The following is a 71,897-nucleotide window of genomic DNA, read 5'->3' as shown; positions in this document are numbered from 1 at the left end:
AGATGTGGAAAGTTAGGGCATTTCATCAAAGACTGCCCACTTGCAAACAGGAGCAATACAAGCAAAATCCTGACAAAGTAGCAAAAAGGAACCTGGTTCCAGACAAACGATTCAATCAAAAAAGTGTTGCTGACAATATTGTTAAGCAGGCTCTTGCTGCTTAGGGAGACTCCTCTAATGAATCTGAAAAGGGACCAAATGCATAAAATAGTTCCATGATGGCAGTGGAAACTAAAGCAATGAAGTATGATTCACTGTTCGCCCTGATGGCTCAGTCTGATGATGATGAAGAAGATGAAGACAATGAGGTAAACTTCAGGGATGTTCAGAGAAATCTGAAATCCTACTATTCTAAAAAGCTAAGGTCGTTAGTAAATGTCCTAATTGATGCCTATTATAGCCTTGTTAATGATAAGGAGATTCTGACCATAGAATTAGGAGAGGCCGAACAATCTACAGATGATCTGGTGGTCTATATAGTGGACCTAAATGAGACCATAGCTAATTTGGAAAAAGAAAAGGAAGCCTTGAATGAAAGAATAACTAGTGTGGAAAATGAGAGAGACGACCTGATGGTAGTAGTTGTTGATCTAAAAGAAACAATAGAATGCCTTAGCAATGAGAAACACTCCTTAGAAAGAAAAATTGCAATTACTGAGGAAGAGAGGGATGGCCTTTTAGTGATATGCACCGATCTAGAGGAAACCATTGATGAACTCAATAGAGAACACATTTTTGTGAGTCTTGGGAAAGGGAAGGAAGTAGCTAGTAAGACACACATCATACTTGAAAAGGAATTAACTGTTGTGAAAACCAGTCTATGTAGTGAACTCGAGAAGAATCAGCAACTTCAAGCTGAATTGGAGAAGATAAGAATTGATCTTGAGAAATACCTGAAGTGAACCTGGTCCTCAGATGTTGTCACTGCCATGTATCTTAACAATAGTGGAAACAGGCAGGGCATCAGGTTCCAAAGGGAGAAAACTCCTTACAACCCTCACAACAAGTATGTCACTATCCCTAATAACTGGCTATGTACCCACTGTGGGATTAATGAGCATTTTAAAGAAAATTTCCATGCTAGGGTTCAGTCTGTTCAGAAAAACAAGGTGTTTACTGATAAAGTGACTACTAACAAGGGACCAGGTACCACTCGCAAGAAGAAGATGTTGCCTGCATAGACTAGGAAAGCCCTTATTCATCCTTTCTATCATAACAAGGGACCCAAACTAGTTTGGGTTCCTAAATCTAACCTTTGATTTGCATGAGCAGGGAATAGTGGGAGGAAGCAGACTGCGATGGACTATGGACTGTGGATGCTCAAAGCACATGACTGAAACACATCATGAAATTCTTCTCACTGAAAGCCCTGCGGGAAGGGAATGTATCCTTAAAAAGAAATGAGATGGTACATTCTCAATAAATGTAAAGTTGGAAAGTTTTTTTTGGCACTCAGTTGGGAACGTGTACTATGTGAATGGCCTAAAGTACAGGTACCAATCTGATAACTGGTCGTGTGGTCTTAGTGGACAAAGAAAACGGGAATATCTACTCGGTCGACTATGAATCTCCAAAAGCTGGTGGTATGAGATAGGTGAATTCAGAAATTTTTGCAAGAGAGATTGGTGTCTGCAACCCTCTCACCTCCGAATAAATTAACTCAGAAGGACCTGGTGCGTGGTATGCCAAACTCAAGAGTCACCTGGACACGGGTTCACAAAGCAAATGAGGAGACTCTCGAGGTGTTAATGGCTCTTGTCAAAAGATTCAAGTGAAAGCAAAAAAAGGGGGGATCACGCACAACTTCTCTACACCAAGGACTCCAAAGCAAGATGGTCTTGCTGAAAGAAAGAACGGAACTGGAAGATGCGGCATGGACAATGCTCAAGAAAGTTATGGAATCGCCAAGAAATTCTGAGCAAAAGCAACAAATACTACTTTCTACTTGGTAAACAAGTGTCTGATCAGGTCCTTCCTGAATCAAAACCCTCTATGAATTGCCAAATGGAAGAAAATACCTTCTTGACTAAAAAATGCCATGCTCTCGACAACTGGAAGGACCAGCTTGGGAAGTTCAATGCAAAAGGAAAATGAAGAAATCCTTCTAGGATACTCTCCACAAAGCAAAGGCCACAAAGTCTACAACAAGGGCACACTAAGTGGAAGGAAGTGCCCATAGGGTATTCAATAAAACATCTTCCTCTAACCAAGGAAGAAACGGTGATGATCAATATGATGAACCAACTATGATTCCTGGAAAATATCTGAGGCTTCAAATAAGGAGGCTGACATAATGAGTAAGATGAAGGAGACAAGTGAAAGACAGTGTAACATCATCTTCCACTTCTCACAAGGACCTGATACTTCACTTACTACCACTGAAGCTGAAGAAAGGGTGGAGATGCAGCTCATGGCACTCCATAAGCAACAAAACAAGAGTGTGGGGATATCAAAATTAACCTCCCAACTTCCCCTACCAATCAAACCTCAGTCCCTAACTGAAACACAAGCTCCCATCTATGTAACAATTCAATCACTCTCTTGTATTCTAGAGTTAGATAAGAATTTAAAATCTCAAAAAAAAAATTGTCCCTTCTGTCTCCCCACTCTAGAATAGAATCTAAAGTCAAGTCCTTAGGAATCCTACTTGAAGGCTTCCCAAAGAAGTTTGAGATACCTTATGGGAACTCAGGACCTGGTCCTGTATTACCCGTTAGGTGACAGTTTTTAATGTTGTTGGGTATGATGATGTTAACTGTGCATGTTGTCTTGTGAAAAGGAAGAGCACTTCTGGAACGGTTCACTTGCCATGTTCATGCCTCATCCCTTGGGAGACAAAGAAACAAAACTCGATGGCCACGTCAACAACTGAAGAATAATATGTAGCGGGAGCATCCTGATGTACTCAAACCCTATGAATTGAGCAGCAACGGGAAGACCATGGGGTATCTTCGAAACTGATGGTATGTCTTCTCCAAGCAGTTCAATACAAGAGGACCAAGCTCATTAAGGGGTGACATTATCTTTTGAGGATCAATATGGAGAAAGGGTTGATCTGTAGGAAGTCTTGCAGAACAGAAGACCAAATTCCAGATATCTTTATCAAAGCCTTGAGTAGAGAATATTCAGGAACAGACAAGGTAAAGATGGGGTCATGAGATGCTAATGAAGAACCTGATTCTTCATCAGTTGGCTATGCAAGACACCGTAAGGTAAAGTTAGCTAAAGTGTTTTCTGACCAAGTCTAACTTACATCAATACCGTTGCAGGTAAATACGCATGATGATCATAGAAGCGGAAGGTACAGTAAAAACTGCGAGAGAGGAGCTACTAAAAACTTTTTCAAAAAATTGGTCTGGCATCAGGTTCTTGTACCCCAGTTAGTAGTAATGTGCTTATTCTGCATGCCTTCTCAAAACAAAAAAAATAATTTTACAAACAAAATTAACTCAACTGCCACATCATCTGACTTTTCAAAGTCTGCATCTCCTGTCTTGTCTTTCAAATCCCTTTACCCCCTCTACATAGTAACGCTTTCCCACAAACCTACTACCGTTTTCAAAACTATTCAGAACCTGTTTCTCTCTCTCTCTCTCTCTCTCCTCTCATCATTAGCCCTTCTCCAATAAAACCTTCTTTCTCTCTCACAACAAGCCATGAACCTTCATCTTTTTTGTATAGCTGTAATCCTTTCTTCATCTCTCGCTCTCACTACTTGTCTTCTAAGTACTCCTATAATGGCAATTGAACAATTGCCTCCTTCTCCCACCGATAACACCACTCCCACTTCCTTATCATCCTTGAAATCATCCCCAGAGCTTCACTATTTCACTTCTTCTACTACTTTACCCACTCCTAGCGCCTCCTCCTTTCCTATAGTTTTCCCTCTTCTGATAAACCATGTTCTCTCTCATTTTGAAAACCCTATATGTAGCCATTCCTCTAATATTATCAACATACACTCAAGAGGTTTTACCTCTCAAGTGTCAGAAGTTCCTGAGGATAATCCTGACCAATACCCGAACTCCTCTATTTTGGACTTAGTGACTCTCTCAGAGTCACCGGAAAAGGAAGCAGCACATAGCATCATGGCTATCGTTGCTGAGAGTCTAATGAGTCAAGGAGCATATCTCTCATCAGGGTATCAAGGGGAAGAAACTCTATTCATAGGAGATGTAAGAACCACAGTACTCCTAAAGTCCTTGGCTCATGAGACGTTCTCAGAAAAACTTTTTGAAGAACCTGATTCTCTTCCATGCAAACCCACTCCTATACCTCCGGATCATTCTAAGCTCGTAGAATCCTCCTCCAACTCACCCACTATTAGGTCACAGCAACAAGAGAGTTTTGACTCCACATTGCAGAAAAGTAAGAGGATTGTCAAGAAAAGGAAAAAGAGGATAATGAATCAAAGGGAATTTGTCAGTAACCAGAGTGTTCCAGTAGGTGGGATTGAAAAAAATGTTCCAAAGGAACCCGGTTCCCTGGTACAACAATTTTTGAAAGCTCGAAAGTTTGTAGATAAAGCTTCCGCTGAAACTATTGAGCAACAAAAAGGGTCATCCGTGAAGGGAAACAACAAGTCTAAAAGAAGTCAAACTTAGCAAGCTATGTCTGAAGATGATACTATGGGGATAGTAAGCTGGAAAGGAAAGTCTGTTAAAGGGTCTAGTAAACGGAAACGGGAAACTATTACAGCACCTGTTGCACTGAGGATCATGCCATGTGATAGTGGTCTCTGGCAGCAGAGATTAAGAACTCAGAAAGTATTGTGGGGTCGTACATTTGATCTAGCAATTTCAGAGATGGACGGTATGAGACAAATTCTGGAGATTGTGGAATTTCAACAATGTGAACACCTGTTTGAAGGGAGCATGCCTCTGGTGTACGAAGATGCGGTACAAACGTTTTACGCATCTCTTTTCACTGTTGAGGGGGATCACATTTGTGCGCTAGTAAATGTAGTAGACATTGTACTCGATGCCCCAATATTGGGAAAGGTTCTCAGAATTCCATGTGAAGGGATGTTCTCAGTCAAGGGTGTATGTGGTGTAAACTTCAGGAGAGCCATCATGAAGGAGGAAGCAATTCAGTAGGGGGAACAGGTGCATAAAAGGTTTTGCTTCCTGAGTATCAGCTTCTTTTTGAACTAGTCAATAAGGTGCTCTTACCTCGTTCTAAAAGGTGATCTACTGCTACAAAATCAGATATGGTCTTAATGGAAGCGCTTGATGAGTTTGTCCCCATCAATTTGCCAGCAATCATGATAGATAAAATGCAAAAGGTGGCAAACTTTAAAGGTGGGAATCATGGGCTACCGTATGGATTTCTCCTCACTCAGGTGTTCAGATTCTACAAGGTCCTCTTGGGGAATCCCAGAGTAGGCATACGCAAGCAAACCTTCTCTAAGTCTTTTTTAGAAGAATGTGACTGTATAGAAAGAGTTGGTGGAAACATCTCGACCATTTCTCTGCTGATCAACGCTCAGAATGTAGATTCTAAAGAGATCAGAAGGTTGAGGGCTCGAAATGCCATACTGGAGACTCAGCTCAGTCAAGCAGTTAAAGGACCTGATTCTGTTAATGAAGAAGTTGCACGACTGACAAAGGAAAATGATAGACTTCGGGCATAATTACTTGAAGAACAACTTTCTACAAATGCTTGACTGGACCTGGTTCTCAAAACCATTGTTGTCTCTTCTTCCAAGCCTCCTTCTTCTAGTGTCCCCTAGGATCCTCTTAGTTACCAACTATTTTTGCTCTAATCTTCTGTGGCTACTATTTTATTTTTATTTTTGCTTTTGTTTTTGTGATGGCATGCTAGAATTCACCATTACTGCTCCTGTCTTGGTCCATTGTAAGCATTAATGAAACAGCTCCCCTTTTTGCATGTACTACTGTGTTCCTCTGACTTCTCTTTTCTATCATGTTGTGTGCACATATGTGGTATAAGCTAGCTGTGTTAGACTTCTTTATGCTAAATACCTATCTGTGCTCTTTTTAATGATGCCAAAAGGGGGAAGAATATAAGATTCAGGGGGAATAATTGAAGGGAACTTTGTGTAGTCAAACAATTCTGAGCTTACGGGGGAATAAAAAAAAGAGAGAGATCTAAGATTAAGGGGGAACCTTGTGTTGTTTCTGGTATCTTATCTGGTTATTTCTGCTCTACACAAATACTATCCATGCCTAAGTTTGTCATCATCAAAAAGGGAAAAATTGATGGGTTATCAATGTCTTGGACTTATGCTTCTTATATTTTGATGATCTAACAAACTTGTTGTGAAGAACCAGATAGAGAACCTGGCCCACATGGTATACATTTCAACTGACCTGGTCCAAGTCTGAAAATCAGCAAATGAATGAACGACCACAAGGAGGAACACAACAGGGACCTGGTGACCTGGTCCCTTAGGGCTCTCCAACACAAGTACAAGTCAGTGACTATCTGCAATCATTATAAAGAGGAACACAACAGGGACCTCGTCCCTTAGGGTTCTCTAACAGAAGTACGAGTCACTATACAGCTGGAATGTAGCAGTAGAAGGTGACCATCTTACAACTGTGACAAAAGAGGAACACAACAAGCTGGTTCGTTAGTGTTCTCTGACAGAAGTACAGGTAGACTATCCAGCTGGAATGCAACTACACAGAAGTGGATGTGCAGATAGTACAACAATCACTTCTCATTGGGAAGAAACATGTACCAAGAATTGATACCACTATCTATTGTGATGTATTTTGTGATATAACAACCTGGTGCAAGGCACAACATCTTTTGTGCATTCAGTGATATTCACTCAAGCATAATAGTGTTTATCCGACATTGAAGTCACTGGTGTATCAAGAACAAGACGACAACTCCATAAAGGATCAGTTTCTTATTGAGTTTATGTACATCCATATTTGAGTTGTAATCTTGTCATTTGTTCTTCATTGTATTTCCTAATTTGCTTTCTTAGAAGCTTTGTCTTAGGAAAAAACCAAAAATCCGTAAACTTCCGAGTTTATGTTGTGACTAGGAATAGTCATAAGTTTAAAGCCTTTGTAACCAGGAGAGTTATAAAGTGGCTTGTGGTGAGAGCATCACAAGTTAGTTGAAGTCTTTGTAATAGGGTTATTGCAAAGTGGCTTGTAATAGGGAGATTTCAAGTTAGTGAAGTTAAAAGCCTGCAAGAGTAGGTCGTGGTTTTTTTATCCCCTTGTGTGGGATTTTTCCGCGTAAAAGTCCCTTGTCTTCTTTACTTTCAGTTTCCATAGCTTTCGTAGTATTATCCCATATTGGACTAGGTACTCTACAATTTGGTGGACTCACATAAACTAACAAAGGGCATCGCGCGTTAGGGTTTTGGCTTAGTTGATGTAAGTAACACTGCCAAACTTGGTTCTGAGGGTTCGAAACCCCGAACTATCTGTTCTATGATTAATATTGAGGTGGCGCAAATGCCTAGTGACGAGCGTGTGGGCATGCACCATGAGAATTGCGGCCTGGATCATTCCATGGCACCGCTTAGTGATTCTTTCTTGTTGATACCTATGTAGAGAATATGTGATTAAGTTAATAAGGGGTAAATCATGCTAATTATCATGTTAAGGCTTCACGCCAAAACTGTTGTGACCCGAGAGGTCGTTTCTTGTTGTCATATTATTAGCCTCATTGATATTCTGTACTTAGTCTTGTTCATGCATATCATATCATATCTCAGTCTCAGTTATTGATATTTGGTGCATTATATCATTGTTTCGGGCTAGTTCATGGTATTGTGAGCCCGTGTGTTCGAGACTGGAGAGTTACGACTGAGTGAGGCCAAGAGCCTGATTATGAGTGACAGTATAGGATCAGGCTGCACACCGCAGCAGAATATTGATTATGCCTTCATTGGCTTATGATAGCGCTTGGGCTAAAAGGAGCCCCTCTAGAGTCTACACACCCCCAGTGAGCACAGTTGATATTATTGAAGGATGGATCTTCCCTAAACATGGATCTTGTCCGAAGTATTTATACCTAGAGATGGATCTTCTCTATAGGGCTGGAATGGCCTTTCTCGGTACTGGATGACTGTGGTTAGTGATGTGTATATATTCCGGGATGGATCTTCCCTGGGCCGCATGGCCATATATAGTACCGAGTGGTTGAGCACTTAAGAGTGAGGGTACATGGTAAATTTTTCATGTTTTTTGTGCATTGGCACATAGAGTTTTGCTGAACTTTATACTCCACACTGTTCGAATTGTATTTATTTACTATTGAGTTGAATACTTGAACTGCAAGCATGCCTACTTTGTTGTATGTGTTACCTATTGAGGTTTGGTTCATCACTACATGTCAGTTCATAGATTGGACTTGTTACTTACTAAGTTGGTGTACTCACGTTACCCTCTGCACCTTGTGTGTAGATTCAGGTATCTCAGGGCACGGTAGCATGTTGACTATTCCTGTCACGGACCTTACGGAGATAGCGAGGTAGCTGCCTGGCGATCGCAGTTCCGCTTTTCTCCTTCTCTATCTTGCTATTGGTACATTGTTGCTATTTCCAGACTATTTTGGTCTTGTCTTGTTTCGGGACTATTGTAGCATTACTCATGACTTAGTGACACCTGAGGTCGGGCTTTTACTTTCCGCTTTTGTTTTGGTTTTGACTTTATACCTTTTATTGGATTTTAGTTGAAAAATGGTTTAACTTATGTTTTAAATGAAAAGTGGATTATTTTGGAAATGTGTCGGTTGGCCTAGTTTCACAATAGGCACCATCACGATCGAGTTAGTTTTGGGATCATGACAAGTTGGTATCAAAGCCCAGGTTACATAGGTCTCATGGGTCATGAGCGGTTTTAGTAGAGTCCAGCGAATCAGTACGGAGACGTCTGTACTTATCTTCAGGAGGCTGTAGAACCTTTAGGAAAACTTCCCATTCTTGAATTCTTGTCGTGCAAATCTGTTGATTCTGGTAACTAAACTTCTATTATTCTATTCTTTCACAGATGGTGAGGACGCGTGCTACCGGTCAGGGCGACTGACCACCAGTACCACCAGTTGGGGCCACTAGAGGCCGAGGTCGCACTTGAGGTAGTGGTAGGCAAGGGGTATAGCCCGCACAACATCTAGGGCAGCACCTGTAGATCCACCAGCCGCCCCAGTTCATGATCAGGTTCCAGCGGAGGATGCTCCAGCAAGACCAGCTAAGGCACCGACTGTGCCCATTATTATTCTGGGTCTTCAAGAGAGATTGCTCAGATCTTGACCGTGTGCACTAGTCTTGCTCAAGCGATACAGTATCTACCACATCAGCTACTTTTCAGGCCGGGGGAGGTACTCAGACTCCCACTGCTCATACACCCTAGCATGTTGCTTAGGGACTTTAGACACCGGAGGCACTACCATCCCAGCCGGTTGCACCTACTTAGGTTTATGTGGTATTAGTTATGCCTAATGACGAGCATCGTCGATTGGAGAGATTTGGTAGACTTCAGCCTCCGACTTTTAGTAGTTCAGAGGGTGAGGATGCCTAGAGTTTCTTGGACAAGTGTTATAGGATGCTACGTACAATGGGTATTCTGGAGACTAGTGGGGTCTCATTTATTACTTTTCAGTTTTCTGGAGCTGCCTTCACTTGGTGGGAGGCTTATGAGGGGCGTAGGCCTGTTAGTGCAGCACCCCTTACCTGGCATCAGTTCTTCATTCTCTTCCTGGAGAAGTATGTACCGCATTCCCGCATGGAGGAGTTGCACAGGTAGTTCGAGCAGTTGCATCAGGAAGACATGACCATGACGCAGTATGAGATGAATTCTTCGAGTTGGACCGTTATGCTATCTAGCTAGTTCCCACGGATAGGGAGAGGATCAGGAGGTTCGTTGATGGCCTCACTTATCAGCTACGGATTCTTCTGACCTGGAAGAGGGTATCTGGCACTTATTTTAAGGAGGTGGTTGACATAGCAGAGAGATAGAGTCAGTTCGCCTCTAGGAGCAAGTTGAGAGGGAGGCATCAACGATCTTATAGTTTCGGTGATGTTCCTTCGAGAGGTCAGTTCCAGCACAGCAGAGGCCGTCCATTCAGCATGCTCAACCAGCTCATTCAGGTCACCATGATGGATCATCAGTACATGGTTCTCACAGTTCACTTAGGGTTACTCATCTCTTAGTGCCCTTCCAACTCAGAGTTCAACTCATGCACCATCAGTTCAGGGTTCATTTATGCCTGGTTCTTCTAGTGGGTATCCCAGTGCTCGGGTCTCCCTTCAGTCCCCACCACCATTTACCGGGAGAGGTTGCTTCGAGTGTGGAGATTTGGGTCATATCAAGAGGTTTCATCCCCGTCTTATGGGAGGTTTATCCCAGCAGAGGAGTCAGCCTTTGACTTCAGCACCAGTTACTTCTCCACCTGCTCAGCCAGCTCAAGGTGGGGGTCAGTCAGCTAGGGGTCACCCTAGAAGGGAAGGTCGATCAGGTGATAGTCAGGCCCATTTTTATGCACTCTCAGCCAGACCAGATGTTATTGCTTCGGATGTTGTGATTACAGGTATTGTCTTAGTCTGCCACAGAGATGCCTCTGTATTATTTGATCCTGGTTCCACTTTTTCATATGTGTCATCATATTTTTCTCATTATTTGGAGACACCCCGTGAGTCTCTTGTTTCATTTGTTCATGTATCTACTCCGGTGGGCGATACCGTTGTTGTGGACCGCGTACTTCGGTCTTGTGTGGTGACTATTGGGGGGTTGGAGACCCGAGTGGACCTCTTTTTGCTTTGTATGTTGGATTTTGATGTGATAGTGGACATGGATTGGTTATCCCCGTGTCACGCAATTTTGGACTGTCATGCTAAGACAATGACGTTGGGTATGCCAGGTGTGCCACAGATTAAGTGGTGAGGTTCATCAGATTATGTTCCCAGTAGGGTGATTTCATTCTTGAAGGCCCAGCGAATGGTTGGGAAGGGTTGTCTTTCTTATTTGGCTTTTGTAAGGGATGTCAGTGCAGAGACTCCTTGTATTAATTCTATTCCAGTAGTGAGGGACTTCCCGAATGTGTTTCCTGCAGACCTGCTGGGCATGCCACCGGACAGGGATATTGACTTCGGTATTGATTTGGTACTGCGCACTCAGCTCATTTCTATTCCACCATATCATATGGCACCGGTAGAGTTGAAGGAGTTGAAGGAACAACTTCATGAACTTCTCGATAAGGGGTTTATTCGGCCTAGTGTGCTGCCTTGGGGTGCACCTATTCTATTTGTGAAAAAGAAGGATGGCACGATAAGGATGTGCATTGATTATAGACAGTTGAACAAAGTCACAATCAAGAACAAGTATCCTTTACCTCGTATTGATGATTTATTCGGCCAGCTTCAGGGAGCGAGAGTATTCTCCAAGATTGATCTCCGGTCAAGGTATCACCACTTGAAGATCAGGGACTCGGATATTCTTAAGACAGTTTTCAGGACCCGATATGGCCATTATGAGTTCCTTGTGATGTCTTTTGGGCTAACCAATGCCCCAACAACGTTCATGCATTTGATGAACGGTGTGTTTTGGCCCTATCTCGACTCGTTTGTTATTATATTCATTGATGATATTCTGGTATACTCGCATAGAAAAGAGGAGCACGCTGAGCATCTGAGAGTTGTATTGCAGCGGTTGAAAGAGGAGAAACTTTATGCAAAGTTCTCCAAGTGTGAGTTTTGGCTTAGTTTATTGGCTTTCTTGGGACACGTGGTGTCTAGTGAGGGTATTTAAGTTGATCCGAAGAAGATAGAGGCGGTTTAGAGTTGGCCCAAACCGTCCTCAGCCACAGAGATTCGCAGTTTTCTTGATTTGGCAGGTTATTACTGTTGGTTCGTTCAGAGATTTTCATCTATATCATCACCCTTGACCTAATTGACTCAAAAGGGTACTCCTTTCATGTAGTCGGATGAGTGTGAGGCGAGCTTTCAGAGGCTCAAGACTACCTTGACCACAACTCCCGTGTTATTTTTACCATCAGCTTCACATTCTTATATAGTATATTGTGATGTTTCTCGGATCGGCATCGGGTGTGTGTTGATGCAGGAGGGTAGAGTGATTGCTTATGCTTCTCGGCAATTGAATCCCCATGAGAATAGCTACCCTATTCACGATTTGGAATTGGCTGCCATTGTTCACGCGATGAAGAATTAGAGGCATTATCTCTATAGTGTGTCTTGCGAGGTGTTTACTGATCATCGTAGCCTCCAGCACTTGTTCAAGTAGAAGGATCTCAATTTGAGGTAGCCAAATGGTTGAAACTGCTAAAGGACTATGATATTACTATCTTGTATCACCCAAGGAAGGCCAATGTGGTAGCCGATGCTTTGAGTAGGAAGGCGGTGAGTATGGGCAGTTTGGCATATATTCCTGTTGGGGAGCGACCTCTTGCAATTGATGTTTAGGCCTTGGCTGGTTTGTGATTTTGGATATTTCAGAGTCCAGTCGGGTCTTAGCTTGTGTGTTTTCTCGGTCTTCCTTGTTTGATCGCATCAGAGAGTGCTAGTATGATGATCCTAATTTGCTTGTCCTCAAGTATAGAGTTCAGCACGACGATGCCATAGATATGACTATTGGTGATGATGGAGTATTGAGGATGCATGGCAGGATATGTGTGCCCAATGTAGATGGGCTTCGGGAGTTGATTCGGGAGGAGGCCCATATCTCGCGGTATTCCATCCATTCGGGTGCCGCGAAGATTTATCAAGATTTAAGACAGCACTACTGGTGGAGGACGATGAAGAAAGATATAGTGGTATTTATAGCCCGGTGCCTCAATTGTAAGCAGGTGAAATATGAGCATCAGAGACCAGGAGGCTTACTTCAGCAGATGGATATTCCAAAGTGGAAGTGGGAGCGGATCACCATGGATTTTGTAGTTGGACTCCCATGGACTTTGAGGAAGTTTGATGCTATTTGGGTGATTGTGGATCGACTTACCAAGTCCACGCACTTCATCCCTGTGTGTACTACCTATTCTTCAGAGCGGTTAATTGAGATTTATATTCGAGAGATTGTAGTTTTGGAGAGCCGTGCAGCGAGAGTTGGGTACTCAGGTTGAGTTGAGCACAATTTTTCACCCTCACATGGATGGGTAGTTCGAGTGCACTATCCAGGTATTAGAGGACATGTTGCGCACTTGTATCATTAATTTTGGAGGGTTCTGGGATCAGTTTCTACCGCTCGCAGTTTGCATATAACAAGAGTTATTAGTCGAGTATTCAGATGGCTCCATATGAGGCTTTGTATGGGAGATGGTGTAGATTTCTAGTAGGTTGGTTTGAGCTAGGCGAGGGTAGGCTTTTGGATACAGACTTGGTACAGTATGCTTTGGACAAGGTGAAGGTGATTCAGGAATAGCTTCGTATGGCGCAGTCAAGACAAAAGAGTTATGCTGACAGGAAGGTTCGTGATGTGTCTTACATGGTTAGGGAGAAGGTTTTACTAAAAGTTTCACCGATGAAGGGTGTTATGAGATTTGGGAAGAAAGGTAAATTGAGTCCTCGGTTCATTGGACCTTTTGAGGTGCTTCGGAGGATTGGGGAGGTGGCTTATGAGCTTGCTTTGCCACCTAGCTTGTCAAGTGTGCACCTGGTATTTCATGTTTCTATGCTTCAGAAGTATATTGGTGATCCGTCTCATATTTTGGATTTCAGTACGGTTCAGTTAGATGGTGATTTGACTTATAATGTGGATCCAGTGAATATTTTGGAGCGGTAGGTCCGAAAGTTGAGATCAAAGGATATAGCTTCAGTGAAAGTGCAGTGGAGAGGTTGGCCTGTGGAGGAGGCTACTTGGAAGACCAAACGGGAGATGCGGAGAAAATATCCACACCTGTTTGAGGCTTCAGGTATGTTTCTAGACTCTTTCGAGGGAGAACGTTTGTTTAATAGGGGAGGATGTAACGACCCGACCGATCGTTTCATGAGTTACAGTCTTGTTTTCCCCATTTCTACTTCTTTATGTATTATTCAGCTATATTTTATCGTATCTTGTTGGTTGGTTCGGGTTCGGAGTGGCCGTGGAGTGGAATGAGACACTTAATCTCTTATTTAGAAGCTTAAGCTGGAAAAGTCAACAGGATGTTGACTTATAAGTAGAAGGTCTCGGATGTAAATTCTAATGGTTCAAATAGCTTCATTAGGGGATTTTGGACCTAGGAGCATGTTCGAAATGTAATTTGGAGGTCCGTGGAAGATTTAGCCTTGAATTGGCGAAATTAAAAATTTGACGTTTTCCTGTCGGTAGTGGAAATCTTGATATCGGGGTCGGAATCAAATTCTGAAAATTGGAGTAGGTCTGTTGTGTCATTTGTGACATGTGTGCAAAATTTTAGGTCATTCGGTTGAGGTTTGATAGGTTTTGGCATTGTTTGCGGAATTTGGAAGTTTGGAAATCCTTAGGCTTGAATCCGAGGGTGATTTGGTGTTTCGATGATGTTTTGAGTGTTCCAAAGGTTGGAATAAGTTTGAATAGTGGTATATGACTTGTTGGTATTTTTGGTTGGGGGGCCCCCGAGGGCCTTGGGATGAATTCAGATGGTTAACGGAAAGATTGAGACTTGATTTGGGCAACTGAAGCTGCTGCTGCTTCTTTCATATCTGCATCTGTGGATTGGAGACCGTAGGTGCGTGGTCGTAGGTGCGAGAGGGAGTCTACAGATGCAGAGAATTAGGAGCTGAGGCAAATTCACAGGTGCTCACAAAGGACCGTACCTGCAAGACCGCATGAGCCAGAAGTTGACCGCAGAAGCGGGTTCTGGGACTTAAGTGAGGACCGCACCTGCGATGGATTTTCCGCAGGTGTGGCATCGCAGAAGCGACTTGGAGACCACAGATGCGGAAATAGTTGGGCAGAAAGTATAAAAGGCCTTCTTCGCGAATTTCTGCCATTTCTTCACCATTTTTGGACGAGTTGGAGCTTAAGGGCTGCGATTTCAAGAGGGAATCAAGGGTTTTCAGTAAGGTAAGCTACTTGGGATTTGTATCTTGTGTTTATGGAGATATTTCCATTGTTTAATCATGATTTTAGTGGAAAAATTAGGGAAGAAATTTTGGGAATTAGGGCTTGAAATTGAAGAGTTTAAATTGGGGTTTGAAGGACCATTTGAGGTCCGATTTTGATGATTTTTGTATGTATAGACTCGTGAGTGAAAGGAGTTTCTAGTTTTGCAATTTTTGTTGGATTCCGAGATGTGGGCCTGGGGGCCAGGTTTGAGCAAATTCGGGATTTTGGGTCTAATTTGATAATTTTTGTATGGGTTTCATTTCTTTAGCGTGTATTGATGATAATATACTGATTTTGGTTAGATTCAGAGCATTTGGAGGCCGGATCGAGAGACAAGGGCATCACGGATTAGAGTTTTCGCTTGGTTGAGGTAAGTAACGCTTCCAAACTTGGTTTTGAGGGTTCAAAACCCCGAACTATGTGTTTTATGATTAATATTGAGGTGGCGCAAATGCCTAGTGACAGGCGTGTGGGCGTGCACCGTGAGAATTGTGACCTGGATCATTCCATGGAACCGCTAAGTGACCCTTTTTTGATGATATCTATGTAGAGAATATGTGATTAAGTTAATAAACGGTAAATCATGCTAATTATCATGTTAAGGCTTCACGCCGAAACTGTTGTGACCCGAAAGGTCATTTTTTGCTATCATATCATTAGCTTCATTGATATTCTATACTCAGTCTTGTTCATACATATCATATCATGTCTCAGTCTCAGTTATTGATATTTGGTGCATCATATCGTTGTTTCGGGCTAGTTCTTGGTATTATGAGCCCGTGTGTACGAGACTGGAGAGTTACGACTGAGTGAGGCTGAGAGCCTGATTATGAGTGACAGTATGGGATCAGGCTGCACGTCGCATCAGAATATTGATTATGTCTTCATTGGCTTGTGATAGCGCTTGGGCTGAAAGGAGCCCCTCTAGAGTTTACACACCCCTAGTGGGCACAATTGATATTATTGAGAGATGGATCTTCCATGGACATGGATCTTGTCCGAAGTATTTATACTTGGAGATGGATCTTCTCCATAGGGTTGGAATGGCCTTCCTCGGTACTGGATGACTGCGATCAGTGATGTGTATATATTCCGGGATGGATCTTTCCTGGGCCGGATGGCCATATACAGTACCGAGTAGTTGATCACTTGAGAGTGAGGGTACATGGTACATTTTTCATGTTTTCTGTGCATTGGTACATAGAGTTTTACTGAACTTTATACTCCACACTGTTCAGATTATATTTATTTACTGTTGAGTTGAATACTTGAACTGCAAGCATACCTCATTTATTGTACAATTTAATTGTGTTACCTGTTGAGGTTTGGTTCGTCACTACTTGTCAGTCCATTGTTTGGACTTGTCACTTACTGAGTTGGTGTACTCAAGTTACCCCCTGCACCTTGTGTGCAGATCTAGGTATCTTAGGTCACGGTAGTGGCTGTTGACTATTCCCATCGCGGACTTCACGGAGATAGCGAGGTAGCTGCCTGGCGATCATAGTTCCGCTTTTCTCCTTCTCTATCTTCCTTTTAGTACATTGTTGCTATTTCCAGACTATATTGGTCTTGTCTTATTTCTGGACTATTGTAGCATTGCTCATGATTTAGTGACACCCGAGGTCGGGCTTTTACTTTCCGCTTTTGTATTGGTTTTGACTTTATATCTTTTATTGGATTTCAGTAGAAAAATGGTTTAACTTAAGTTTTAAATGAAATGTGGATTATTTTGGAAATGTGTTGGCTTGCCTAGTTTCACGATAGGCACCATCACAACGGGGTCGGTTTTGGGGTCGTGACAGTGTTCTTGGGCAAAATTATGAGAAGGAAGAAGACTTAGCGATATACAAGTCAAGTGTGTGAATAATAATTCGGGGTGGACCCTTACCATGGGAATGGTCCTCCCACTTGCCCTTCGAGAGCTTGCGCCATGCGCGCTCAAAACAAGACATCTATTTGCAGATCCCATCAATCCACTCCTTGAAGCGGGGGACTGCATTAGGGACTCGAATAATTGCTGCACAACGATAAACATAGGTAACTAGGAAAAGAATAAAATGGAGTGCCAAATACTTGAGAAGGAAAAGACTTATGAGATGTGTTCCACTTTTCGAGGAATAGTAGAAATTTGGAGGGAATGAGGTCTTCCGTTTTCATCCAAATGAACCTCCCCTGCCAACATTGATCTCAGTCCTCGTCAATGCTTAAGAAGAGTGCTTTACTTGCTCAGCAAACGAGCTTGATCAACCCCACTCGGAAGATTTAGGGACTGTGGAGCTGAAGAAGATGGTCAAGGGTGAACCGAGGTGCTTCAGTGTTGTTCATGAAGTGATGGAAGAGGATTACGATCCTCCAAAAAGACAGGTGAATCTGCCAAAGGCAAACCTCATACCTTTTTGAAGAAGTCGAGAACTATAGGGTCCACTGGGGCAAGCGTGAAAGGGTAAGTGTAAACACTTAGATACCCCTCCACGTGGGTGGTGATGTCTTCATTAAGCCCTCCTTGTCCTCCCAGTTATAGTCTACCAGAACTGTGGGGAGTGTCTCCTCAGTAATAGAGCATATGTACCCCCATTCTCCCTCGCCACGGTCCTGTAGACTAGAGACCTTCTTGACGTTGAAGTCATTCTCAATAGAGCAACCCCCGAGGATGAAATTCTTCAAGGGAGGCTCCTAGGAGACCTTGGGAATGGCCACCTCGGCAGTTGTGGCCAGGCTGGAAGATGAAGGGGCGATTTATTGAGGCACGAATTTGGAAGTTTTTGCCATCGGATTCTGGAAAGTATGAAGGTTTGAAGAAAATATATGAAGATTTGAAGGTGAGATGAATATATGAAGATTTGAAGGTCTAAGTTGAAGATTCAAAGAGAAACTATGAAGATATAAGGAGTAACGTATGAAGATTTGAAGAGGTTAAAGGTGAGTAGAGAATTCGAGGATAAATCAAAGAGTTCTCGGATTGGAAAGTGGAGAAATGAGAAAGGGGTCGGAGTTTTTATAGAGGAAGGACAATCAATGCGCGACGTTTCACATTCGAGGATAGTCAATCGGCGGCTAACACGTGTCTGAAGTTAGAACGACGCAATTGATGGGACGTTTAATTGACCCATAAACTCAGTCGTAACATACTAAGGAAGGAACCGGGGTTCATTTTTCGTTTCTTGTCACTTCGATAAATCTACTCTCCAGAAAATAAGGGGACTATCCGTGTACAAGTAAAATCGGGGACAATGTCTACCCTGATTCTCCGATGAGATAACAAAGGGGAAGTACGAATCTGTAAGGTTATAATCGAGGCCAGAAACACCTGGCATGGAAAAGCAATGGATGATATATCTGACATCGGGCATGGTAAAGCAACGCACTCCGGACCGAGTATGATTTCAAGCCCTTGGGAGACACAGTTTATGGTTATGCATGACGGATAGAGAGCCGTAATACTAGCCCTCAACCAGATATTATGGCGTGAATCTCATTCGGTATCGATTATGGATCAACAACTACCGAGAAAAGAAGGTTTTTTTACCTTTTTTAAGCTTATACTAGGATTGAAATTCTCCTACTATATAAAGAAAAAGTTTTTCGTTAGTCTAACACATTGTAACACGCGATTCGAAGCAATAAAAGTTCATTTTTGTCTTCTAGCTACTATTAAAGGCATTATTCACTTGTTATTTTCTTCATTCGTGACTATGCTCGATCCGAGGATCCAATCGATGACGAGTTCCACTGTTCAATATAAGATCAGACTTGGCCATCGTATTGCAATTGATTTGATCATTTATTTTGTCTTTAACTCATCTATCTATTATTATTAATTATTCGTATTGAATTAAATCATCTATCCTTTAAACCACATATAAATTTAATTGTTACTCATTTTTGGGATAAATAGGAATGTCCCCATTTTTATTGTCTTAGCAAATATCCCCATTTTTTACGTGAACACCATAGTTCTTCAATATTTAAAACTTGAAATTTTTATTTGGTGGTGGAAAGTAGAAGGTTAATGATCTATTATTGTTAAAATTGTTTGGATGTTGATAATTTATGTTTAAATTAGTTCACACACCAATCTAGTGATTTCCTATAAAAGGCTCAAAACTCCGTTGTTGGACCTTAAAAAGTGTTGAAGAAAATAAAGTGGGTCTTTTTAATTTGGTGTTATTTGTCTAAATTGGTAGTTGAAAATTATTTGTGTTTTGTATTTGAAAGCTTTGTTTCAAATTTGAGATCATTTGGAGCAGATTTGGGGTGATTTGATTGACAAGAATTAACCCAAATAGCCACCCACCTAATTGCTTAAACTAGAAATGGCCGACGGATATATAATTTATGTATAATTCATGTATAATATGTTTGTAACTGTATATAATAAATGTATAATCATGTATGTCATCTAGAAAAAGTAAACAGGGAATTAAGCAGGCTATTTGTGTAATCCCAAATTGAAATTGCAAATTCGAAGAACACTTTGTTAAAATCAGTATTTTAAAAGGCGTTTTCGGGGCGAGGCGCACCAAAAACGCTCTGAGGCGATGGTGTGGGGCGAAAGTCTCAAGAGGCGTATGCCCAGTAATTCAGGGAGTACACCCGGGCGTTCGGGGTGTACGCCCGGGCGTTTGAGGTACATTATTTAGTGAGGCGTAAGCCGAGAGACTTTTCCAAATCAAAACAAAATTTGTTGAATAAGTCCTTCATATAACACCCAAATTCTCAACAGTCAGCTTGGTAATTACTCAAAAGTTTTAAAAAGTAACTGAAATATATTAAATTTAAAAATCAAGATCTTTTTTATAGATTGAAGCCCTAATTCATGGTCTTTCCCAATTCTTTATCTTATCTGCTAGTCTGCTAATATCTCCCAAAAGCAACAAATATTGAATTTTTTTCTTTTTTTCTTTTTTACAAATACAAAGAGAACTTCATTCTCCTTCGTAGCAGCAAGTTCAAAGTTCAAATTGAAGGTTAGTCATCCTTTTTGTTCCTCCATGTAAATTTTTTTATTCTTTTAATATATATATATATCCACATGCTTATACTTTTTTATGCAATTTTACATGTTTAAAAATATTTAGTGTAATTATATTATTTTATAAAATATATAAAAATTAAATACCTATGGGGCTTGCGCCCCATACCTTGGGGCTTATGCCTCGCTGAGGCATATGTAAAACGCTCCGCCTTACGCCTTCGCCTCTTAAAACATTGGTTATGTAGATTTTGATAAATAACTTAATAAGTAGATAGAGTAAATATAGCATAAAACTCTACTAATCTGATAGAAAAATCTCTGAAGAGCAAAACCACGCCAACTTGATAGACTTTGACAAACAAATTAACAAACAGGTAGAGTAAATATAACATAAACTCACCACCTCGGTAGAGAAATGCTAAAGAGCAATAACTGAGTGCGAGTCGGGAGACCATTTTTTAAGAAGAATTAACCCAAATATTCGCCCACCTAATTTCTTAAACTAAAAATAGTCGTCGGATGTGTGTGTGTGTCTCTCTCTATATGTGTGTGTGTATAATAAATATATCATTATATATAATCAATGTATTATTTATGTATATTGACTAAATAGAATATTGAATCTGATTGACTATTTTTATAACAATCCTCTTTTTTTTAAAAATATTTTTCAATTTTAGGGACATTCAGCCAAGAACAGCCTTACGGGGCCATTCCTATCAATCAACTTTATAGGGAGAAGTGCACGGTTAGCCACTAATAACACATGTATTTACTTTTAAGCCACTGTTTAAAATGTCTTTAGTCTTTAGCCACTGCTTTAATAAACTTTAACTGTCCGGACGAAAATACCCTTCTGCTCATGTCCTTAACTTTTGAACTTGTAACTCTAAGTTCAGGACTTCAGGACTGCATGTCCTTAACTTTTGAACTTAACTTCAGGACTACATGTCCTTAACATTTGAACTTAACTTTAGGACTACATGTCCTTAACTTTTAAACTTGTAACTATAAGTTCAGGACCAAGTGTCCTTAACTTTTGAGCTTGTTAGTCTAAGTTCAGGACCTATTGTCCTTAACTTTTGGGCTTTTTTGCCTAAGTTCATGACCTATTGTCCTTAACTTTTGAGCTTGTTAGTCTAAGTTCAGGACTTAAGGACCTATTATCCTTAATTTTTGAACTTGTAACTGTAAGTTCAGGACCTATTATCCTTAACTTTTGAGTTTGTTAGTCTAAGTTCAGGACCAAATATCCTTAAGTTTTGAACTTGTAATTCTAAGTTTAGGACCAAGTGTCCTTAACACAGACAAAAACAATGAGTCTTTCTTTCAATTGTACCCCAGTTAGCACTTGCCCTAACTATATTATTTATGCTTCTGTGTTATAGTGTCCAAACTACACTAGCATCCAATTCGCCTTTTGCAGTTTGTTCAATTTTCATCTGTCCACTCTTCTTTTCTTCTTTTAGAGCACACTGTCAAATTTCATGAGTATTGCCAGTTTAAATTTGGTCGTCTGGCCATTTTCCTTAACTTCAATTATAGTATTAGTATCAGCTATCACGTTTCACAGACGACGGCACAGTTCTTCTCCCTAACATGAAAGAGATAGAAGAAAGGGTAACACAGTCTTTTCATATTAATTTTAATAGACTAGTGGCTACTATTGCTAAGCGTTAAAAATGCTGGATAAAAAGTAAATACCATTCTAAAAAGTGGCTACCCCACGCCATTTTTTACTTAAAAGACCTATCATAAAAGTTCAAATAAAGGGCGAACGGCACAAATAGCCACTAAAAGATGTGACTTTTATTTTAAAGCCACTGTTTTCAATGTATTTAGACTTTAGCCACTCCTTTTAAAAAACTTATACCTGACTGGACGAAAATACCCTTCTGGTATAACTTATACCTATGCTATCAACACAAGCAGCAGTTACACAAAGAGAAGAAGCGAGCAACAGCAGCAGCGGCGATCAACTGAGGACGAACCACCATTTCTCTTCCCGATTTCAAAAATTCAGCAATCTAATCCAAAAAAACAACATAGATAAACAGTAAGTTGTAATTTCATGTGTTTCTATCAATTTTTATTTCGCTATAGTTATACTTTTTTAGATCTGTATTGATTTGATTATATATTAGATAAGAATTTGATTTTTTTTGAATTTCTGGATTGATAAATTTATAGACACCGCCTCCTATGATAATTCTGTATTCCGGACATAGTGTCTTCATTTTGGAAATTGAATTCAAAAAAATAAGAACACTATGTCCTTAACTTTGATTCTACTGGCCTCATTTTGCAAATTGAATAAAAAAACTTAAGGACAAAATGTCCTTCACTTTGTTGTTGTTCTTCTGTATACAAAATTAAGGACTAGCAGTCCTTAACTTTTAATTCCATGTTTAAATGTTAAAGGACAGGCAGTCCTTAGCTTTTAATTTCTGGTTCAAAAGTTAAGGACTGGTAGTCCTTAAGTTTTAATTCCATGTCTAAAACTTAAGGACTGACAGTCCTTAACTTTTAATTTTAATTCCATGTTTAAATGTTAAAGGACAAACAGTCCTTAGCTATTAATTTCTGGTTCAAAAGTTAAGGACTAGCAATCGTTAAGTTTTAATTCCATGTTTAAATGTTAAAGGACAAACAGTCCTTAGCTTTTAATTTTTGGTTCAAAAGTTAAGGACTAGCAATCCTTAAGTTTTAATTCCATGTTTAAATGTTAAGGACTAACAGTCCTTAACTTTTAATTCCATGTTTAAATGTTAAAGGACAGGCAGTCCTTAGCTTTTAATTTCTGGTTCAAAAGTTAAGGACTGGTAGTCCTTATGTTTTAATTCCATGTTTAAATGTTAAGGACTGACAGTCCTTAACTTTTAATTCCATGTTTAAATGTTAAAGGACAAACAGTCCTTAGCTTTTAATTTCTGGTTCAAAAGTTAAGGACTAGCAATCCTTAAGTTTTAATTCTATGTTTAAATGTTAAGGACTGACAGTCCTTAACTTTTAATTCCATGTTTAAATGTTAAAGGACAGGCAGTCCTTAGCTTTTAATTTCTGGTTCAAAAGTTAAGGACTGGTAGTCCTTAAGTTTTAATTCCATGTTTAAAACTTAAGGACTGGCAGTCCTTAACTTTTAATTTTAATTCCATGTTTAAATGTTAAAGGAGAAACAGTCCTTAGCTTTTAATTTCTGGTTCAAAAGTTAAGGACTGGTAGTCCTTAAGTTTTAATTCCATTTTTAAATGTTAAGGACTGACAGTCCTTAAATTTTAATTCCATGTTTAAATGTTAAAGGACAGGCAGTCCTTAGCTTTTAATTTCTGGTTCAAAAGTTAAGGACTGGTAGTCCTTAAGTTTTAATTCCATTTTTAAAACTTAAGGACTGACAGTCCTTAACTTTTAATTCCATGTTTAAATGTTAAAGGACAGACAGTCCTTAGCTTTTAATTTCTGGTTCAAAAGTTAAGGACTGGCAGTCCTTAACTTTTAATTCCATGTTTAAATGTTAAGGACTGACAGTCCTTAACTTTTAATTCCATGTTTAAACTTAAGGACTGACAGTCCTTAACTTTTAATTCCATGTTTAAAACTTAAGGACTGGCAGTCCTTAACTTTAATTACATGTTTAAATGTTAAGGACAGACAGTCCTTATCTTGGTCTTGCACTTACAATACACTTGTTCTTAATTCTACAAGGATTTCTTTATAACGTATGTCTTTGTTTCCCATTCTCTTGACTTGTAGGATGGAAACAATATGCATAATAGTTGCTTTTAATGGTAGATGGACTGAAGACTATAAATATCTTGATCATCAAACAAAGCTTTTCCTAGCACCTGAGTCAATTCAGTTTGAAGATTTCGTTAAACAGATTTTTGAGCTTATTGAATTGGATAGAGAAAAGTTTGAAATAGTGATATGGTTTGATATCAACCTTGGAACAAGCAAAGGAATGCTTGTATCCAAAGATTTAGATCTTCACACATGTATAGAGTTGCTAAAAACTCATTCACTCTTCAAGAGCTGTCGTTTCATAGTTGATATTTCGGAAAGAGTTTTTGCATCAACAAGCAATGAACATGCCAACACAAAAACTCAACATGACAATCAAGAGCGATGCCAACAGATAGTTGAAGTAGATATGGTTGAAGCTCAACCATTAAATGAAGAGGTGCATCAAACATTTGATTCTATTCAAGTAGAAGGACAAAGCATTATAGAGATTGACAACGAACAAGCTTTGGGTATTCAAGTCTTAGAGAGTGCACCGGTAATCGAAGTAGTTGCTGACAAAACCTGCACTCAAATAACTAAACGAAGATCAAATTTGAAACAAAAAGAATCCCCAACTACAATATTAAGAGAAAATGCTTCTTTGGATCAAATAAAAGTCGGATCAGTATTTGACAATAAGAAGAGCATAATTAATTGTTTTTCTAATGTAGCAATCAAAGGACATTTTGAATTCAAAGTTGTTAGATCAATCTCAACAAGATATTCGTTGACATGCAATGATGATAGGTGTCGTTGGTGTGTGCGTGCTTTCAGAATTAAAGACTCAACATTATTCAAGATAGTAAAGCTTGAGAAAAAGCATGACTGCTCTGTTAACACTAGGAAAGCAGATCAAAGGCATGCTACTTCAAAGTTGATTAGTGGTTACATTATCGATAATCTTCGGGACCCAAGATTTGAAGTTACACCAGCTTTTGTCATGGCAGAGATGCAAAAATTGCATGGACTAGACATTGGATATCACAAGGCGTGGCGTGCTATTCAACATGCTTCCGCTTTAATAAGAGGAAGTCCCGAAGAAAATTATGAATTATTGTGTTCATACTTGTATATGATGACAAGTAAAAACCCGGGAACTTATACTAACATAAAGATAGACGACAACAACAGGTAAACAATTTAGGACATGCTGTCTTTAGCCTTGTTAACTTTTGAGTTATAACCAGAAGTTGAGGACTGCCTATCCTTAAGTTTTGAACTTGTAATTAAAAGTTAAGGACTTCCAGTCCTTAAGTTTTGAACTTTGAAATAAAAGTTAAGGACAGCATGTCCTTAACTTTATAACTTGTAAATGTAAGTTAAGGACTGACTGTCCTAAACTTCGGGTATTTTAACCTTGTTTTATATTGTATTTTCAGGTTTCTTTATATGTTTTACGCATATGGATCATCGATAGCTGGTTGGAATCATTGTAGACCAGTGATTGCTATTGATGCGACTTTTTTGAAGTCAAAATATCGTGGTGTTTTAATGATTTCAGTTTCAAAAGATGCAAATAACCAAATTTTCCCATTAGCCTTTGGAATAGCAGAATCTGAAAACAACAATTCCTATGAGTGGTACTTTAGTCAGCTTCGCAATGCAATTGGGAGCCGTGAGAATTTGATTTTTTTATCAGACAGGCATCAAGCTATTGCAAATGGCATTGTAAAGGTATATCCTGAAAGCCATCATGGGATTTGCATCTATCATTTGGAGCAGAACCTAAAGCGAAGAAAGGTGAAAAGTGAGGTCATAAAACTTTTCCAAAGTGCTGCAAGAGTATACAAGCGTAAAGAATTTGACATATACATGTCAGATATTGCAAATGTAGATAAGAAAACTTATGACTACTTGATGGAAGAACCACCGGAAAGATGGGCACGTTCGTGTAGTCCACAACGAAGATATGACATGCTCACAACAAATATAGTTGAATCGATGAATTCAGTGCTATTAGAAGAAAGGGAGCTGCCTATACTAAGAATGATGGATTTCATTCAAGTGAAGCTACAACATTGGTTTTATGAAAGAAGAAATAAAGCAGAAGGAACATTTTATGATGTTTCTTGTTGGGTAGAGGAGGAATTGAAGAACAGAATAGATTTAGCATTTACTTTGAACGTAAGTATTATGTTTTATGTTTATATTATGATTTTGACATTTTTTAACATAATGTACTCACTTATAATTTTTCAACATTGAAGGTCTTCCCTGTTGATTCATGGCGTTCTAGAGTTGAAGAAGAAGGAATAACTTTCTTGGTGGACTTAAACAAAAGAACATGTGATTGTTTTCAATTTCAACTTGATGAATTACCATGCATACATGCAATTGCAGCTATCGAGAAGAGAAACATCAAGAAGTCTGACTTTTGTTCGCACTGGTACTTAAAGGAATCTTGGCTGAAAACATATGAAAGACAAATACATCCTGTAGGACATACTAATTCATGAATTGTACCAGAGAGTGTTAAGTCACAAATTATTAAACCTCCAGATTTCAAAGTGCCACCAGGTAGAAGGCAAAAGAAAAGGCATATTCCTGCTACCGAGCCATCAAAAATAAAATTCAAATGTGGTCGTTGCAGAAGAATTGGTCATAATAGAACAGCTTGTATATATTCTCCGGCACTCCATCCATTTTCAAGAAAGCATATAGAAGAGTAGAAATATACACTTATGTTTATCGACTCTTTTAAGTTTTTGCTATAGATTGTATTCATTATTATTCTAATTTGAGCGGATGCCTAGATTTTCAATATTTATATCATGTTACGTTCTTTTAATTTCTTTTGAGTTCAACAATTAAAAGTTATTAACAGGAGTCAGTAAGTTCAACTTGCAATTTTGAAAACGTAATGACTGTCTGTCCTTAACTTTGAATTTCAAGTTCAAAAGTTAAGGACATGAGGTCCTTAAGTTATAGTCTCATGTTAAAAACTTAAGGACTGTCTGTCCTTAACTTTGAATTTTAAGTTCAAACGTTAAGGACATGAGGTCCTTAAGTTATAGTCCCATATTAAAAACGTAATGACTGTCTGTCCTTAACTTTGAATTTCAAGTTCAAAAGTTAAGGACATGAGGTCCTTAAGTTATAGTCCCATGTTAAAAACTTAAGGACTGTCTATCCTTAACTTTGAATTTCAAGTTCAAAAGTTAAGGATATGAGGTCCTTAAGTTATAGTCCCATGTTAAATACTTGAGGACTGTTTGTCATTAACTACAGGAGTCCATAAGTTTGAAATACAAGTTAAAAACTTAAGGACTCTCTGTCCTTAACTTTAAATTTTACGTTCAAACGTTAAGGACATAGGTCCTTAAGTTATAGTCCCATGTTAAAAACTTGAGGACTGTTTGTCATTAACTACATGAGTCCTTAAATTTGAAATACAAGTTAAAAACGTAATGACTGTCTATCCTTAACTTTGAATTTCAAGTTCAAAAGTTAAGGACATGAGGTCCTTAAGTTATAGTCCCATGTTAAAAACTTGAGGACTGTCTGTCCTTAACTTTGAATTTTAAGTTCAAACGTTAAGGACATGAGGTCCTTAAATTATAGTCCCATGTTAAAAACTTGAGGACTGTTTGTCATTAACTACAAGAGTCCTTCAATTTGAAATACAAGTTAAAAATTTAAGGACTGTCTGTCCTTAACTTTAAATTTTAAGTTCAAACGTTAAGGACATGAGGTCCTTAAGTTATAGTCCCATGTTAAAAACTTGAGGACTGTTTGTCATTAACTACAGGAGTCAAGTTTGAAATACAAATTAAAAACTTAAGGACTATCTGTCCTTAACTTTAAATTTTAAGTTCAAACGTTAAGGACATAGGTCCTTAAGTTATAGTCCCATGTTAAAAACTTGAGGACTGTTTGTCATTAACTACAGGAGTCCTTAAATTTGAAATACAAGTTAAAAACGTAATGACTGTTTGTCCTTAACTTTGAATTTCAAGTTCAAAAGTTAAGGACATGAGGTCCTTAAGTTATAGTCCCATGTTAAAAACTTGAGGACTGTCTGTCCTTAACTTTGAATTTTAAGTTCAAAAGTTAAGGATATGGGGTCCTTAAGTTATAGTCCCATGTTAAAAACTTGAGGACTGTTTGTCATTAACTACAGGAGTCCTTAAATTTGAAATACAAGTTAAAAACTTAAGGACTGTCTGTCCTTAACTTTAAATTTTAAGTTCAAACGTTAAGGACATGAGGTCCTTAAGTTATAGTCCCATGTTAAAAACTTGAGGACTGTCTGTCCTTAACTTTGAATTTTAAGTTCAAACGTTAAGGATTGAAATTGTAATTTTGCATAGCTGTTACAAAAAATTATGCTATGCCAACAAAACAAAATATAAGTGCCTTTTCACAAATTTACAGAATATTTCAGAACTATCCTAAACTAGCATAATTCAGATGTCACCTTTACAACAATTTTATACAAAAATAACACCACAATTTCTTTACAACTCCTTTGGACATAATGTTTCATTTTCACTCTCATAATCATCACCAATATTTTCTGGTGGAGTATCGTAACCAGAATTTCTTTTCCATTCACCATGTGCCCAAAGATTTGCAGCAAGTTCTTTTCGAAAGTCTTTTATGTCTTCGGGTTGGAATTGCTGCACATCCTTTCCAATCATCAGCAACTCGGCAAATTTGATCAGGAATGCACCACAATCAGTCCTAAGAGAAATGTAAGATATGCAGTGAATTAAACAATAAATCTTAAGTACATATAAATAATATAACAAATAATAACACGTACGATCCAGTTTGGTGTGGTGATCTTTGCCACTGTATATCAAATTTGTTGAAGACATTCCCAAAAGACTTGTGATTTTTGTCAAACTGTGAGAACTTTAGCAAATGGGGGATCATGCGTGCATACATTTGCATGTAGTTCATTCCTGCTTCATATGGCTCACTGTATATGGAATCATATACATCAATCTTTTTTTGATTCAAGTCCAATACTCCCAACAAAAAGTGTGTCACAACTTCATCATCTTCTGAAGGAAGCCGACATGGAAAAAAGATTTTGTCAACCTCAGTCCATGCAATTCCACATCTACGGCTGTCCCCCCACACATATGGTGTCAGAAATAACTGATTATCACCAGCACACCAAAACTCATCACTAGCATCTTCACTGAAATCTTTATACACAAGTGCCATATAATTATCAAAAAGAACATCAGTAGTTGTGCATCGAAAAGGATGATCGCGAGGGTGGTAACATTCCTTCTTTCTCAGATAATAGAGAGCAATGTCAATATGCTTCATAAAAAGGCAAAAAATAAAACAAATCAATAACAAATCAGTCATAAAATAATGAAAAAATGATAAATTAATTATAGAAAAAATAAATGCCTTGTGAATTATCTAACCTTATCATCAAGAACAAATTTGCTATCTGAAAGCTCAAGGAAAAACATTTTGCTACTGATTTTTTGATGATACAATTTGTATGGTTTTTTCCTCAAACTATTATCATCAGCATATAAATCAATTTGTCCCCTGAAAATTTTGAAAATGTCAAGTTAGAATTTTGAAAACTTTAATCTATAACTTAAGGACCAAGTGTCCTTAGCTTTTGAATTTGATACTCAAACTTAAGGACTGCATGTCCTTAGCTTATGAATTTTGAATTCAAACTTAAGGACAAGAAGTCCTTAAGTTTTAAACTTGAATCTATAAGTTAAGGACAGTTAGTCCTAAAATTAGTCTTACAATCACAGAAGTTAAGGATGTAGTGAAACACATTAAGAGACTTACTCTTTTTTGCGACCTCTCCTTTTCTCCTTGCCCAACCACACAATGAATTTCTTCACTAATTTTTCATCTTCTTTGGCATAATGAAAAATACACCTACGAGTATAGGTTGATTTTATCCAACCTGAACTCTTCAGAGTATTTTGATTGTCTGCCTTGGAACTTACTGCTTTTCCTTCCTTATCAAAAGGAGATTTCAACTGCCAGCTTAACTTCTTGTTCCTTTTACCTCGACCAAGTTCTTCTTCAACATTTCCTTCACCCTCCATAGTCAAAGTCGCATCAATGTCCATTAGCTTACTTGGAGGAGTAGGAGTAAGAAGAGAAAATGACGGACCATCATAACCAATACTGTCTTTCTTTCTTTTCCTTCTATATTGGTTAATATTGTCATCATTGGTGTCCTCTTTGTTTTCCTCTGGTGGCGACATTATATATATATATATATATATATATATATATATATATATATATATATATACATATTCATATTAGTTTTCTGCAACAGGTCAAATGAAGAGACAAAATTTCAATTGTACATATAATAATTAGGGCACAATCAGTACCTGTCTTCTCCACAGTACCTTCTTGTGTTTTTTCAAGAGACAACTCAGCTAAAATATTGCGTGCAGCATTTTCTTTTTCTTGCAATTCCACATTTTCTTTATCTTGCAGTTGTTCACCATGATCTTTAGATGCTTGTTGACAAGATTCTGCAAAAATATTTACAACAGCTAACATGTTAATAATCTTTAATTAAAACAAACATATATAAAATTAAAAAAGCACTGCCTAACCATTTGCAATATCCAAGATCATTCCAGCTACATCATCAACATCACATATTGCATCTATAGATTTGGAACCAATCTCACTTCTGCCTATGTCTTGAGATTGTAGTCCAGTTTTCTCTTGATACTGCACTCCAGCTTCTTTGCTTGCTGCTTCAAAAGAAACAATATATAATGAAATAAAGATACAATATATAATGAAAAATTTATCTAACCTTGACTAGCACAAGTTTGAACTCCAAATTTTTCTTTGTATGACAGCAGTGTAGAGAGATCATACGTTCCTTCTAAGCATTTGCATACAATCTCGCTGACACTTGTCCCCAATGGACTTGTTAAATCCTCCTGTGATTGCAATCCACAAACTCTACAAATTTTCTCCGGCACTCCACAAACTTCTGCATGCACATGCATAGTTTATATGTATTAATCTATTGAATATACATTTCAACGAAAATAAAAATCAAAATCTATAACTAACCTTTCCCAATATCAGTAACATTTTCAGTTTCATCATCTAGATGTGCATCTCTAAATTCTCTTTCATACTGACCCTCTGCATGAACATCCATATAATCACATTCAACACCACCTGCATCTTGGTTGAATATGCCAGTACGCTCAGTAGCACGACAATGATCATCAACTCCATATTTTCTAATTGGAACACTAGATTCTCTATCTGTGTTCATCTGATCAGCTTTCCCAAACATGTTCATCAAAGTATCAAGCTTTGATCCTAGAGTTTTCTTTAAATCCTGAGAAAGCAACTAAGTTACAAAGAGAAGGACATGTTTAAAACTTAAGGACATGCAGTCCTTAAGTTTGAACTTAAAGTTCAAAACTTAAGGAAATGCAATCCTTAAGTTTGAACTCCAAGTTCAAAAGTTAAGGACAAGAAGTCCTTAACTTTGAATTCCAAGTTCAAAACTTAAGGACATAATGTCCTTAAGTTTCATTTCAAAGTTCAAAAGTAAGGACAGGCAGTCCTTAAGTTTGAACTTAAAGTTCAAAACTTAAGGAAATGCAATCCTTAAGTTTGAACTCCAAGTTCAAAAGTTAAGGACAAGAAGTCCTTAACTTTGAATTCCAAGTTCAAAACTTAAGGACATGATGTCCTTAAGTTTCATTTCAAAGTTCAAAAGTAAGGACAGGCAGTCCTTAAGTTTGAACTTAAAGTTCAAAACTTAAGGAAATGCAATCCTTAAGTTTGAACTCCAAGTTCAAAAGTTAAGGACAAGAAGTCCTTAACTTTGAATTCCAAGTTCAAAACTTAAGGACATAATGTCCTTAAGTTTCATTTCAAAGTTCAAAAGTTAAGGACAAGAAGTCCTTATCTTTCAATTCCAAGTTCACTGAAATTACCTTGATTTCGTTCTCAATTTTTTTTTCCGATACAACAATTTTCTGATTAACTCTGGTAACTTCTGCTTGCAAATCCTTCTTAAAACTCTCTGATAATCTCTGAATCAAAAAACATAATATAAAAAAAAGGTGTTCGTAAGCAAGAAATAATCAAATAAAAAACTAATACTATTCAAAGGCAGAAACACATACTCTAACAATTTCCTTAAGTACGCCTTCGTCAAATTGTGTGGAAGAAGACCTTGAGCCTTGATCTTGTGAAACTGGCTCCTCCACACAAAGAGGCTGTGTATCTTCTTCTTCCACGGGAATAAAGGGTGACACCTCAATCAACTTAAACACCTATTATATAAGAAAAACTAAACATAAGTATACATAACTAAAACAAATAAACAAAAAAAGAGATAGTAATTACATTAACTTACTTTTTTATTATGGAAATATTTTCTACAAAGAGCATCAAATTGTGGAGACTTCATTTCAGAATAACATAACATTCGAGGATAACCAACTTCTTTGAAGTTCACAAATTGTTTCTCTTGGAAAATAGGAAGTACTTCCATAATCCAGACACAAAACGCAAAAGGAAAGCCAACTAAAGTGTAGCTATCAATATCTTTTTCTTTCTCTTTCTCCTTCTGAACATCATTCTCATTTGATTTCAAGCAACTCTTCAATGATTTTAATAGCGTCTCATAAGCAAGAGAGCCCCAGTTGAAGGAAGCGCAAAAGTGCATCATCGTCAACAATTTTCATTATTTGCTCCGACACATTCCTATTTTTCCTCTTGCCCATCAAAACCGACTCAACAAAATAGAGTGTTGCCAACTTCAAAGCATCATCATCACTGCCAGCAAATGATGAAGTTATACCATGTGGGCGACTAGAAATAAAACTATACAAATCAGCCAACTCAATTTTGTCCTTTCCAGGGAAATAGACTCTTAAAAGCCTATTCTCTTTCTCATTTAAACCTTTCATGTCAAGCGACGAATAAGACTTCAAACCAGTAATAATATGGAATGCATCACGAGTAAACTTAATATCGCGGTCAAATACCTTGAAGGTCATCGAATCAGGTTCATTACTAACAATTTCAGAAAGCAATACACAGTGCATAAGTTTACCCGAGAACTTCACACTTTGTAATCTGAAGAAGTTGCCAAAAATGCTTTCCCTCAATTTCTTCCATTGGCTATTTGACAGAAAACTTTTAATTGTTTCCTTATATTGAAAATCTCCTTTCCAATATACCAGAAAATTACGCCAATCGTCAAAATCAAACAAATGATCGCCTTCTATTATAACACTAGAAAAGAAGGAAAAACAAACAAAGATTAGGACTTAACTTAAAATTTCAAGTTTAAAAGTTAAACAAATACAATCCTTAACTTTAAATTTTAAGTGCAAACGTTAAAGAAATACAGTCCTTAACTTATACTTTCAAATTCCAAAGTTAAGGACACTTAGTCCTTAACTTCAAGTTTCATGTGCAAAAGTTAAGGACAATAAGTCCTTAACTTTAAATTGTAAATGCAAAGGTTAAGGAAATACAATCCTTAACTTATACTTTCAACATTCAAAGTTAAGGACACTTAGTCCTTAACTTCAAGTTTTATGTGCAAAAGTTAAGGACAATCAGTCCTTAACTTTAAATTGTAGTGCATAGGTTAAGGAAATACAGTCCTTAACATATACTTTCAACATCCAAAGTTAAGGACATTTTGTCCTTAACTTCAAGTTTCATGTGCAAAAGTTAAGGACAATCAGTCCTTAACTTTGAATTCCAACTACAAAATTTAATGTCGTTTCTTCCTTACATTTAATAAACACAGTTAACTGAAAATTCATAATCACAGTAAGCTTATGAATTTCTACAACTATTTTTATGAAATATACCTACATAATAAAATATATTGACTCAACCACAAACACATTTCAAATTTCACACACTAAAAATTTATTAAAAACAGAATCACACAAAATATACTATACTGAATCAACATATAATGCTAATTTTTGAAATTTCACACATACTTCACACGGCATTGAACCAACTTACAAATAAAGAAAAACGAAGATGACGAAGAAGATGAAGGACAGAAGATGACGGAGAAGATGAAGATGAAGATGACGGAAGATGACGGAGAAGATGAAGGAGCAGAAGTTTAACTGAGATTGCAATTTGAATACGAGGAAGATGAAGAAACACATAACTCTGAACGAATGAAATAAGGGTTCTCGTCGATTTTGGGATTATACAAGAAATAGAGAAAGGGTAATTGTGTCTTTTCCCCTTAGTAGTGGCTATTTTTTATAAGCATTTTAAATAGTGGATAAAAATTAAATACACCCTGTGGCTACTACACGCCATTTTCACTCAAATAAACGAGAATGGGCTGCAAATATGGACCCAATAATTTCATAGTTACCGGCGATCCACTGAACGCCCACTGTTCTCTCTCCGCTGCGAACTTGCTCTGCTTTTCTTCGCTTCCGGTCAACTGCTCTTCTTTTCCCTCTGTGTGAATTCGTTTGCAGTGCAGCGTCTGCCTCTGGTGCGTAAATAAAGCCTCAATTTTTCAATTTTGAAGCTCAATTTGTCTGCCTTATTATAATTGTCACATAATCTATTATTCTTTCTCTTTGATATTTCTTTTCTCAATTAATTTAAGTAGTCACAGACCAATATGGACATGCTAATTGCTTTAGTGAGGTATTATGGAGTAAATTAATTAGGCTGAATCTCTTTTAGACATGATAGAATCACTACATGGAATTTCCTTTTACTGGTTAAAAAAAAAATTGGTTGTTAGGAGCGTTTATGCCAGTGATATTATACAGAACCTTTAGTGTTGAGAATCCAAATTATTGAGTATTGGAATAAACGGGTCCAAGGTATTAAGGAGTCATATAGCCGACCACTGATGAGAGTTTGCTTGTTGTTTATATATATTTTATTTTCTGAATTGACTGTGTCTTCTGTTTGCTACTCAGTGAGTGTGGTCTCAATTTGAACAAACATCACTAAATCAGTGTCTCTAGAGGGTTCCATGGCAGGCAATGGCCTGCCAACTCTGGGTCGTGTGAAGCTCATTGATTTGATACCATTGGAAGGTCTTCCTTCCGATTCGTATAAATTATCAGTCTCAACTTTGTCACAGTCGTTGGCTCAATATTCAGCCGCTATTATCCAGCTATCCACAAGTGATGGAGCTCTTTTAAGGTGTAGTCTAGAGTCTGCCCGACTTTACTTCCAACACAAACCCTCGTATCCTGCCGCTGATGTTATTCATTCTGATGACTCTCGAGAATGGTGTAAGACTTCTGGCTACCGTGCAGATCCTCAACAATGGCAAGAAACTTATGATTTCAGGCCAGGGCTCACTCCTACAGAACCCAGCAGTGATATTGAATTTCCTCCTGCTGGTTTATCGGATGTATTCTCTCTGCTTGGAAGAGCAGCAAGAGATATATTGGATGCCATCAGCTTCTATTTAAATCTGCGCAGCTCTCCATTCACTGAAATACTTGACAGTGTTCCCCTCAGAAACCGAGAAATATCATCCTCTGTGTTATCCGTCTGTTGTCATGCCAGACCATCTTTTCAGGGTGCACAACACCATAGCCTGGCAACCCAAGAGGATGGTCAGTTAGCGATGTTCTCAGATCATGAACATCAGGTTGACAGAAGCCTTGTTACGGTTGTTAAGTCGGATAAGCCTGGTCTACATGTGAGAGATTTTCATGGTCACTGGGTTCTTGTGGATGGTGATCTTGGTCCCCAAGAGGCAATAGTTTATCCTGGCCTTGCTTTATATCAGGCAACTGCGGGCTATATCAGCCCTGCACTTCATCGCACAGATACCGGTAATCAACAGGGGAGCATATATGGGCGATGTTCTCTTGCTTTTAAACTTATGCCCAAGTCCATGACCAACCTCAATTGTTCAGAGATGCGGGCTGCTGGTCATGGGGTTGAAGCTCAATTCCAGCTTCCTGTACCAGTTGACGATTTTATGCAGAGATCAACTGATCAGTTGCTTAACAGGAGCAATTTCCCGACATTCAACTTTCCTACAGCCCAAGATGGTATGCCACCATTTTTTCCTGTTTTCATTATCAATATTGAAATGATAATCTAGACTTACTTCATGCTTTTTTTTTTTTTTCTTTCTTTAAATTTAGATATATTAGTAGACATGTTAAGGATAAGGTGAGCTAAAGTTGGTTTTCGTGGATGGTTTCTCCCTGATGTCTTCAGTTGGAGTGCCAGTTGACTGCTTGATTGGTAAAGAAGCTTATCCTAAGCATGAAACTTCCATGTTTTTCGAGAAGTGTCAGTCTAGTAATAGTTTCTAGTTGCTAGAGTTAGTTAGCGTGATTATGAGTCAATGCAGCTAATAAATCCGAGCAAAAGCATTTATTGTTACTTTTGAAGATTTATGTAGAACCAAATCACATTGCTGAAGGAAGCTGGTGTATAATAGTGTATCACGTATCATTGTGGTCAGTAATATGAAAATTTTCGTGACAAGCTTAGCCATAAAAACTTTTGAAAACTTTGAAGTAAAAGAAGGACCTAGTTTAAATTATTACTGGTATTATCTTAAGTATCTGGAAATGACTCGTCAAAGACGGTCAAAGCAGATAAAGCCAGCTTCCATCGGTTAGATTATGAATTAAAAGGTGCCAGATTCTGTCTGTTTGTTTGTTTGTATCACTTGCCAGAAGAAGGGGAAAATGGAAAAAGAATCAGTGTGAAGGAGTTGTCTAGAAGCTGAATCTACATACATTTTAATGTAAGGGGGCTGAAGAAGGAAAGCTTTTTTATTGTTACAACATCTTGGTTTGTTGTAATTTTGATGGTTTTAATTTCTTCTCTTAGTTGTCCTTAAGCAGTGTATTATTGCTTGCTGCATTTAGTTAACATTAAATTGAGTTCTCTTTTCTGCTAGTATTCCTTAGTAAGAAGCTTTTAACAACAGGTCCTTGGATCGATGAAATGCTGATACAGGATCTATGAAGCCCATGATGAGGAGGAAAAAGAGTAACTCAAGATCTAAACCTCTACCACCTTCAAAGAGGTTGAGATTGGAGGCACAAAGAGTTCTCAAAGAGAGAGTTCAAGATATAGCTGATAAAAAGGGCATCAAGCTGAGGTTCTGCACCTTAAAGGACTGTGAAAGTCACATCCAGTCACTTGATAGCCCTTGTACTAATATAAGGATGGAGATTGGATGGCCAGCAGGAGTTCCATTTGTTCACCCACATGATCTCCCAAATAAGGCTAAGATTGGATTTCTTGAAACATATGAACCTGGTTGGTCGGCAACTCATGATATGGAGATAAGTCTAATCGATCCCGGACAGCCAAGTCAGCACACTGCTAACTGTACTGCCACTCCCCTATTTAGCTTTACTTTTTTGCATCAGTATCTTTATTTAAGCAGTAAATGTTTCTTGTTTCTTTAGTTGCTTATGCATGAGAGATTGCATGTAAGATCACATCCTTTCCATCTTCTGCAATAGCCATGGTACTAGTAATACAATTTGAAGATGTGTTAGGTACTTCATATATTTTTGCTTTCCACTTCACGTAGATTTTAGCGACAGTTCAAAACAAAAAGAAAAAAGAGAGGATAAAAGAACTTTTTCAATGAGCATAAAATGCCTTCTGAAACAATATTTAGTCAATTCCAAGATACTTCCCCCCCCCCCCCCCACAAATTTGGAGAACATGAGGTAAAATAGATATATACTCCACAATAGAGCAAAAGAAAGGAAGAGGGGGGTGTTGAGTAAGCTTGTAGTATAAGCATAAATGGCGTTTTGAAACTATGTTTAAGTTAATCTAAACATACATTCTATTGTACCTCATGTTCTCCCCCCAAAAAAGCAAAGAAACAAAAACAGAGTAAAATAAAATTAAAAGATACTTCCTTTTCATAAGTTTGGAGAATGCTCGTTGGTTTTGTTTTTCTTTCTTTTTTTTTGTTGGGGGGGGGGGGGGGGCAGGGGACAGGAAAAGGAGATTAAAACGGGAATTACAATTGTCTAGTTGGAGAGTGGAATAAATTGAGTTTCTTCGAACACGAACCAATTCTTGGTGTAGGTTTTCAAAATTATTAGTTCTTTCTCGTTTTGTACATTCTACATCATTCTTTTTCTAGCCAGACCGTTTTTGTTTATCTACTAGTGCACTCTAGAAATTCACACCCTCCCCGTTCTTTTCTTTTTGACTCTTGTATCTACTGAAGTAAAAAATTGTTTTGCAGGAATTCACATTCTTATCAAATGCTGCCTGTGATGAGTACTTGGATTCTTTGGACCCGTATTTGGCTGCTTTAGTTATGGTTGTCTCGCGCAGATCTTGCTAATTTCTATGCAAATTTTCAATTAAGATGTGAAGTGACAATGAGCTGTGTCGTTGGTTATCCTTATCACTGTAAAAAAAAAAAAGGTAGCCTGGTGTATGAAGCATCCGGCATTCACGTAGGGTCCACGGAAGGGCCACACCCCAAGGGGTATGATGTAGGCGGTCTACCTTGATGCAAGAATCAGTGGGTGATTCCACAGCTTAAATTGGTGACCTATAGGTCATACGCTTCAATGCTCCCCTTCCTTATCACTGTCCCTGTAAATATTAGTTTGTAAAATTTTGATGGAATTTTAGTTAAATTCCCACTTCATCGATAATTTTGCCAGCTCTTGTACCCAGTAGTTTAGAGCATTCTATGTTGACCAAAGAGTTTGAATTTATGTAGTAATTGTATCTTAGCAGCCAGGTTTACGTTCGTTTTCAACTCCTATGTTGATGTTAGATTCAAACTCAGTGACCGAATGTACCAGCAAAGAACCAGACCATTATGTTCATGTTACGAGCAGCATTGCCTTTTTCTTTAATCGCCTTCCTTGCCAAGTCTCTATCCTCTTCCATGGCTTGTTGAATGCAACTTCACTCCCAGGCCCCAGTGATTTCTCTCCTATAAAATTATTGACAGGTTTCATCTACCGAAGCGAACTGTAAAATGGTGAACCTACTGGAGAGTTGGAACTGCATAGCACAGGCTCTCCTTTCCTCAAGTGCAATGCAAGTGTGTCTAAATGCTACTAATACACATGTTGAAAAATAAAGGAGGAAAGAGAGACGCCAGGTTCTGTTGTAGGATGAGACAATGAGCCCGAACTTTGACACCCAATTTAATTCAGAAAAAAAAATGCAAGTAAGCTCTTTCTTCACTAGATATTTCTAGAGCAAAGGCAAGTATAAAACTGTGTTCTACAAAAGCAATTACATTGTTCCTGATAAAAAATAGTTCAACGGGTGGACCAGCAGAATGACCCCCACAACATGTATTCGTGTCAGTTTTCACTTTTCAGGGGAACACTGCTACTCCCTCTTAATTTGCTAACAATTTCTATCGATCACCATGAGGCCAAAATCTTTGGACTTTAATAACCTTTAGATCCCCGCAATCTTTGGTTCTCAAATGGTAGTTCGATAGGCGCTGCATTGCCATAGAATTCTTCCAGGTTGTAGTACTCACGCTGCTGAGGAAGAAATATATGAACAACAACATCACCTGTAATTAAGAGAGACATGAAGTGACATATCAGCAACAATAATACTTTTCAAGGCATACTACATGGTTACTGCAAGTGTCAAATAGTAGCACTGTGATTACGTCATAAATATAAGCAGTTTTCATTGTCTGTTGTTGCTAGCATTTCTTTTTACAGCCTCCTCTCTGGAAAAAGGATCAAAATACTGTAAGGATAACACTAACGCCAAGCGGAAATGATAAAGCCTGATCTCTATATAGACTTCAAACACAATTTTAATTTAGTGAAAATACATTGAGCTAGCAGGGATATCAAAGGACACAATATATAGCATCGCCTTCTCAAAACAAAACACTCAAACTCCAGTTTTTAGAGTTTTGGAGATAATATGTTCTATGGTCCTGACTATAACAGGTTTGGCCCTCGGGATAGCTAGCCCAAATTGAAACCAGAAGTTCACCTTATACGCGAAACTGAGTTTTGATAAGCACTACCCCTATGCAGCATGACAAGATTCAAACTCCTCCTCTCTTATATGAGACAGAGATCTCCGTGTTTTGAACCTTTAAATACCTTTTCCCACTCCCCCCTTAGTAATACTGAATTGTTTGCAAGCTCATTTAACCTTGTGACAGTTCAAGCACTATATTTGAGTAAATTATGTCGGACAATTTGAAGCAATAGTCATAGTAAATAGTTGCAGGAGTGGGTTAGTCAACAAATGAGTTACTGCCTGCTAGTCCTAATGTGCAGAACAATATTGTCTCATAACTGTACTTGTTTAGGTATGAAATGAAAAATAGTGGTGGGTGAAGAATGAGACAACAGCTGAATCAAATTCAGTACTGAAATTCTTCAGCTGTGATACAGATTAATGGTAGGATCATTAAAGTGCCATAAAACTACTTACCAAAGTCTAGCAGCGTCCACGAGTTGGGTTTGAAATCTCCAGATGCAACTCTTCCATATTGTACCTCAGCCATATCTCTTATTCTGGTCCTTTATGACAAATTTGGATAAAATTCAGAAATGCAAAATGCCATCCTCTCTTTTTATTTACTCATTTGTGGTTATTTTATGCTGCTGGTTAATGTCAAATAAAAAACACTCAAGATATGATATCATACCCAATGGCATCAATCTGTGGGCGAGAGAATGCAGTAGCAATAATGAAAAACCGAGTCCAATATACTAGAGGCTTGACAAAGAGAACCTTTATATCTCCAGCCTTCACATCACTTGCAACTTTAGCCACAGCCACTGCAACTGCACAGAGGGAATAGCACTGTTATCAAAGTCGGTGTAAAGTTAATCATCACATACATTCACAGATTCTAAGTCCACTGGTGTTCTTTAGTCATTGATACATGTTCTTGTTAAGCAGGAGAGCAATAAGTCACTAATGAAGCGAAAAGAAAAGGAAAAAAACAGCAGGAAATGCCAGAGTGGATATGTTGTTGTTCCATACACGAATCTCCATAAAACAATAAAGGAATACAAAGCAAGACAGCTATAAGGATCCTAAAGAAATGTAGATCGCAAGAATACGGGGCCAAAAGCAGCAATATGTGTAACACCTAGCAGTAGAAAGAATAAGGATGTGCTGTAGTTTCTCGTGCAAAGATCACTTCAATGATCATTATGAATTTCAGTTAGGGCATGGCGAAGAGGGGGAAAGCTTGGTTTATCACACATCTAAAAATAAGATCCATCTCTTTTCCTTTCTTTATTCTCACCTTTCTCTCATTTTTTCTTCTCAAAGCACCATATTGTTACCAATTAAGAGTAGTAAAACTTGGTTTCTTTTTCTTTATGATTATGTCTTGTATAATTTTATGTTATGATGATGAGATTCAATAGTTTAGGCACCACCAATCTACATCGAAATTAAGCAACATTAGCAGTAAACTTCACTAAAATAAGTCAAACTTATACTAAGCAAAAAGCTGTGAACCAAATTGCAATTAAATATACTACCTTAAGGATTAGTCTATAATAAAACGTGGGATTATACTAGAGAGATCTAACGAAAATAATACTATCTGAAAAACCTTCTGGCAATATTACTTTTAGATAGAAGAGGCAACGGAAGTCCATGAACATTTTAATACATGAGCTCCTACACATAAAGATATGGAAGATGTTCGTGACAATTTTCAGTAAAATTTTGGAGGAACAACAAATGCGACACATATGTGATTGATCAGGCAAGTAAAATGAATGGTTTGTAAACTAGAGGGGGCTCTCAAGTCTATTATTCACTATAGGGAGCTACAATGTAAGTTCAGAAATCATAGGGGGAGATAGAGTTTTTGCCAAAGAAGATAATAAATTAATAAAAACACGAAAAGGAATATGAGTTATGAAATTAAAGTTTGTCAGCACATTCTTCAATATTCTCAAAACAAGACGCAGCAACAAGATAAAATCAATCGATGTTCCTCATATAAAGCTATAGCCTAAGAGATTCAGGCTGCTTCAGCAACATGAAAAGTAAAACTATTGAGGTTCAAGCTGCTTTGGCAACACGGAAAGTTATCATTTTTATCACTCCAACAATTCAAAGCAACATACAGGATAGGCTTTCAGCATCATCATCAACCTCCTCAGTTGCAGGTTTTTGGTCATTTCTTCTGTAGACCACTTTCCCATGTTTCTTTAGGAGATCATCAAACATGTCATCTGTATCTTCGCTTACATCCTGTACCAAATGTATTCATGTTAAGTGCAGCGTCAAGCGGAAACATTAGCAAACATTCATATTGAAACACAGAGTTACCAGAAGAAAACACTTGTAGCAAGCCTCAAGAACAGACTTATGAACTGAAAAGGGCAGCACAATGCACAAAACATCCCACATTGACATTGACACAAGGTCCTGGGGAAGGGTGTATGCATGCACCCTACCCTGACACAAGCGTTAATGGCTGATTCCACGGCTCGAACTCGTGACATATAGGTCACACGGGGACAACTTTACTGTTACTCCGAGGCTCTCCATCAAATCTATTGATGGAGATGCGGGGGGTCGAACCCCGTGCCTCTCGCATTCAAATCTATTGGTAGTTGTTCAGTTTCCATAACAACTTTTGTCTTCTTCCAAAAAGTTACAGATTAATTGTATCTTTTTACGCAGTAAACTCACTTTTATAAGGACTTTCTGTCATATAATACAACTATGCCCTAGGGCCAAATAAGGGCAAGGACTACAGATTTTCTAAAGTCAATATCACTGGAAGGGGCAGTGAAGTCTGATTTTAGGAACTAGACTACAATCTGAATTTCTCAAACAGTGAAATACGGTAAATCCTTTCCTGTTTCTTTTTGGAAAGGCAGGGTCCAAACTAAAGAACCTTGGAAGTTGCAAACTCAAGCTTATCCTTTGACTCAGCTGGCAAATCCAACAATTGAGAACAAGGATTAAAAAAATGGAGATTGCTAATTAACAGGTCCTGTGTAAATTCAGATATTTTTGTGTTAATTTACAATAATATGTACCAAAACCCCAAAAACGGATAATTGCTCTACAAAATGCAACAACCACGACTTCAGTAAAAACTACAACAACAATAACTAAGGGTCAGTACCCAATAAATTGGGTCGGCTATATGAATCCTTCATTTAAATTATCTCATGCCAACATATACAAATACAACAAAAAAAGAAGAAAAGCTCTGGTTGCGTTAGAAAAGTGCAAATAGTGGAGTAGCTTCACATAGAACAAGAAAGGGGAAATTTTGAAGCTTTAGGCTTAGGGAATACCGAGCCAATAGCCATCCTAGAAAATTCAGCAGAGCTACTTCTGCCCAAGTTGTAATCTTTAGAAGAAAATGCGACAGAATTCAGCGTTAAAGAATGAAGCTTTCTGGGGTTGGCAGCAAACTTAGCTTCCGTACGACCGCCGGAGACCAAAATTCCGGTGGAAGGAGTGCAGGGAAGAGGGTGAATGCAGGAGTGTAGTTCCATTATCAATATCTGAGGTTCGTTATTGCAACATTAATTAAAAGATGAGAAATGGGAAGAGTGTTGCTTGTACCAAATAATAATCTATCTATCTCATCCCATATCTCTTCTCTGTTTAATATCTTCGCCCCATTTTCGTCCTATTCTGGATAAGATTTTTGGACATAATATCTTTTTTTTTTAGTTAAGGGAGGACTGTTTTATAGTTTATGTAATACACTTCACTTTTTATTATATTTCAAATATAATATACTAAAGTAGTTCTTTTTTTTTTTGAAACTATGTAGCTTAGCATTCTAATTTTGTTCTTAAGGATATGACTGATCCAGAGTTACTTGTGGTAGCTATGTTTTCTTTGCATCTCTTGGCACCATTGTTCGATCACAGAAAACTGTTCGTTGTAATCATATACTAGTAAGTATCAGTTAACCAAGAAAAAATTGTTCACATGATCAGTTTTCAATGAGTGATTTGGATTCACGGTGGCATGATGAAGAAGCCAATTTAGATAAAATCAGTGTTTCAGAGCTTATAAAATTATATTACACTAGTAATTTCTATTTTCTTTCAAGCTGGATCTTCTTTACTTTGTTTAAAGCAGTTGCATAAAGTGATTAACAATCCATATTACTCAGAATCTGTCAGTAGAAATTTTCATACAACTCTGCAACCTTGAAGGATAACAACTTCAAACTGACGTGGAAATGCTACACTAATATACAAAGAATTCAAATGCTACCCTAATATACAAAGTACTCAAATTCTATTGCCGTTATTACAGTTACAAGGATAAGTGAACTCATAATCCTATCCTAGGGGTGAAATATCATTTTCCAATCTCTCTCCCTGTTATTAGACATCTCTGAGGCGGATAAGCTTTACTCAGTTTCCAAAAAATCCTGGACCTGCTTCTGCGAGTAGTTCTTTGCCTGCATCTTCGCCCATTCGTATCATGTCTTCAAACGTATATGGGCCTTTTCTAGAGGTTTCAATAACTGAAATTGAGGGACATAAAAAGATTATACAACAAATAATTATAGAAAGGAATAGGTAACCAGGAAAGAGACATTCCCAGCATTCACACCCACTGTCACTTTACTTAGGATTCGGTCAATAACAATTTTGTTTACCTCGAGTTCCATCTGGAGAGGCAACCAATCCTTTGAAAATACAATCTCCATCTTCACCTCGACAGGCATACCCAGCAATTGGGGTTCGACAAGATCCATCCAAAGTCTTCAAAAATGCTCTCTCACAAGCCACTGCTAATCTGGTTTCCTCATGATTCAATGAGGCAATGTAATTGGCCTGTAATTGCATCCATTAACTAACAACACAACAAAGTCCTCAAAAGAGGAGAAATGAACAACTGGGGAAGCAGGGGAAATCTGTATAGTAGCAGAGAAGGGTGCTAATACCATTGTCTCGTCGTCAGTTCTGCAGGCAATACCAATGGCTCCTTGAGCAACAGCCGGTAGCATATCTTCTATAGGGAGAATGGAAGTTACATTTTCTGTCATATTCATACGTTTTAGACCTGCCAATGCCAATAATGTTGCTTGAACTACCCCCTCATTCAGTTTCCTTAACCTTGTCTGAACATTGCCTCTGAAATTCTCCAGCACCTACGGGCAAAATACACATAAAATTATTGGCCTTGCTTCTCCAACTAATAAAAGCAAAGAGTAAAGCTTATAAGATCAGCAGAACTAACCAAAATAAGGCAATACAGGCTAGAAGTAAACAGAACAAAATTTCACCACAAAATTTTGGTTCATCTAAATGAGATTAAGATATAGAAAGTTTTGGGCTTCACATTTGCCTTCTCAAGGAAACAATTAGTACTCACGGAACATACCCCCATATTAGGTTAACTATCAGAACAAGCAACACAACACTCCTGAATTTATTTTCACATATTCTTTTTATAACATATTCCCAATTTATTTGACTATATCAAATTTCTTCGATTACTTTGGCCCAGTTTGATCATGCTCTTAATTGTTGCAAATAATCTTCTACTAAATGCATGCAATAACCTATTTAATTTTCTCGTTTTAACTTTCAAAGAAGGCATATGCATCAACACAATCTAGATGGAGTATAACAACGACCGGCATAAAGTATGATTGCGACTTGATAGGAAATTTGACAGTTTTTCTTAGTTCACTTTTTTCTTCTGATATCAACACATACTGAGAAGCTGGTATGTCATCTTCAGAGACTGATGTGATATGAAATAGACTTACATTGAGTGAGGGATACCGGTGGAGAATCTGTGACTTCCTCCTCAGCGAAGCAGTACCAATTGTGCTTCCTGATGGAAGCTGGGCCAGAGAACCTGCAGTTAAAGAAATGAATACATCCCTCACATCTTCACGTGGAAGGTTGCACGGTAAAATTGTCTTCTCTGGCAGATATGTGGGCACATCTTTCATTGAGTGGACAGCAATATCAATTTCCCCATTGATGAGAGCTTCATCTATTTCTTTTGTGAACAACCCTTTTCCGCCAATGTCTGCAAGAGGCTGACTTAATATCTTATCACCTGTCGTCTTTATTATTACAATTTGAATGGCTCCCTCTTCAGCAAGGTCAGGATATGAGGCTATTAGCTTCTCACGAGTCTCATAAGCTTGGGCAAGAGCTAGGGGGCTGTCCTACACAAGTACGTACATAATCCATAAGAGAAGAGTTTTAGCAAAAACACATCAGAGATATAGCAGTCCATTTTTATCCTCCTACCTCCCAGACACACACAGAAAGCAGGGAAAAGAACAAAGTGTTAATCCGATGCAATGTTGAGACTTAAACAGTGCTCTTCAGCTCTTAAACATTCCGTAGCTGTTTTCACATATGTTCAGGGATCAAGTAGAGAAGCACAAGAGATTTTAGTCCATCAGACAAAAAAACAGAATGCCAAAAGGGTAGGGTTTACTAGCATTAATCAAATTCTAATAGGCATACACAAAGAGGATTGTATTTTTGTTTTACCCAAAATTTCTTATCCCCTTAAAAAGCCTACATTCTGACTAACACTAGCAGACATCATAACTAAATACAACACATTCGTACACATTCGTAACAAAGGCATAAGAGGATGTAGAGGGTAAGATATGGTTTCATACAAACCCAATAACTTTGGCTCATACTCTGTATATATGTAAAACATTCACTAAGTACGTACAAATTATTGATTTCGAACCCTGTAAATCAAATGAGTTGTGGTAGAATCACAATCTCAAACCCATTAAGTTTAGATCTTGGATCCGCCTTTGGGCATAAACATGGGTATTAAGCCATTAACAGATTAGAAAAAAAACTAGTCTGAAATATTCCTAACTATCACCAATGCATTACAGGGATGCGAACATCAGTAGGATTATGTTGAAGGAAACTAAATCCAGATTTCCTTCCACGAATGCAGTCATTGGCAAAGCCGCTCCCTACATTTTCAGTTCTGATTGCTAAATGTGCTGAGACTATTGAACTAACTGATAGTTGATTGGTAAAACCCGCAAGCTTTTTCAAAATTTTCAGTTGAAACTTGAAAGACTACAACGTTAAGCTCAGCTGGGCATTCTGGTACAGATAGAAAAACATAGGGTCTGAAAAGTGAAATTGGGTAAAGAATAGACAGTACCTTCCTCTAGTACCAACTCTGATGACAGCAACCTTAGTTTGAGCTTGCTGCTCTACAGCAATGGAAGCCCTTGTGACGTGGACCCTTGAGCGTTGAGCCAACACTGCAGATTTGACGCAAGGCGAAGAAAACCCAATTGGTAAAAGAGAAGCAGAGCTCAAGTTTGAAGCGTTGAGAGTAGCAAACTTCTCCATTGGAAGGAAATCAGGAATTGAGAGAAAACGAGGTTGTGTTGTTGTTGCTACTTATCCTCAACAGAACATCCAGCTAAGTCGTCAGCTGTTTAAAAAAAAATCTTAAAAAGCGGCTAAATGGACCCTACTTACCGTCTGTTTCTCCACTTAGCTGCTACCACGTCATTTTCTCACCTTCCACCTCAACCAAATCCACCATCACCTTTTTTAACCCAAAAAATGAAAAGAAATGTAGAAAAGAAAGCAAATGGTGAAGGAAATCAAAATTTGAAATTTGAGCAACGCTGTTTTCAGCAAAGAAATGCAAATAAGGTGGACTCTTTTATCATCAAAACTAATTTTAAGAAAAAAGAGGTTATTTGGCCTACCAAATTTATTATTCGCTTATGCTAGAGAATTATTTGGTAGTAATGTGATAGTATTTAAAGGTTAAAAAAACATTTTATATGATGAATTAAATATATTATAGTTATAGAATAATATTGTCATTGGACTATTCCCGACATGAATCTCCTAGATAGTTTTCCGCGACGATGAATCTCCTAGATAGTTTTTTTGAGGAATTTAAGTCAAAAGAAAAAGGACAAAAAGATTTTCTTTGTTTTGTAGGTAGTGTAGTAATTACCCTTTGATTTTTCTTTGTGCTGCGGTTCTTTTCCAAGGATTTTCTTTGAACCGGGTGTAGTTAGTTTTATTTTTTTTAGGAGTAGGAGCTATTGTGTTGTGATTGAAATTGAAGTAATATCTTACTTTGTTATACCTTGAGAATAGTGAGTGCTTTAGTTGTGATGCTTAGGCTTAGTTTTTGACTCTTGTATAAGTACCTTAAATTGTATGATCTTAACTTTGCTTAACTACTTTGACTAGAGTGTCTTGATGAGTCCAATCCTGATTGAGTTATGTGCCATGTGTGTGTGAGGTTTTTGTGTTATTCTGTGTATTGCATTTGATGTCAAGAACTTGCCCCGTGTGTTTGCAAAGCGAAATAGTAGTTAGTCTTGTATGTGATATAGGCATTTCTTTGTTGAGCCAAATATATATATATATATATATATTACCCGCCTAATTGTTATGTATAGTAGTTAACCATTTGAGCCTGTAATCCTATTTCGTTGGCAACCACATTACAAGACTTATCCATTTGTTTGAATTAACCATTTATTTGAACATTTTCACCTCTTATGAGCACTTGAATTGTAATAAACTTTGTAAAAGTTAAAGTGTGGAGTGGTTGGTTTGGCTTTTGAATAGAACTAGTGAAATAAGGAGAAAGGTGCATCGTTTTGAAAAAGTAAGAGCCACTTGAAACGAAAAAATAGTTGAATTATTGTGAAAAATATTCTTTGATAGTGGTGACTCTTGATGTAATTGTGCTTAAAGAAGTATGGAGTTAATATACATTGATGTGAAGGTAGAGTTATAGTTTGGCATAGGTGTGAGATTTTAAATGTTAAAGTGTATGTATTGTTGATACCCAATTTTGCTTTCGTATTTTTAAAATAAGTATATATACTTTAAAAAGGTCATTTTGCATCATTACTTAATTTACAAGAATTATACAAGTAGTTTCTACAATTTTCCATAATTTTTAGAGATTATTGATTTCTTTACATTTAAATTGCTTGATTATTTATTAATTACCCTTTCAAATTAATTTGTGATGATTAATCATCCAAAATTATTATTTGCATCGACATATATGTTTTATAATATTTTACTTTGTTTTATATAATTATATTTGTATTTTTAAGCGATTTTACATAATTTTACAATAATAGCCTATATTCTATACATAATTATATTTATTATATTATTTATACTAAAATAGCATTTTTATAATTTTATTATTTGTTAATTACTTTCTACAAATTGTTTGGATAAATTTTCGTGTATTTAAATTATGGCCCAGCTTTATATGAATTTCAAACCAAAAGCAGGCCCAAAACATTTGGCCTACTTCATTTTTACCTTCAGGAGCCCAACCAGACGACCCCTTTTCTATACCCGGTCGGTACCCGTTTATGACCCGCCCCATCTCTATTCTAATATTGGCCGTTGATCTCAAATAATCAACGACCCATAAGCAATCTCTCTCTTTAATTAACCAAACCCACCCGGAAACCCTACCATTTCTCAAAGACCGTCGCCCTCAAACGCTCTCCTCTTCTCTCATACCAAACCCTAGATGCCTCACTCAAATCCCATTCCCAATCCAATATTACATGGAAATCGTCCATGATTCCTTTCCTTTCTTGCGCACACGGAGATGCTTACCATCTTTTAAACGTTACAAGTATTTGGTACTTGATTATTTATGGAAGCTGAGTCGTTGGTGTTCGTTCAACTCTGATTCTGTACTATCTTCATGTTTCTGACTTGATACACTCACTACCAGCCCTATGGGTTTGATTCAGTGAGATTTTTACTATTTTTATTCTTAGTTTTAAACTAGGGTTTGCCGGATTCCTCTTAAATTGATTCTAATTGACTTTGCATGTTATTCTTTCCTTGTTGTGTTTAATCGATTGCTTTTCCTTATTTGGGTACTTACTTTTGCTACTATATAAATCCCTCCCCAATTTTCCCTTTGGATAGACTTTTAATCACTCTAAGAACTATCACCTCGCTCTTACTTATTTGATACTATCTTGAAATTGAGTTCTTGGCCGGCTAAAAGCCAAGACCACCATATTTTGTTGATCTTCCTCCAGTGCAAACACTGCTCGGGGTCCGTTTCGAGGCTCTTGTGAACTCTGAAGCACTGGGGGTTTGGGGTTTTTCATCACTCACTTGCAATTTCTACTATTCCTGAGATTTTGAGTTTCTCGTTCTTTATTCGCTTGTTTGCAACTGGTTAGTGCCCTGTACCCTCGTATGTCTACTCCAATTGTTTATGTTTATGCTATTTGCACTAGTGTTATTCGAATTTCTTTGAGTTAATTTCGATATTATGCCACTTCGTATACAATTTTGCTTATTCTAGCACCACTGAGTAGTTCCACTAGCTTCAATTCTATGCAAGTTTTGATGTTAACTCTTCATGATGACTGCCTTACTTTGATTTTCTGTGCCAAAACTCTTTTGGAGACTATGTTCTTGCTCAAATTGTTCTCTTCATGTTGAATCCTTTATGTATAATTTGCTATTTCTCTGCAAGTTTTGTGACAATATTGTCTAAGTGCTTAGATTAATATGTCAACCTTAGTGGATGCTCATTATAAGTGTCCAATCTGATTAATTGCTTATCTTCATGTTTAAGTGTAAACTGGTTACTTAAGGTTTGTTACTTATCATGACTTAGATCCTCTTAGGGGACTGATGCATGCCTAGTATTTATTCGAATATATGCTAAGACTTTTATATACAACCTGCTACTTCCATGAAGTCACCCTGTGATTATATGAATTCTATATGCCAATACTGTTACCATTCCTACGCAGACTTGTTTCTTTACTTTGATGTTGTGTGCTCACTAATGGTTCAAGGCTCGTAGGGTGAAATCCAACAAATGTCTAGTCTATTTCTCCTTATATCGACTAAAAGAAGTCTCATCCTTCTTCATATGATGTCTCCTTGCCTTATTTATCTGAAAGTTAGTCTCTTCTCATGAATGCTTACCTGTTAGATATAAAACCTTTATGTGGTGATTGGTATTTACCTGAACGTTTCACATGTTAAGCTCTGCAAGTTAGTTGTTTCTCATTAGGCTCTCATGCTAAGGCTATATCCCACTTGTTCTTGTCTATGGCAGTACTAGGTTTTCATATTCAAACCCCTGCCTGAAACTCTCTCTAAGATAGTTCTGGACCAAGCCTGTTGTGAAACTTTGTTTGAAATAATTTTGTTGCTCTTAAACTCTATTTTTGGTGATAAGCATGAACTTGCCTCATATGTGTCTCATACGTTTCCCAATTTAAACATGATATTGCCTATATATGCTGATTATAAATGGTTGTTAGTTACAGTTTAAGAGTAGTTCTGTTACATGTATGGCTGAATTTAGCATCCCTTAGATTAATCATCAGAATAATTTAGGCCTGCTATGTTGGGCCTGCCTTTGATCTTGAGGGTTCGAAGTATACTATCTTCTATTGGAGTTTGGCCTACTGTCCGCATGAAGTCCTAAGCCTATTTGAAGGTCTAGATGTATTGTTGGGTTATCCTATAGTTGTATTTGGGCCTGTAATTATTTAAAGTGGTCTGTAATAGTTTGTAAAACTAAATGATGGGGAAACTAGTGGAAAAGGGAAACAGGTATGCTCTATTCTTGCATAAAAGGGTAGAGAACATGTCTATAGTGTCTATGTGCTCTATTTGTTGTTTTTGTTTAGCGTGCTTTATTTCTGCACACATAGTAAACTATGTCTATAGGAATCACGCACACACTTCACTTAACTTATCAAAACATGTTAGTTCAAGCATTTGCTATACCAGTTTCCATGTCTACTATTGTGCACACTTAGACAACATGCCTATAGGATGCAATAACACATGCTTCACTAATCTAGATACCATGTTTATAGGACTTCAAATAATCAATTGGTCAAATTGCTTCGATTACTTTAGTACACTGCCCATCTAGATATCATGGCTATGTGATTCTAATATTTTAATCTACTATTTCTGTGGCTTTCGTTACACTGCCCCGCTTAGATGACATGTCTATAGGAATAAAATGTTATAAAATCAACTTAATTGTCAATTGTTAGAAATCCTGCCTATAGGATGTTGTTACGCGCATAAGAACTATTTAAGAGATCAACGTTGTCAGTACTAGACTCTCAAAGTTGTCTCACTGCCTAATCATGCAATTATTAGAAACCATGCCTATAGGAGATTAATGTCTGCCTAAGGTGCACACTTATAAAATCAGCATTAGTAATCTAGTAACTCGTATCGCTTTATTACCTCACCAATAATTAGAAATTATTCCTATAGGACTTGCGATGTTTTAACCTACCTACATGCTGCTTATACAAAGCTGGAATTCAGAATCACATAGAAAACATGCCTATAGGACTTTAAATTTTGATTCTAAAATTACGTCCTACCTGAACTGCCCTCGTGCATTTGTTGTTATATGTGGAGGCTAACTTGGGCCTTTAATTGTCTTTACGTGAAGTCCTATTTGTTTTGAATATCGCTTAGTTTTGTCATTTTTGAGCAACCTAAATTGAGTCCAGAACCACCCAAATAGAGGTCTAAAGCCTCCTGGACCATAGGCATGGGACGGGTACCGCACACATGGGATACGACTTAGAATTGAATTTGAATGCTTTTAGGTAAACAACTTCAACATAGTAATCGGGTAGCAGGAGATGATAGTTGCCACGCCCCCTTTTCCCCCTTTTTGATGGGGAAGTCCGGGTTTCGACATTCATGGGGGAAATAACTCGTTTCCTTTTAAGAATTGGGTATTTGAAGAGTCGCCACCTAATGGATTACGGTGCATTAGGGCACCTTGAGCAACTAACTCATGGACTAGTTTGCATTACCAGAGATTTAGGGTAAGGACTCGAAATAACCTTGAGGGGAAGGTGTTAGTCACCCCTTGCAGTCCACAACAGTGGGTCCCGACCGAATTTAAACTATGTGAATTAGTCATTTTAACAAATAACAAGTTTTAACACGTATTTGCAAGTAAAGACATGTTTTGACATTCTAAGCACATGTATGATTCAAGTAATGAAACAAGGGAAAAGGTTTGAACAAGTTGCACATATATAAAGAAAGTAAATTCATTTAAACAGCCAGAGTTGGGAAAGAGGGGTCCTGGGTTGGTTAGCCTACATGATCATACCCACACAATTCCGGTAAACACTCCTTAACAAGGGGATACATGTGACATTAGCGCGTAGTCATCATATTCCTTGCTACCCAATTCCCTCCCCTTGGTCATAGCCTAAAGCGTTCTAGCAACCTTGAAAGATACCCTGTGCATGCACTACCCGCCCCTTCCTCGTGGCCCTGGAGGTATTTAGGACCTCTAATTTAGGTAGTTCCAGACCATCCTAAGGTTTTTAAAGGATAAAAGTCTAGGCGTCAATCAAAAACAATTAGGACTGCATTTAAACAAGGAACAATTAGAGGCTCACATTTACCTCTACAAACATAACAAGTAAGTGCACGTCTCAAATAACAGTTTCGAGTATTTAAGAGAAAACCTTAGAACATGATATCTAGGTGAGCAGAGATTATGCAGTATCGAATTAGGAACAAAGTGTCAAAGACCTATTCAGCTTGCCTACTGATTTTAGACTCATTTGAATGTGGGCAGTCTCAAATAACAAGGTGCAGATTTATAGTTTGAAGAATTTTAATTGCCCTACAGGCTTACCTAGGCGTATAACAATGAAGTCATATGAGCATGATATCTATTATTGATTAAGAATGTAACTAAAGAGCAAGCAGCTTTAGACGGCAAGTTGGATCGTATAGGCATGCTTTCTAGCAATATTATTCAAGGCAGTGTTGAAACTTATTAAAGAAGTGGACATATTAGTTAATTAAACCAATTCAGAATAAACACACATGAATTAAACTGTTTTTCTAACTAAACTAATTTTAAGTCCTATAGGCATAATTTTTAATTGAGCATAAGGTGAAACAAACAACATTCATTTAGCCAAAGTGAAACCCCTATAGGCATGATTTCTATTAAAGCTGATTTAAACTCCTATAGGCACGATTTCTATTAAAGCTGATTTTAACTCCTATAGGCATGGCTTCTAATTGTGTGAAAGTAAAGCAAACAGAACTTATTTTAAACCAAAGCAGGTCTTATAGGCATGTTATCTAACAAACACATTTGAATTAACATAGATCCTATAGTCATGCTATCTACCCAATTTTACAATATATAACTACCCTCCCTTTTTCACTAATCACCCCACTGTTTGTTTATAATAATTATTACAGACTAATGAATTGAATAAATTACATAAAAAGAACAGAAATAATCTATAGGGAGCCTGAAGTATGCCCAAATGATTCCCAAGCCTCCAATAGTCTCAAATGCTCAAAGTTCATAGCCAATTCTATGTCTAGGTGTGTCAGAGTTCCCTAAGGACCTCAAGGATCCCGAGCAGTGCTCACATCTAGAACTTTCTCAAATGATAACTGATTTAGGTGCAGTGTGGAAATACCAGCCCTGACATGCCAGAGTTCAGAGAGATCTCAAGGATCTTAAGGCAGTATACATATCAGAGGGGCAAGACCTAGTATTCTAAGAGTAAGTGGAAGTGCATGGTAGTTTGAAATTTTTTTAATAGAAAAGTCTAAGGACTGAAAAGAACTTCTGAAAACCACTAGTGATAAAACAGTTTGAGGGAAATGTAAAGAAATAATTTTGTAATCAGAACATAAGACAGGGAACAAACAAACTTTAGGAAGTAACTTTGGCAAGCAGCTCTCACACAAGGGAAGAGGGATTGGGAACATAGAGAGTACACCTTAATGGAGCACACAGACAATATGATACATAAAGTTTTAAGTTGGTTCTATAGAACTAGTAGGTAGAATGCATATCATGCAACATAGATTACAACAAAAACATGTTGAAGCCATTCTAGGGAGAGTAATTAACTTAGCAGGAGTGAGGCAGAAAGGCAAGACTTAGGTGCTAGGAAAGTATTAACAGGTGAAGGCATGATAATTACACAAAGGCAGTGTCTAAGCATGCTATATAGACAGAAGTCAATCAAACATACTTAGTTTCATATGTAGACATAGCAAACAGGCAAGTAAAATGGGAACATGCTAATTACAAATTTGAATATGCAGTATTAGGCATGATGGGTAGGTAGTAAACAAAAGCAAGAATGGACTCAGGCCACATGAACTGAAGAAGTAAGTAAACACATAAGTTTTGATTATTAAAATTAATCAGAAGCATACCTAGTTTAAAGAAAAAAAACACAAGATGTGAGCAAGGTATTGTGCAATTCCCAGCCTAGGCTTGCAGCCGGCTAGAATAACAGGGATCAAAAGTAACAAAGAGAGCAGAGAGAGAGCCTTTTAGAGTGTAAAGTGATAGTTTTTGAACTATTGTCGTTCATGTCAGAAGTGAGACTAGGAGGGGGTTTATATAGTAATTAAGAGTTAAACAACATAATGTAAGAGATCAATTAAGTATCTATTAGGGAAATTCACAGAATCAGTCACACGTGAAATCAGTAAGTCTTTTCCCTTAATCAAGGGATAATCAATCAACGGTAAGAGCATGATAGATATTTAAGGAAAGAAATCAAGTAAAGTTTGGGTATAGAGTAGGTAATTAGGGGTAACTGAATAGAAGTTTCAATTAAGGAAACAATTAATAAGAATCAGCAAGTAACAAATAAGGCAAAGAGTTCAATCAAAATAAGAATCAAAAGGTTGTTAAGGAAAATAGTTCAAATCAAAACAGGAAATAAGAACTTCAGAATAGTCGAGGGTTCAATCAAAGAGAAAATCACGTAAAGAGTCAGCAAGTCTCGCAGACAAAATAAGGCAAGAAATGAATAGCCAGGGTTCAACACATAACTTTACCGAAACAAATTGGTAAATCAAGAAAACGACACTGATTTAAGGAGAAAAATATAGTCTTAACATGAATATTCAGAATGAACATAAACATATAGGATCCATAGAAAAGTTGAACTAAGAAACTCAGTAAAGGCATATTAGGATAAGAAAACCACGAGACATCTAAATGGCTAAAGAAAAATTACAAGAACCAAGGCAAGAACACAGTCAGTATACAAGTACTTAGAAACAAAACAAAGAATGTCAAAAATTAGGCTTTTAGTATAAACCTGTTAAGATTAGAGCAAACCTTACAAAATCAATCAAGACACATAAGAAGCAGAAGATCAAATAGTCAGAACTATCAAACATTTTTGAAAAAGAAATTTTCGGGAAACCCTAGTTTAGAAAAACGGAAAACCATTCGAAAATCAGAAGATCCTTGTAAAAATCAGAAGGTTTTTGTAAAAAATCATATGAAATAGGTCCAAACATCTCAAATTTGTACAGATCTAAGAAGTTCAAAAGAAAGAGATTAGGATTTCGAGAAGAACAATCACAGAGATGAAGAAGCAAACCTAGAAACCCATAGATATAGGAAGATCTTACTTAGAATCAAACTGGGACAGCCTGAAACATGCGAGGAATGGCCATAGATGCAAGCAAACTAACCCTGGTCCCTTGAGGACCCTGGAGATGGTGATACCAGTAGAGGAGAAACCATTAGAGACCTGATGGTGGTGGGGAAACACTATGAAAGGCAACAGATGACTGGCAATATGGGAAAATTAGGGTTAGGGCTCGAGAGCTTTTGGAGAGAAAAGGGATTTTAGGGCGGCGGTTGGTGAGAAATGAGAGGGATTGGGGGGGGGGTCATTTAGTTAATATAGGAAATGGTTAATCTGGACCGTTGATCAAAATGATCAACGACCAGGATTTGGCCGGGTATTGGGTCAGGCGGATGGGTATTGGGCTTGGGGTAGGTTTAGGTTAAAAAATTGGGCTGGGTATTGGGTCAAAATTAAGGCCAAAATTGAAATAAAATAAGGCCAGATTTTAAATAGCCATTTTAATAACTAAATAATTTATAAAAAATAATAAATGAGTACCAAAAATATTTTTGTATACTAAAATGATTTAAAATATTTATTTAACATTTTAAAAGTATGAAAGACCATTTTATGCATAAATAATATAATTATACATTAGTAAGGGCTATTATTGCAAAGATGTACAATTTAGTTTAAAAAATATAAATATAATTACGAAAAATACACAACAATATTTAAACATTATGTTGGCATAAATAATGAATTCGGATGGCTAAATCATCACAAAATTAATAAGAAGAATAATTATTGGTTATTTATATAATAAAAAGAGGAGAAATAATTTGATTTGGAGCTTTTAAAACTGTAGAATAAAAAAATACTTATGCATGCTTATAACTGCATATATACTATTTTGAAAGTATATATATGTGCTCAAGATATGTGAGGAAAAATTGGGTATCAACAACTGTCCCTCTTTACCCGGGAAAGATGAAATGGTTTTGGGTAAAGAAATGATGACCAATTTTGACCAAATGGGGTGTTCTTGAAAGATAGAGGCCAGACTCCGGTCTTGAGTTGCCTACATATCCCTAGTTTTATAGGAATTAGGCCATGTGTAATTCTGGATTCATTGGTGAAATATACCGATGAAGTCATTACAAGAATGGACACGAGATTTTGGAGTAGATGCAAGAGTGGTTATGGCAAACGGTCCAGGTTTGAGATAGTTGAAAGAACTGGAGCGAGGTCGCTGCTGCTAAGGTAGCGGTTGCTTACTGGTCACCTGCAGATAAAGAGATGCTACGAACATGTATTTGTGCTAAAATTTAAACATGATGCAGATTCCCTTTGGACCATGAAAGTTGTCTTCGGACGGTTAAGGATGACGTCCTCAGACCATGATGTCCTGGGCCATAAATCATTTAGTGCAGGATTCATAGGCCATGCAATGAAGTTCTCAGTCCATGAAGATGGTGCCTCCGAACCATGACGCCTTTGAATAATGATATGCAAATTTGAGGGATCCTCAAGCCATGGCATGGTGTCTTCCGACTTATGAGGATGATGCCTTTTAGACTATGACGGCTTTGGATAGATTGGCGATATTTTAGCCCATGAGATGCAATAATACGATGCTACCAAGACAAGGCTTAGTCTTGTGAAATACATGGCAGGGCTTAGCCCGCTCGAAAAACAAACAGATAGTATCAGAATAGAGAAATATTTATGTAAGGAGGGACAATGCTTAGTCCCGTGCAAATGTGGAGGCAAGGGTTAGCCTCATGCAAATGTGGAGGAAGGGATTAGCCTCATGAAAATATGGAGGCAGGGATTAGCCTCATGCAAATATGGAGGCAAGGATTAGCCTTATGCAAATAGGAGGCATGGATTAGCCTTATACAAATATGGAGGTAAGGATTAGCCTTATGCATGTATAGAGGTAGGGATTATCCTTATGCAAATAGGAGGCAGGGATTAGCCTCATGTAGGTATGGAGGCAGGGATTAGCCTCATGCAGGTATGGAGGCAAGGATTAGGCTCATGCAAATATGGAGGCATGGATTAGGCTCATGCAAATATGGAGGCAGGGATTAACCTCATGCAAGTAGGGAGGCAGAGATTAGCCTCATGCAAATATGGAGGAGGGATTAGCCTCATGCAGGTAGGGAGGCAAGGATTAGCCTCATGCAAATATGGAGGCAGGGATTAGCCTTATGTGGGTATAGAGGCAAGGATTAGTCTCATGCAGGTATGGAGGCAAGGATTAGCCTCATGCAAATATGGAGACAGGGATTAGCCTCATACAGGTAGGGAGGCAATGATTAGCCTCATGCAAGTAGGGAGATGGCCTCATGTAAATATGGAGGCAATGATTAGCCTCATGCAAGTAGGGAGGCAGGGATTAGCCTCATGCAAATATGGAGGCAGGGATTAGCCTCATACAGGTAGGGAGGCATGGATTAGCCTCATGCAGATAGGGAGGCAAGGATTAGCCTCATGCAGGTGTGGAGGCAGGGATTAGCCTTATGCAAAGAGCGAGTAACAAATAAGAGTGGTATATTTCTTACCTGGAGATATATTCGGTGTCTGACGGCCGGATTGATAGTGAATTTGCTTTGTGTATACGTGTTTGCGAATACTATCGCTATGTCAATTGTACCTGCGTTCAAAGAAAAATTGTAAGTGTTGTGAGGGGAGGTTGGTTCGTACTTCTGTCTGCTTGCTTTACTCCATTCTGGAGGCCTTTTCGAGTTTTCCTGGGTAACACCTGACTGTTACGGAAATAAAGTTTTCGAAAATATGCAATTATTGATAAAAACAGAGTTATCTTAGAAACATGTTTATGTATCAAGTAGTTTTTAGATGAACTAGTGACTGTAATATATTTCAGAGACATTGCAGCTTTCTTATGTTAGAATTTTGAGGATCCTCCTCAAAATTTTGCCCCAGTTTGGTGGATGATCCTTCGGCTATTTGTGGATGATGAACCTTGTCGAACCTTCTTCAGAATTTTGAGAATCCTTCTCAAAATTCTGCCCCAGTTTCTTAACTGATTTCTGACTGTCTGACATATGTTGACATTAGCTAGACTTGCTCCGGAATTTTGAGGGTCCTCCTCAAAATTTTGCCCCAGTTTCCGACTTTGGGGAAAATGGAAATTTTATTATGATATGACCGAACCCATGGTTGCCTACGTATCCCCTCTTAAATGGGAATCAGGTCAAACATAGTTCAATTACATCAAATGAGGAATTGTAAATAGTCTTATCAAAGTATCTCTTGACTGCATCTGAATTGATTGGTTTTGGCCAAATTTCTTCTTCCATTTCTGCAAGTATGAGTGCTCCTCTTGTCAGCACCCTGTACGGACCTTGCCAATTGGGAGAGAATTTACCCTTGGCTTCATCTTGGTTTGGGAAAATCTTCTTTAGCACCAGCTGTCCTGGCACAAATTGCCTTGGTTTGACTCTTTTGTTGAAAGCTCTAGACATTCTATTCTAATAAAGCTGACCATGACATACTGCATTCATCCTTTTTCCATCTATGAGGGCCAATTGTTCATAGCGGCTCCTTATCCATTCTGCATCGCTGAGTTTAGCTTCCTGTATGATTCTTAAAGAAGAAATATCTACCTCGGCTGGGGTGACAACCTCGGTACCATAAACCAGCATGTAAGGGGTTGCTCCGGTTGATGTGCGAACTGTGGTGCGGTATCCCAATAGAGCAAAATGAAGCTTCTCGTGCCATTGTTGATACCCAATTTTCCCTATATATTTTTTCAATATGCAAAATACCTTCAAAATAGCATGCATATGCATATATAAGTATATCCAAGTGTTTTATTAGATTTTTCCTTAATTTTTAAAGGTTTTTAAACTAATTTATTTCTCTATTTTTATCCATAAAAACACAATAATTATTTTTAAAATTATTATTTAAGTGATTCACTTGTTGGACTTTTATATTTATTCTAAAATATAGCTAAGGTATTTTTTTTGCATATTTTTACAAATTTATTTAGTATTTTTTAAAGCTAAATTGCATAATTGCATTATTAGCCTCTTTTAGGATTTAATTGCGTTTATATTCATGAAAATTAAGTCCATTATTTTTAAATTGATAATTATATGTGTCATAAATCGTTTTAGTACTTTTAATCTATTTCTAGAAATTAATTTACTATTTTTATAATTTTAAAAGGGAAAAAATGGCTATTCAAATGATAGCCCAATTTCATTTCAGTTATAGCCTAATTTGGCCCCAATCTGAACCAAATTCTTCGGCCCAATTCCCACTCAAACCCGACCCCCTAACCCAATTTACACGACCCAACCCAGATCCCCACCTAACTCCTTTAATCCCAGCCGTTGATCATTTAGATCAACAGCCACTGGCTTCCCTTTCCTTTTTTAATTCCAAACGACCCTTTGCCCTACTTCATTATTCACCTACCGCTGCCTTTGAATCCCTCTTCTCTCTCAACTCTCTCTGAAACTCTTACAAACCCTAGCCGCTGCCATCAAACTACACTCTAATCCACCCTAAACCTTGCCTAATCTATGGCCTCATATGGCTCCTAGGTGTTTGTTCCCGTGGTTTCATGGCTAGACTTTGAGGGAATCTGGTCCAGGCCTTGTTCGATTTCAGTTCGTGGCTTTTCTCCGGCCAGCCATGGCCGTTCGAGTCTGATCCTTGACTCTCCTGGTTAGATCGATAACTTTTAGGGCCTTTCTCATCTTTTCTAGGTTTTTCGAAACCCTAATCTTTAAGATCTTTTAACTTTCTATTAGATATGCTTTAGATATGTACTTACTATGACTTTCTTAAGTGTTTCTCGAAGGTTCTTTAACTTTGCTTTCAAAACGACTTTTCATTTTTTTTCCGATTAAGGTTTTCCTTTAAGTTATTTCAAAAATCTCTTCTCTGACTTTGATGTGTTTGTGATTTTGCTATGTTTTGCTCATGTTGTTCTTCTATCTGAGTTAGCATATTGAAAACCCTAATTTCTTTTGGGTCTCATTTGAATCCTGAAGTTGTTTATTTAAAGGTGTACTTGTTTAATTAAGTTCCTCGTTCTTGTTTAACTTATTTGAATTACCATCTTTTAAACTCAATTGTTGTTGAAAAACCCTAGGTCTTTGGGTTTTAAATTGTTTGTTTAAGTACTTGACTCGATTGAAAGATTTTGTTTTAGACTCCCTCTTCTTTATGTGACTTATCTGATTCCGAGTTTTAATTTCTTTTAAACTCGACTTGAAACCTAACGTTTCCTCGCCTGTTATTGTGAGACCTTTACTTGTTTGACTCTCTTCTTCACTTTGGCTATATGTGTGAGCCCTGACTATCTACTAGACCTTATGCTTATTTCTGCTACTATTGTATGCTGCTTCTTTTGCCAATGGGCTTGGACTTGCATGTCTGATGTCTCTGTTCACTCTGTTTATATACTGAAGTGCAGAAGCATATTTCTTCCTTGATTGATCTTGATCTTGTGACTGATTCCAAAGCTTTTCTTTTATGAACCCTAATTTCACTCACCTGTTTAAAATTGATTGATTCTTTTCCCTTTACTGTAATATTTACCTTGCTGAATCCTTTCCAAAAATAAGCGTATTTTCATACTCATACTTGATTGTTTACTGCATGCTTTTACTACCCCTTTTATGGAAATAATCATCTACTCCCAAACTGATTTCTTTCCTTATTTGAATATATTACTACCCGTTAAACAGTGATTACTTAATTAAAGGGAATCACTTGTGTAATTGATTCTGACGGGAGATTATTTCTATATCTGTGTTAAGACTTTACTTATTACCTTATTTCTCACCTATTTTCATACCCACCCTCTTTTCTTTCAAAGGACACGAACCATTTTGAGTTCAGAACACACACATCACTCAAAACTCTCTCTCCTTTTTTTTCTCTGTTACTATTGGTGTTGCTGCCTTGTCTAGCCGGCTGAAAGCCAAGGCCAGGCTGTGGAAATTTGCTTACTTTTCTTTCTGCATTTGCTTCTTGCTGGTATGTTCTAATTAATCTTCGAGCATAAAAAACAACATGTTTTCTTTAGCTGTTTCCTTCACTCTTGCTTGTTCCTACTTATATTTATTCAATCAGTTTCATTAACAAGCATGCTGTAATCTGCTCCCTCCCCTTCTAAATTAATGTTTTCCTTTATGTATAAATTCTATCAGTCACTTATTATGACTTATAAATCCCAAACCCCCATATCCCCTATGTGTTTGTGTTCTCTGGCTGGTTTGAGGGTATGTCAACATTAGATATTGCTATGCATGACCCAAACCTGACCCCTCTCAGGGTCGTATGCTCTATGCAATGTATTCCCAAACCCTTGACCCCTTTGTGCAACTATTGATTCTATGTAGTTTTAGCTTTACTACTACTGTTTTCAAATCACCCTTATCCCTTACTACTCTCAACCCAATTTTAAATAAATCTCTGTTTCTGCACTTCCACTATACTCTTAGAATTTAGGGTCTGCCCCTCTTGTGTGAGACTTGCCTTGGGACCCATGAGCTTCCTCTGAATTTGGACACATAAGGGTTGGCCCTTCCACACTGCACTTATCTCTATCTGGATATGGAAACCTGGGTGTAAGCACTGCCCAGGATCCCTTGAAACCCTTAGGGAACTTTGACACACCCAGGTCCGAGAAAGGCTTTGAAACAAATGTCATTTGAGGTGATTTATTCCATAACTCAGAGAAGAAGTTAAGAATCAGGCTTTCTCTGACTGTACTTCTTTTACACTTTTTCTGATGTAATTCATTGTTTGGTTTGTAATAATTTGTAATGAACATTGGGGTTGGCTAGTGAAAAGGGGATGGGTAATTATGCATGTTTAGCTATTAGAAGGGTAGAAAACATGCCTATAGGGCCTGTTTTAAATTCTGCATGTTTAATTCTGCATTTATATCATGCCTGTAAGATCTATTTTCTTTAAATTCTGCATGTTTTAATTCTACATCTAGAGATCATACTTATAGGACCTGTTTCAAATCCTGCATGTTTCATTACCACACTTAGACACCATGCTTAGGACTTAAACGTCCATAATCAGACATCACGTCCATAAGGTTTAAAATCAGTATTTTCCATAGAAATTATGCCTATAGGAATTTCAAGTAAATCCTGCATGCTTCATTTCATGTTCAATCAGATATCATGTCTATAGGAATTAAATCAGCAATAATAGATATCATGCCTACAGGATCTGAAACCAGTCTAGTTTAAAATCAGCCTAACTCATACTGTTTTGAACTAGTTGTAAACAACCTTGCTCCTTTATTTAACACGGTTTAGAAAGCATGCCTATAGGATCTAAATCGCTCGTTTAAAAACTTTTACTGCTTTGCCACGTTCTGAATCAGTAATAGATATCATGCTTATAGGGTATCATCAATACACACTTAGGCAAGCCTTAGGTGACAACGATGGAAATTGAATCCACTTTGTTAATTAGTAACTACTACAACCATCAAGCAGACCTGATTCGGACTTCTTATCTAAGTTATGTAATAAACTAGTCTGCCTCAACAATTAAAATTCCCCTGGCCTTAGTACTTTAAATTCAGGACCTGATTGTGTTTATGTCATGTTATTTATGTGCTTTGCTTGAGGAGGTATACATGAGCCTCTTAGTTGCTTACATGTTTCCCCAAATGTGCAGTCCTATGTGTTTTTGTATGTTGCCTTAGCTTTTTCACCTTTGAAACCTAAAAGTTAGCCTAATATCCCTCCCCTTTAGGAATAGTAGTCCTATGTTCCTCCGGGACTGATAGGAATGGGACAGGTAAAAGCATGCAATAGTGGTCGAGACCAATCCGTACTTTAATACCTTAACGGGGCGGGAAGGGTAGATATTATGATGACCGGTGCGCTAATACCACGTGTATCTCCTCTTTTGAGGAGTGTCATACCGGGTATCTCATTGATGTGATCTATATTACAAATAAACCTAGGACCCCCCCTTTTTTTTAGTATTTATAAAATTGTAACTTCTCTTCAAAATTCGCCTTCTAATTGTTTTCAAACTCTTATGTGTTTAAACTTAAATCCCCTACTATTTGAGCCTATACTTGTCTATTTGCTAAATTGTACAAATTCACAAAAACTATTTGGCCGGGAACCACACTAAGTGGATCTTGAGGGGTACCTAACTCCTTCCCCTTAGGATAATTTCAAGCCTTACCCTATCTCTAGTTATCAAACAAATGTAGAAGTAAACCTTATAGATGTCCTGATGCACTTTAAATCATTAGGTGGCGACTCTTCAAATACAAAACCCAGTTCCCAAAAGGAATGAGTTGTCCTATACCTAAAATGTCATAAACCCGATTTTTCGATGTAAAGAGGGAAAAAGGGGGCCGCGACAGCCATTGTTTGTGGTTTTCTACCATCTTCCTTAGTATTTTCTTGATGTTTTGTTGGCAGCTTCTACGACTCCATTCATCTGAGGCTGTGAAATTCTTGTGCTTGATTTTGAAATTTTCACACATGGATTTCATCCGATCACTGTTGATATTGGCGGCTAAGTATCAATGGACTCAGATACTCCGAATCGACAAACAATACGATCTTTGACAAAGTCTATGATGACTTTCTTGGTGACAGCTTTGTAAGATACAACCTCTACCCATTTTATGAAGTAATCAATGGCTACTAGAATAAACTTGTGCCCGTTTGAAGCAGTGGGATCAATTGGACCAATAACATCCATTCCCCAAGCGGCGAATGGCCAAAGGTGAGCTTGTTGCATTGAGGTTATTTGGAAGTACTTTTATCATATCGGCATACACTTGGCATTGGTAGCATTTGTGGACATACTGGACGCAGTCTGTCTCCATGGTCATCCAAAAGTAACCGACCTAAGTATCTTCTTAGCCAAGACAAAACCATTCATGTGTGGTGCACATGTCCCAACATGTACGTCCTCAAGTAGTTTAGAAGCTTTTTTTGTGTCGACACAACTTAGCAATCCCAAATCGGGAGTTCTTTTATATAGATTTCCTCCGCTGTTAAAAAGTGATTGGACAATCATCGAAGCGTGTATTTCTAAGTGTGGTTTGCATGCTTCAGATACTCTCCTTTCACCAAATACTCCTTGATGTCATGGAACCAAGGCTTTCCATCTGTTTCTTCTTCAATATGAGCACAATACATCAGCTGATTATGGATTCTTACTGGGATGGGATCAATGAAATTCTTATTTGGATATTGTATCATAGATGACAAGGTAGCCAATGCATTGGCAAACTCATTCTGAATTCTGGGTACATGTCGAAACTCTATCTTCGTGAACCTCTTTCTCAATTCCTGTACATGGTGTAGATATGACAATATCTTGGAATTCTTGATGGCCCACTCCCCTTGCACCTGATGCACAAGCAAATTTGAATCACCAATTACCAGCAGCTCCTAAATATTCATGTCGACTGCCATGTTGAGTCCTAGTATGCAGGTTTCATATTCTGCCATATTGTTATTGCATGGAAATCTAAGTTTAGCAGATATCGGATAATGTTGACCAGTTTCTGATACCAAAACTGCTCCAATGTCCACTCCTTTGAAATTTGCAGCTCCGTCAAAGAACATCCTCTAACCGTCGTATGCTTCGGTAATGTCTTCCCCTAAGAATGACACTTCTTCATCAGAAAAATACGTTTTCAAAGGTTCATATTCTCCTCCTACCGGGTTTTTAGCAAGATGATCTGCCAATACTTGCCCTTTGATCGCCTTTTGAGTTACATAAACGATATCGAACTCACTCAACAGTATCTGCCACTTAGCTAACTTCCCAATTGGCATGGGCCTCTAAAATATGTACTTCAAAGGGTCCATCCTGGATATGAGGTATGTAGTATATGCACAAAAGTAATGCCTCAACTTCTGGGCTGTCCAGGTCAAAGCACAGCAAGTGCGCTCTAACAAAGAGTATCATGCCTTATAAGGTGTGAACTTCTTACTCAAGTAGTATATGGCTTGCTCTTTTCTTCCTGTCTCGTCACCTTGTCCCAGAACGCATCCAAAGGCTCCATCCAACACAGATAGATAGAGTAGCAAAGGCCGCCCCTTCTCTGGCGGGACCAAAATGGTGGTATGGATAGGTACTCCTTAATTTTGTTGAAGGCTTTCTGACAATCCTCGGTCCAACTTATCTCAGCATCTTTTCTCAGCATCTTGAAGATGGGTTCAATATGACTATGGACTGTGCTATGAAGCAACTGATATAGTTGAGACATCCTAGGAAGCTCATCATATCCTTTTTGCTCCTAGGCAGTGGTAATTCCTGAATAGCCTTGACTTTAGACGGATCCAACTTGATTCCTCGACGATTGACGATAAATCCTAGTAACTTTCCCGTGGGAACCCTGAATGCACACTTTGCGGGGTTTAGTTTCAAGTTGTACCTTATTAACCTGTCAAAGAACCTTCTCAAGTTTGCTATGTAATCTGCGGCCCTCTTGGATTTGATAATGATGTCGTCCACATACACCTCTATTTCTTTGTGTATCATATCATGGAAGATGGTTGTCATTTCTCTCATGTAGGTAGCCCCAGCATTTTTCAGACCGAATGGCATCATCTTGTAATAGTATACCCCTTATGGTGTAATAAAAGCTGTTTTCTATGCGTCTTCTTCATCCATCCAGATCTGGTGATAACCCGCGAATCAATCTACGAAAGATTGGAGTTCATGCTTGGCGAAATTATTGATCAGAATGTGTATATTTGGCAGTGGAAAGTCATCTTTGGGACTTGCTTTATTTAAATCTCAATAGTCAATACATACTCTGACTTTCCCATCTTTCTTCGGTACTGGCACAGTGTTATCTAACCTGGTTGGGTACTCAACCACCCTAAGAACTTTGTCTTTGATCTGCTTGGTAACTTCCTCCTTGATTTTTAGGCTCATATCTGGTTTGAACTTTCTGAGTTTCTGCTTCACTGGCGGACACATGGGATTAGTAGGGAACTTGTGAGCCATTATGGATGTGCTTAAACCGGTCATGTCATCATATGACTATGCAAAGATGTCCTCATATTCTTTTAAGAAACGGATGTACTCTTCCTTCTCTGTTGGTGACAAGTGAATGCTGATGTGAGTCTCCTTGACGGTCTCAGCATCCTCCAAATTTACTGCTTCGGTCTCGTCCAGGTTGGACTTAGGATTATTCTTAAAGTTTTCCACCTCCCTGACAACTTCCTCTAGTATCTCGTCTTCTTCATCTTAATCACTATTCTCATGTTGCGTTGCCTCATTACATGTCACAGTCACCGGTTTATTAGGAAAATTAACAATAATGCTGTAGAAAGAAAAATATGAAAGATAATGATAAATAATAAAGAGCAATGCATTTGATTAATACTTAAAACATCCGGATGAGTACAGCTCGATGAATCGAGCATTTATTTGAAACAAGTGAATCTCAATTTTTTTTTTTGAAAATCTTAAATGCCTAAAATGGCTATAGGAATAAAATCTGCCAAGCTACCTAGGGACTTGGCGGGCCTGAGATGGTGTGGCGGTCTAATTTTTGAGAACAACTCCCTTCTTCACAGTCTGAATAGTGAGGTCTTCTTCCTCCTCCTCCTCCTTAATTATTGCACTGCAGTCCATGTCTTCGTCCTCCAAGAACATATTCTTTAGCCCGGCTAATGCTTCCTCTTCTACAGTTCCCCATATTGTATCAGCTTGGTGAAAAGCTTGATTTAGATGTGGCACTGGTTGCTCGAGAAGGTAATACGGTCTGCGCCATGAAGGCGATGAATCATTTTATTCTTGCCATGTGTACTGATATCCGAGCCCAAAGGTAGTACCATGACCCATCAGCCGTATTGGTTTAGTGATACCCTGGAGATTCTTCCCAAGCCCTTTGTCGGGTTCATACCCAGACTATGCTAGTATGCTCTCTATTTTACTGCTCCACCATTTATCTTTATCGACGACATTGACACCTTCAATATGATAATAGGTTTAGCCTCCTAGCCTTCTTCTATGTCCAATAACCTATATGGTTTGACTGGTGTAAATGGGTTACTCCCATCTTCGTAAATGATCACCTCCTGACAATTCCATTCGAATTTCACGGCTTGATGCACTGTGGATGCCACAGCCCCAGCGGCATGGATCCATGGTCGGCCCAATAGAAGGTTGTATGAGGCCGGTATGTCGAGCACCTAAAACTCAATGTCAAACCAAGTCGGCCCCATCTGCTAGCAAAGGTTGATTTCACCGATTGTGGCCCTTTGAGACCCATCAAAAGCTTTCACATTCATGCTTCCTGCCTGTACTTCATGAAAACCTTTGTCCAACTTTTCAGAGTGTCCAATGGACAAATATTGAGGCTTGAACCTTCGTCAACCAAGATCCTAGCAATGAATTTGTTTTCAAATTGTACCGTGATATGCAATGCTCGATTGTGATTCAACCCCTCAGGCGGTAGCTCATCTTCGTGGTACCTGCCCTACTATATTGGCCATCTCTCCGCCGGTGATGTTGTTGGGTACATAAGCTTCACTAAACACCTTCATTAAAGCATTTTTATGCGGCTCTGAATTTTGCAGCAGTGACAAGATGGATATCTGAGCTGGGGTTTTGTTCAAATGGTCAATGACGGAATACTCCTTTGCTTGTACTTTCCTCTACAGGTCATCTAGCCCTGTTTCAATGACAGGCTGCCTGGTAGTGGCATCCTTACTTGGTCCTCCCAAGTGTTCAAGTGTATAGACTTTTCTAGTCCTGGTCATTCCCTGTGCAGCATCGGATTCTTCTACCTTTGCCTTCCCTTTTCGCTAAGCTTCGACAACGTAATCCCAAGGTATTGCTTTTGAGTGGAAAGGAGGTGTGGTTGATACTGTCACTGTAAAAGGCGTGACCACTTCTACTTCAAACGGAGTAGGGGTGTCCGTAGGCGGAGCCACCTCTACCTCAAATGGAACCGATGCAGCTACCTCAGCCTTGATTGGTGACTGAGTCTGTACTACAATAGGAGTAAGTGTGATAGAGGGTATAAAGTCATCGCCCTCCCGAATAAGCCCAATCGACCCTTGAGGGTCCCATTCTTTGTTCGTCTCTATCACATGTACCCCACTACCTCTATGATCAGGGAGAGGGTTGTTGCGGACATTGGGTGCAGCTTCCTTTGCTTGTATGACCTTGTTATCAATTAGCATCTGGATCTTATCTTTGAATGTTTGGCACTCATTAGTGGTGTGCACCTTCATACCGGAATGGTACACACAAGTTTTGTTTGGATTGACCTATTGGGATGGATTCTCTAATGCCACAGTAGGAATGGGGGTAACATAACTAGCGACTTTCAACCTTTCATACAGTTGGTCATTGGGTTCAGCAATGGCGGTGTATTGTCTGGGTGGCTTGCGGTCGAAGTTTGGTCGTGGTCTTGGAAAGTTTTGGCAAGTTGGAGGTGATTGGAAATGGGATGGTTGGGAATTTTAGGTATGATATGTGGTGGCTGGTTGGAAATATCTGGGAGATGAGGGTTGGTATGTAGGCGGTGATGCTTAGTATATGGGAAGAGGTGTTTGATATATGGGTGGAGGTGTTTGATATGTGGGTGGAGGCGTTTGGTATGTAAGTGGAGATTTTGGGCCCTGGTCCACCATTACTGCCCCAACATCTCTCTTCTTTAATATGCCGCCTGATTGTAATGCCTTATTTGTAGCCTATAGTGCCTCAAAATTCGTTACCATCCCGCTCTTGATGCCTTCCTCAATTCTTTCCCCAATCTTGATGATATCAAAGAATTTATGGTTTTTGATAACCATCAATCTTTCATAATACTATGGATCCTGTGCTCTGACGAAGAACTTGTTCATCTGTTCCTCGTCCAAAGGTGGCCTGACCTTGGACGCTTCCGACCTCCAACGAGTAGCATACTCGCGAAAAGTTTCGGTAAGTTTCTTCTTAAGATTTTGGATGTAGAAAACATCCGGTGCATTCTCTGTATTGAATTTGAAACGGTCCATGAAATCCTATGCCATACCCACCCATTAGACCATTTCTTGGGATCTTGGCTGATGTACCAGGACAAAGCATCTCTAGTAAGACTCTTCATAAAGAGTTTCATCCGGATCTTTTCATCTTTCCCGACCCCAAAAAGCTTGTCACAATAGGTCCTCAGATGAACCGTGGGATCACCTGTACTGTCAAACATCTCAAATTTCAGAGGTTTGTATCCCTTCGGCAGTTCTACATTTGGCTGTATGCATAGGTTTTCATAGCTCAAACCTTCTATTCCCTTGTTCGTCTTTGACACCCTGAACTCGACTCGTCAACTTCTTGAGTTCTTCAGCCATAATTTTAATGAGCAGGTCCTTCTTGGAGGATTCTGGGGTATAAGAGATTGGTTGGATAGAGTGAGGTACGATTTCTATGTATATGGGGTTGTTTTGGTGAGTGCTAGGTGCCTGTGTGTAGTGGTGGTCATTGGTAGAGTTTTGAGGATTGGGAATAGGTTGTGGTGTATTCTGGGGAGTATGATAAGCGGTTGGTGGGTAATGAATTAGTTGATGATGGTGTTGTGACGGAGTTGGTATTGGTATGGGATTGAGATTTTGGGGTGGGGTTGCATATTGATGCGGTACAGGAGGGTTTTGCGGATGTTGGTTTGGTGTGTTTTTGGGAGGTGCTGGGTTCTTTGTGTTTTGTTGATTGATGTCAGGGATATTCAGGGTGAGTGACAAGTTTGCCAAGTTGCGGACCTGCTAAGTTCTCCCTATAGTTCTAATATCTTTTGTTCTAACCTTATGACTAGATCATTTGGTGTCGGGGTACTCCGACCATCTGAAGCTTCTGTGTTCTCAACATCCTTCTTTAGAATACTACTTAAATCGTCCATTTTTGCTTTTCCTTTGCCTTTTGTATTACTTGGAGGAGGAGGAGGTGGAGGGCCTCTAGATCTAGTGTGATATGCTGACGATGCCAGTATGAGCGAACCAACCTTAGGGGATGAGAATAGGAAATAAAGAAAAACAAAAAGGTAAACACGTCAGTAAGGATTCTAAAATGTTTACAATATTTAATCACATATTGCAGGAATGTAAATTTGTGTCCTAATTTGGGAGCCTCATTGTGCCTGAGGTAGGCCTAGCGACAAATAAATTTGGAGAAATTTAGTGTCAATAATTGCTTCATTTCATTAAAGTAGAAGTAAACGAACCAAAAGAAACTAAATAAGATAATGTCATTGATGGCTCTTGGCCTTATTACATTTGAAAGGAAAGCAAATAAATCTAATCTACTTGGTCCTAGAAGGACCCTCTCCAGACTAGATGCTTTTGTCGATCAACTCTCCCATCTCGCGCAGGTTCAGCAGCAAGAATGCCCTTGCCAGATGCCCTCCTTCATTTCCATTAGCGTTCTGGCAGTCAGTGACCCTTTTTCTCATCTTCCCCTCCAACTACATTAAACTGTATTCCAGGTATTCCAATAATCATCTCCATATTAGCCTTGTGCAGTACCATATGCTCGGCTTCATACTCTTGAACTCTTTTCCGCAGCTTATTGTACTTCACCTCTGCTTCAGTAACCTCATCTATGACCCTCTTTCCTGGCCCAGCCCTTGGCTCAACGACCCCAATTATGTTGTCCTCCAACCACGATGGGTAAAGGTATGAGTGGCCCGCGTGATATCGGTCTGGCTCAATAGTATCCTTCTCTACAATGATCTTCAAGGTTCATATGTGTTGTGCTTCATTCTTGTGACGACCCGGCCAATCGTCTTAAGAATTAA

General features: G+C 38.2%; 5 protein-coding genes across 5 annotated transcripts; 2 read left to right on the top strand and 3 right to left on the bottom strand.

The window, feature by feature from the left end:
• Positions 1-218: 218 nt before the first annotated feature.
• On the top strand, positions 219-902 carry LOC138881176 (uncharacterized). The gene has a single exon (XM_070161382.1). It carries the CDS (start codon positions 219-221, stop codon positions 900-902), a length of 684 nt encoding a protein of 227 aa, XP_070017483.1.
• Positions 903-28,220: 27,318 nt separating this feature from the next.
• Positions 28,221-29,966, bottom strand: LOC138881175 (uncharacterized). Its single transcript, XM_070161381.1, has 4 exons — positions 29,539-29,966; positions 29,151-29,280; positions 28,529-29,040; positions 28,221-28,446 (listed from the first exon to the last, which is right to left on the bottom strand). Exons 1-4 carry the CDS (start codon positions 29,964-29,966, stop codon positions 28,221-28,223), a joined length of 1,296 nt encoding a protein of 431 aa, XP_070017482.1.
• Positions 29,967-34,047: 4,081 nt separating this feature from the next.
• LOC104239256 (uncharacterized) lies at positions 34,048-38,453 on the top strand. Its single transcript, XM_009793839.2, has 4 exons — positions 34,048-34,249; positions 34,689-35,783; positions 36,709-37,086; positions 37,970-38,453. Coding segments are annotated over exons 2-4 (1,419 nt in total). The 5' UTR covers positions 34,048-34,249; positions 34,689-34,744; the 3' UTR covers positions 37,972-38,453.
• A 417-nt stretch (positions 38,454-38,870) lies between these two features.
• Positions 38,871-43,402, bottom strand: LOC104239257 (protein Iojap, chloroplastic). The gene is made up of 5 exons (XM_009793841.2): positions 43,020-43,402; positions 41,832-41,958; positions 40,385-40,523; positions 40,168-40,256; positions 38,871-39,277 (listed from the first exon to the last, which is right to left on the bottom strand). The coding sequence occupies exons 1-5, from the start codon at positions 43,221-43,223 to the stop codon at positions 39,147-39,149; spliced, it is 690 nt and encodes a 229-aa protein (XP_009792143.1). The 5' UTR covers positions 43,224-43,402; the 3' UTR covers positions 38,871-39,146.
• A 429-nt stretch (positions 43,403-43,831) lies between these two features.
• LOC104239258 (porphobilinogen deaminase, chloroplastic-like) lies at positions 43,832-47,138 on the bottom strand. The gene is made up of 5 exons (XM_009793842.2): positions 46,864-47,138; positions 45,470-45,875; positions 44,639-44,845; positions 44,351-44,528; positions 43,832-44,215 (listed from the first exon to the last, which is right to left on the bottom strand). Exons 1-5 carry the CDS (start codon positions 47,055-47,057, stop codon positions 44,103-44,105), a joined length of 1,098 nt encoding a protein of 365 aa, XP_009792144.1. The 5' UTR covers positions 47,058-47,138; the 3' UTR covers positions 43,832-44,102.
• Positions 47,139-71,897: the final 24,759 nt, after the last annotated feature.

The sequence above is a fragment of the Nicotiana sylvestris genome, chromosome 11 (assembly GCF_000393655.2).
Source record: "Nicotiana sylvestris chromosome 11, ASM39365v2, whole genome shotgun sequence".
NCBI classification, from domain to species: Eukaryota; Viridiplantae; Streptophyta; class Magnoliopsida; order Solanales; family Solanaceae; genus Nicotiana; species Nicotiana sylvestris.
Note: the sequence above shows the minus strand (reverse complement) of the source record. Positions and strands in the feature narration are given on the sequence as shown.

Coding starts and splice junctions, on each gene's coding strand:
- LOC138881176 (XM_070161382.1), top strand. CDS start 219: ATGGCAGTGGAAACTAAAGCAATGAAGTATGATTCACTGTTCGCCCTG.
- LOC104239258 (XM_009793842.2), bottom strand. CDS start 47,057: ATGGAGAAGTTTGCTACTCTCAACGCTTCAAACTTGAGCTCTGCTTCT. Junction 45,876..46,863: donor AGAGTTGGTACTAGAGGAAG/GTACTGTCTATT, acceptor TGTGTAGGACAG/CCCCCTAGCTCTTGCCCAAG. Junction 44,216..44,350: donor CTCTCCAGATGGAACTCGAG/GTAAACAAAATT, acceptor CCTCAATTTCAG/TTATTGAAACCTCTAGAAAA.
- LOC138881175 (XM_070161381.1), bottom strand. CDS start 29,966: ATGTCGCCACCAGAGGAAAACAAAGAGGACACCAATGATGACAATATT. Junction 29,281..29,538: donor AGGAGAGGTCGCAAAAAAGA/GTAAGTCTCTTA, acceptor CAAAATTTTCAG/GGGACAAATTGATTTATATG. Junction 29,041..29,150: donor AATTTGTTCTTGATGATAAG/GTTAGATAATTC, acceptor CTTTTTATGAAG/CATATTGACATTGCTCTCTA.
- LOC104239256 (XM_009793839.2), top strand. CDS start 34,745: ATGGCAGGCAATGGCCTGCCAACTCTGGGTCGTGTGAAGCTCATTGAT. Junction 35,784..36,708: donor CTTTCCTACAGCCCAAGATG/GTATGCCACCAT, acceptor ATGCTGATACAG/GATCTATGAAGCCCATGATG.
- LOC104239257 (XM_009793841.2), bottom strand. CDS start 43,223: ATGGAACTACACTCCTGCATTCACCCTCTTCCCTGCACTCCTTCCACC. Junction 40,524..41,831: donor TGATGCTGAAAGCCTATCCT/GTATGTTGCTTT, acceptor CCCTCTGTGCAG/TTGCAGTGGCTGTGGCTAAA. Junction 39,278..40,167: donor GTGGACGCTGCTAGACTTTG/GTAAGTAGTTTT, acceptor TCTTAATTACAG/GTGATGTTGTTGTTCATATA.